Source organism: Salmo salar, chromosome ssa04 (assembly GCF_905237065.1).
Source record: "Salmo salar chromosome ssa04, Ssal_v3.1, whole genome shotgun sequence".
Lineage (NCBI taxonomy): Eukaryota > Metazoa > Chordata > Actinopteri > Salmoniformes > Salmonidae > Salmo > Salmo salar.
Window position 1 is genome coordinate 82,915,682 of NC_059445.1, and position 60,948 is coordinate 82,976,629.

Here is a 60,948-nt window from a genome sequence, read left to right on the forward strand (position 1 = left end):
CCCGGAAGCACCTCAAAAATAACAAAAACCCCAAACAACAACCAAAAAATTCCCCTCTACTAAAGGGAGGGAAGGGAGGGTGGCTGCCGTCAACGACGGCATTGTGCTACACCCCCCCTCCCCAACCCACCTATATCTGGAGGTGGCTCTGGTTCAGGCAGTTCCGGGCAGACGACCCACCCCGGCAGCTCCGGGTAGACGGGCCACTCTGGCAGACCCGGAAGACAGTCGGGCCACTCTGGCAGACCCGGAAGACAGTCGGGCCACTCTGGCATCGCCGGGCAGTCTGGGCAGTCTGGCATCGCAGGGCAGTCTGGCATCGCCGGGCAGTCTGGCATCGCCGGGCAGTCTGGCATCGCCGGGCAGTCTGGCATCGCCGGACAGTCTGGCAGCTCCGGACAGTCTGGCAGCTCCGGGCAGTCTGGCAGCTCCGGGCAGTCTGGCAGCTCCGGGCAGTCTGGCAGCTCCGGGCAGTCTGGCCACTCTGGCAGCTCCGGGCAGTCTGGCCACTCTGGCAGCTCCGGGCAGTCTGGCCACTCTGGCAGCTTCGGGCAGTCTGGCCACTCTGGCGACTCCTGACTAGTGGGTGGCTCTGGCGACTCCTCACTGACGGGCGGCTCTGGCGACTCCTCACTGATGGGCGGCTCTAGCGACTCCTCACTGACGGGCGGCTCTGGCGACTCCTCACTGACGGGCGGCTCTGGCGACTCCTCACTGACGGGCGGCTCTGGCGACTCTTGACTGACGGGCGGCTCTGGCGACTCCTCACTGACGGGCGGCTCTGGCGACTCTTGACTGACGGGCGGCTCTGGCGACTCTTGACTGACGGGCGGCTCTGGCGACTCTTGACTGACGGGCGGCTCTGGCGACTCTTGACTGACGGGCGGCTCTGGCGACTCTTGACTGACGGGCAGTTCTGGCGACGTCGGACTGGGATGACGCACTTGAAGCCTGGTGCGTGGTGCTGGTACTGGACGTATCAGCCTGGGAACACGCACCTCAGAGCTAGTGCGGGGAGCGGGAACAGGACGAGTCGGACTGGGCTGACGAACTGGATGCCTGGTGCGTGGTGCTGGTATTATCTTCACCAGACAGCTAGCACACACCTCAGGACTATTAATAAACGCTACTCCAGGTGATAACATTAGGACACGCTCTGTAGGGCGAATGTCGTGCCTAAAACACCAACACAGTAGCTCTCTCATCCTTTTCTCCTCCAATTTTCCCATCAACTCCCTTATAGTCTCTGTTTCTCTTTCCTCCACTTTTCCCCTCACTAGCTCTGGTTCCATCCTCGGCTCCGCCGATCTGTCCGTGTGGCCCCCCAAAAAAATTATTGGGGCTGCCTCTCCAGTTTAAACGCCAGTCGCGTTCCTCGGTAGCGTTCCCGGTCCTCACCGAATTCCCCTTGCTCCTTCCTCTGCTGCTTGGTCCATTTTTGGTGGGAGATTCTGTCACGGTTATCGTCGGTGAAGGAGGACCAAAATGCAGCAGGACTGTGTTTGTTCATTTTGAACATTTATTAAATCAAAATGAACACAAAAACAACAAAACGAACTCACGATATACCGACAGTCTTCTCAGGCTCATACATACTAGACAAGAAACAATCTCCCACAAATACACAGACAAACACACCCAACTAATATAGGACTTCCAATCAAAGGCAACACCACACAGCTGCCTTCAATTGGAAGTCCACCCCAATTAACCAAACATAGACATACAACCAACTAGATCAACATAGAAATACGTAGACAAGGAACAGTGCCCAAAAACCCCGGAATACTAAATCAAATGCCCTTTTTAGAAAAAACACCACCCCGAGCCACATAAAACAAATACCCTCTGCCACGTCCTGACCAACCTACAATAATAATGAACCCTTATACTGGCCAGGACGTGACACAAAATCACCATTAGCCTCATGGTGAAGTCCCTGAGCAGTTTCCTTCCTCTCCGGCAACTGAGTTAGGAAGGATGCCTGTATCTTTGTAGTGACTGGGTGTATTGATACACCATCTAAAGCCTAATTAATAACTTCACCGTGCTCAAAGGGATATTCATCGTCTGCTTTTCTTAGGGAGGCATTGCAAAACCTCCCTGGTCATTGTGTTTGAATCTGTGCTTAAAATTCACTACTCGATTGAGTGACCTTACAGATAATCGTATGTGTTTGGGGTAGTCGTTCAAAAATCATGTTAACCACTATTATTGGAATGAGTCCATGCAATTTATTATGCAATTTGTTAAGCACATTTTTACTTCTGGACTTATTTAGGCCTGCCATAACAAAGGGGTTGAAAACTGTAGACATTTCATCTTTTAATTTTGTATTAATTTCCCAACATTTCTACAAACAAATTCCACTTTGACACTATGGTGTATCGTGTGTAGAACAGTGACAAAATCTAAATTTAAGCTATTTTAAATTCAGGCAGTAACACAACAAAATGTGGAAAAAGAAAAGGAGTGTGAATAATTTCTGAAGGCACTGTAAATACTGTCGTGTACTATGGAATGAATACTGTAGTATACTATGGAATGAATACTGTAGTATACTATGGAATGAATACTGTAGTATACTATGGAATAAATACTGTGGTATACTATGGAATGAATGCTGTAGTATACTTTGGAATGAATACTGTAGTATACTATGGAATGAATACTGTAGTATACTATGGAATAAATCCTGCAGTATAATATGGAAAAAATACTGTGGTATACTATGGTATGAATACTGTAGTTGTCACATCCTGACCATAGAAAGCCGTTATTTTCTATGGTAGAGTAGGTCAGGGCGTGACAGGTTTTTTTTTCTAGTTTAGATTTTCTATGTTGTTCTAGTTTTGTATTTCTATGTTGGGCTTTGCTTGTGATGATCTCCAATTAGAGACAGCTGGTCATCGTTGTCTCTAATTGGAGATCATACTTAAGTAGGTGTTTTTCCCACCTGGATTTGTGGGAGATTTGGAGTACGTGTATGTTAACTCTTCGTCACGGTTTGTTGTTTTTGTTCAGTCAGTTTATTTTTGTATGTATTGCATATTTTCACAGTGAAAATAAAATGTGGAACGACACACGCTGCACTTTGGTCCGCTCCTTCCTACGACAACCGTGACAGTAGTATACTATGGAATAAATACTGTGGTATACTATGGTATGAATACTGTAGTATACTATGGAATAAATACTGTGGTATACTATGGTATGAATACTGTAGTATACTATGGAATAAATGCTGTAGTATACTATGGTATGAATACTGTAGTATACTATGGAATAAATAATGTAGTATACTATGGAATAACTCCCGCAGTATAATATGGAATAAATACTGTGGTATACTATGGAATAAATAGTGTAGTATACTATGGAATAAATAGTGTAGTATACTATGGAATAAATACTGTAGTATACTATGGAATAAATCCTGCAGTATAATATGCAATAAATACTGTGGTATACCATGGTATGAATACTGTAGTACACTATGGAATAAATACTGTAGTATACTATGTAATAAATGCTGTAGTATACTATGGTATGAATACTGTAGTATACTATAGAATAAATACTGTAGTATACTATGGAATAAATACTGTAGTATACTATGGTATAAATAATACAAATACGGTATTATAATCTGGGGGGTTCGAGCCCTGAATGCTGATTGTCTGAAAGCCGTGGCATATCAGACCGTATATACCATTGGTATGACAAAACATATATTTTTACAGTATACTTAAGCAATAAGGCATCTCAGTTGTTTGTGGTATATGGCCAATATACCATGGCTAAGGGCTATATCCAGGCACTCTGTGTCACGTCCTGACCATAGTAAGATGTTATTTTCTATGGTAGAGTAGGTCAGGGCGTGACAGGGGGTGTTTTGTGTTTTTCTATGTTTTGTACATCTATGTTTAGGTTCTAGTTTTTCTATTTCTATGTTGTTGTTTTTTGGGATGATCTCCAATCAGAGGCAGCTGGTCCTCGTTGTCTCTAATTGGAGATCATACTTAAGTAGGGTTTTTTTTCTCCACCTGTGTTTGTGGGTAGTTATCTTCTGTGTACTTTATGTACCTGACAGAACTGTGCGCTTTCGTTTTCCCTCTTTGTTATTTTTCCTGTAGTGTTTTGAGTTATAATAAATATTCATCATGAGCAATCAACACGCTGCGCTTTGGTCCCCTCTCTACTACAGCTGTCACACTCTGCGTTCCGTCGTGCTTAAGAACAGCCCTCAGTCGTGATATATTGGCCATATACCACACCCCCTCGGGCCTTATTGCTTAAGTAAACTGTGGTATAAATACTATAGTATACTATGGCAGTGTTTCCCAACCCTGGTCTTCAGTACCCTCAACAACCCAACCCTGGTCCTCCAGTACCCCCAACAACCCAACCCTGGTCCTCCAGTACCCCCAACAACCTAACCCTGGTCCTCCAGTACCCCCAACAACCCAACCCTGGTCCTCCAGTACCCCCAACAACCCAACCCTGGTCCTCCAGTACCCCCAACAATCCAACCCTGGTCCTCCAGTACCCCCAACAACCCAACCCTGGTCCTCCAGTACCCCCAACAACCCAACCCAACCCTGGTCCTCCAGTACCCCCAACAACCTAACCCTGGTCCTCCAGTACCCCCAACAATCCAACCCTGGTCCTTCAGTACCCCCAACAACCCAACCCTGGTCCTCCAGTACCCCCAACAACCCAACCCTGGTCCTCCAGTACCCCCAACAATCCAACCCTGGTCCTCCAGTACCCCCAACAATCCAACCCTGGTCCTTCAGTACCCCCAACAACCCAACCCTGGTCCTCCAGTACCCCCAACAACCCAACCCTGGTCCTCCAGTACCCCCAACAACCCAACCCATCCCTGGTCCTCCAGTACCCCCAACAACCTAACCCTGGTCCTCCAGTACCCCCAACAATCCAACCCTGGTCCTCCAGTACCCCCAACAACCCAACCCTGGTCCTCCAGTACCCCCAACAATCCAACCCTGGTCCTTCAGTACCCCCAACAACCCAACCCTGGTCCTCCAGTACCCCCAACAACCCAACCCTGGTCCTCCAGTACCCCCAACAACCCAACCCAACCCTGGTCCTCCAGTACCCCCAACAACCCACCCTGGTCCTCCAGTACCCCCAACAATCCAACCCTGGTCCTTCAGTACCCCCAACAACCCAACCCTGGTCCTCCAGTACCCCCAACAACCCAACCCTGGTCCTCCAGTACCCCCAACAATCCAACCCTGGTCCTCCAGTACCCCCAACAATCCAACCCTGGTCCTTCAGTACCCCCAACAACCCAACCCTGGTCCTCCAGTACCCCCAACAATCCAACCCTGGTCCTCCAGTACCCCCAACAACCCAACCCTGGTCCTCCAGTACCCCCAACAACCCAACCCTGGTCCTCCAGTACCCCCAACAACCCAACCCATCCCTGGTCCTCCAGTACCCCCAACAACCCAACCCTGGTTTTCCAGTACCCCCAACAATCCAACCCTGGTCCTTCAGTACCCCCAACAACCCAACCCTGGTCCTCCAGTACACATTTTCATTGTAGCCCTGGACAAGCACACCTGATTTAACTTGTCAACTAATCATCAAAGCCTCAATGATCCGAATGAGGTGCGTTTGTCCAGGACTCCAACGAAAATGTCAACTGTTAGAAGGTACTGGAGGACTGGAGTTGGGAAATACTGTACTATGGTAAAAATACTATAGTATAGTATGGTATAAATACTACAGCCCTTAGCTGTGGTATATTGGCTATGTTCCACACCCCCTCAGGACTTATTGCTTAATTATACTGAAAATATACAAAAAATATATATTATATATATATATAATAAAATATACATAAACGCAACATGCGACAATTTCAATGATTTTACTGAGTTACGATTTTACTGAGTTGTCAGCCCGTATACCACAGGTATGACAAAATAAAAAATTTTGCTGTTCTAATTACGTTGATAACTATACTGTAGTATACTATGGTATAAATACAATATGTATTCACTGTAATGTTTTTGGGGACATTACTGTAGTATTTACTATTGTGTTTTTGTTTTATTATCTTTGACATATTTATTTTATTCATTTTATTTAACCTTTATTTAAATAGGCAAGTCAGTTAAGAACAAATTGTTATTTACAATGACGGCCTACCAAAAGGCCTCCTGCAGGGACGGGGGCCTGGGATTTAAAATAAAATAAAAATATAGAACAAAACACATATCATGACAAGAGAGACAACACAACACTACATAAAGAGAGAACTAAGACAACCACATAGCAAGGCAGCAACACATGACAACACAGCATGGTAGCAACACAACATGCCAACAACATGGGCATAGAAGTGGAGGCTTTCTCCATCAGGAAACCACCTGAAGAAATACTGAAAGAGAAAATCTTCCATGATCTGTAGGTAGGTAGTCAGTTCGGTAGGTAGGTAGTTAGTTAGTTAGTTAGGTAGGTAGGTAGGTAGGTAGGTAGGTAGGTAGGTAGGTATATAGTTAGTTAGTTAGTTAGTTAGTTAGTTAGGTAGGTAGGTAGGTAGGTAGGTAGGTAGGTAGGTAGGTAGGTAGGTAGGTAGGTAGGTAGGTAGGTAGGTAGGTAGGTAGGTAGGTAGGTAGGTAGGTAGGTAGGACTAGGTCTTCTCTATCATTTGTAAGGAACACACTACATCGTCTATACGATGTAGGTTTTTCACTTATGGGTGGAACAAATTGGATTTGGGAGAGTGGAATGGGCAGGGTATGTGCAAATTAAATACTGTAGTATTTACTAGAGTTAAAAAGGTGTGCTATAGTGTTTTTCATTGTTGTTGTAGATAATACTGTAGTATTAACTATAGTTAAGAAGGCGTGCTATAGTGTTTTTCATTGTTGTTATAGATAATATTGTAGTATTTACAATAGTATTCTTCAGTATACTACAACATTCTATACCAAGTACTACACATGATCGAGGGATACTATAGTGTGTAGTATAGTATTTTACAGTGTGTTAGTTTACTACATAATTATATAGTAAGTACTGTAGTACTCTATAGTAAATTAATATTTTTTTCATGTGGTTAGTGGCTTGCTGGCCAAATGCATTATTCACCACTGACGGATGAAAATGGATCCTCCTTGGCTTTCCACTGCATTTACCCACGCAGGGGTTTATGTAATCCCGCTGGGTTTGAAGGCACAAAAACACTCAACGACAGAAGAACGGAAGCACAGAAGCCAGAGGAAGCATCAGTAAAATCCACTGCACACCCAGACAGGTGTTGTTTTGTTTTCAATTTGCAGCTCAGAGTCAACTAACATAATCAGATTATAGTTACCTTGCACCCCCCAAGGAGGCTGGATATTGACTGTGGATATTTTGAGAGTTGCATCTCTTCTCCTTCTCCTCTGTTGGTGGGGTCTTTAGTTGGAAGTGGCAGGTGAGAAGAGAGCCCACAGCTGGGGAAGCCCCACTTGCGTGCGCATGAACACACACCACACACACACTAATTAGCATACATCCCTTTAATCCCACTCACCTATTAATTATTCATCGCCCAGACATGCATTATTCAACACTCACACTTCCACAACAACAGAGGGGTTGAATGAGAGCGATACTTCCTTTCTCTCTCTCCCTCCCTCTCTCCTTAATCTCTCCTCTCTCTCAATTCCCCGAGCTCCATTTCTCTCTCTCTCTCTCTTGCGGCATTGTCTCTCTTAGGTGTACAAAGACAAACGATCTTGATGAGGAGAAGGAGAGGAGAGGAGAGGAGAGGAGAGGAGAGGAGAGGAGAGGAGAGGAGAGGAGAGGAGAGGAGAGGAGAGGAGAGGAGAGGAGAGGAGAGGAGAGGAGAGGAGAGGAGAGGAAGGAGAAGAGAGGAGAGGAGAGGAGAGGAGAGGAGAGGAGAGGAGAGGAGAGGAGAGGAGAGGAGAGGAGAGGAGAGGAGGAGGAGAGAAGGAGGAGAGGAGAGGAGGAGAGAAGGAGGAGAGGAGAGGAGAGGAGTACTTTGAAGATTTTCCGTACGCCCACACGTTTACTGCACCTCTATCAGGGTTTTCTTCTCTCTTTCATCTGATATTTAATTCAATCCCTCCATCTAATAAGTGCCACAGTATTCCATCAAGGTGACTGAATGACAAGCGTCCCAAATGGCATATTATTCCCTATACAGTGCATAACTTTTGACCAGGGCCCATAGTAGTACACTATACTGACAATAGGTTGCTATTTGGGATGCAGCCGAGAAGCTTAATGAACACCTCACTGGAGGTGGTGGGCTCATCAAACGACCTGTCAATCAAAACCCTAAAACTTATTTACTCCATCATCTGAAAATGTCTTTAAGTCAGACAGGAGGGGTAGAAGAGGAGAGAGACAGAGAGAGTGTTTATTTTTAACCATAACTTCATGCACAGACTGTTGAGATGTGCTTACTGTGATGTAGCTGGACTGATCTACAGTGAGGGGGAAAAGTATTTGATCCCCTGCTGAGTTTGTACGTTTGCCCACTGACAAAGAAATGATCAGTCTATAATTTTAATGGTAGGTTTATTTGAACAGTGAGAGACAGAATAACAACAAAAAAATCCAGAAAAACGCATGTCAAAAATGTTAGAAATTGATTTGCATTTAGAAGAAGCTCTGGCTGATGAGTAGGGTTGATCTGAATGTTCTGACCTCACAACGACAGTCAAGCACCCAAGCTAACTGGCTAACATTGGCTAGCTTGCTAGCTACTTCCAGACACATACTGAGAGAACACCCCACTCTGACCATTTTACTTGCCCTGGCAGAACTGGTTAGGCTGTTTTCATGTTATCCAGAGCGTTGGTGACTGTAACTGTGCTGCTGGCAAAAATGGTATTGTGCTTTTCACTGACACCGGCCATAATCCATGGGTGTTGAGCATTCAGAAATTCATCAATTATTCTGCACTCTGGCACACTAAGACGAAAGTATTTTGTTAAGACATGTAGTTAGCTAGCTAGCAAGATAAATAATGAACCATAGTCCCAACTCATAATGTTACTACCCTGCATGAATCTGCAGGTAGCTAACCAACCAGGTTCAGTGTTAGCTAGCTAGCATTAGGCTATAACTAGTGGCTCTGAGATACAAATTATTAGATCATACACGTAATGTTAGTTAGCGAGCCAGCCAGCTAACGTTAGCTAGCTAGCTAACAGTACACTTTCTCTTGAAATGAAACCACTTTCTGTCAAAATTAGAAACGTGTAATATCTGAAAATGTAGCTAGCTAGACTATCTTACCCGTATACATCATGGTTGTACGCGTCTCCTGTAGGATGTCATGGTTGCCCTTAGTTTGAAGATGTAATCCGGAGACAGGTGTTCTCCTTTGCGATCATACTCTAATTCCACTGATTTCAAAACTCTGTCCTCCAGAAAATGGAGAGCATACACATAACATTAGCTAGCGAGCCAGCTAGGTAACAGTACACTTTAACTTGACATTTGGTTTATGCAGTTTTACTACGTTAAACAGGATTACCTAGACATACTGACCAGCTCAAATAGACAGAAGCGTGCTGTATGGCAGACCAATCCAAACTCATCTCTCGGCATGTCCAGCCCAGTCATTATCTTAGCCAATCATGGCTAGCGGGAAGGTTGCTGACTTTTTCTCTTGCTAAACCAACTAGGCTCATAATTTAACAATTGTATTTGTATTTACAAATGGCATACAAGTTCGTTATTAAGGCACATGAAAGTTCACATGTTCGAGAAGGCATTTCTGCCAAAAGAAACGCATTTTGATAAAAATAAAAAAAGTTTACGTTCGAACAGCTATCCTGTGAAGTAGTGACCCGCGACATACGTCTAGTTTCCTGAAACGGGTCACATTTGAATATTGCATTCCATTTTTTCATACTGAACGCAGCAGCCCTGTTGGCTTTTCTATTCCAAAATGAATTAAAATATAATGATGGTGACACCATTAAAATATAATTTCCCCATCTAGAAATGAGTCTAACAACATATTGGTCGATATTATCAAGCTGGTGTTATTTAGCAATAAGCGTTATTGGTCACATTTTATTTGGATAGTCCGATGCTCTACAGATGGTCATACTATCAACAAACTATCTGTTGCTTAGCAACTGCTTGCTAGGGTTACAGTTAGGGTTAAGCTTAGATTAAGGGTAAGGTTAGGGTTAGGCTAGCAGTTAAGTTTAGGGTTAGGATAAGGGTTAAGGTTTGGGCTAGGGTTAGTAGATTGTTTGTTGCAGAGTTGGGGAAGGTACTCTGAACATACCAAGCTACCAATTACATCACACTGGAATAAGTTAAGCTACACTAAAGTAACCCTTAAGAAAAATATAGTTTACATAACTAAAGTTACTTTGAAAAAATCTAAACAACTAAACTACTTTGTGATAAATGATCATATCCAAATCTGAAATGACAGACTATAAATTGCAAGAACAGATCACTGTTGAGTCAGATGTTAACAGAATGTGTAATTTAGCATATTAATCACAAAACAGTGTTTGAAGTTATCAGAACTCATGATAAGACCCAGATGCAGACAGCTAGAGTCACAGATGTTTATTGACCCAAACAAGGGGGCAGGCAGAGGTCAGTAATCCAGGGCAGAGCCAATAAGGTACAGAACAGCAGGCAGGCTCGGGGTCAGGACAGGCAGAAATGGTCAGAACCGGGGAAACTAGGAAACAGAACTTGAGAAAGCAGGGAGACGGGATAACACGCTGGTAAGACCTGACAAGACGAACTGGCAACAGACAAACATAGAACACAGGTATAAATACACTGGGGATAATGGGGAAGATGGACGATACAAGCACAAAGAGGTCTTATCATGAGTTCTGATAACTTGAAACACTGTTTGCGGTGAAACAGATAAGGGTTTCACCGAAAGGGCTGATGCTGAAAGGAAGGAGATTCTTGCCTAATTCACCCATATTTTATTTTCTATTTGCTAAAAATAGTAGTGAGAAGTTCCATTTGTTAGCTATTATACTGCATGGCAAAAACATTTATTAACTACCGAAAACACTACCTTGATTACAATTTAGTTCAACTACCACCAAGCTACTGCAAAATGGAGTTAAATGTAGTTCAATTACTAGTTGAACTACATGTAGTTCACTACTCCCCAACACTGGTTAGTTGAAACGTTACTGATAGTCTGTAGAGCATCTACAGATGAACTAGCTAAAGGGTAGAGCTGCCGCTTTCAAGGAGCTGGACTCTAACCAGGAAGCTTATAAGAAATCCTGCTATGCTCTCCGACGAACTATCAAACAAGCAAAGCGTCAATAAATGACTAAGATTGAATCGTACTACACCGGCTCCGATGCTTGTCGGATGTGGCAGGGATTGCAATCTATTACAGACTACAAAGGGAAGCACAGCCACGAGCTGCTCAGTGACACGAACCTACCAGATGAGCTAAATTACTTTCATGCTCGCTTCGAGGCAAGTAACACTGAAACATGCATGAGAGCACCGCCTGTTCCGGACGACTGTCTGATCAAGCTCTCCGTAGCCGATGTGAGTAAGACCTTTAAACAGGTCAATATTCACAAGGCCGCAGGGCCAAATGGATTACCAGGACGTGTACTCCGAGCATGCGCTGACCAACTGACAAGTGTCTTCACTGAAATTTTCAACCTGTCCCTGACTGAGTCTGCAGACCACCATAGTCCCTGTGCGCAAGAACACTAAGATAACTTGCCTAAATGACTACCGACCCGTAGCACTCACGTCCGTAGCCATGAAGTGCTTTGAAAGACTGGTCATGGCTCACATCAACACCATTATCCCAGAAACCCTAGACCCACTCCAATTTGCATACCGCCCCAACAGATCCACAGATGATGCAATCTCTATTGCACTCAACACTGCCTTTTCCCACCTGGACAAAAGGAACACCTATTTGAGAATGCTCTTCATTGACTACAGCTCAGCGTTCAACACCCTAGTGCCCTCAAAGCTCATCACTAAGCTAAGGACCCTGGGACTAAACACCTCCCTCTGCAACTGGATCCTGGACTTCCTGACAAGCCACCTCCAGGTGGTAAGAGTAGGTAACAACACATCTGCCACGCTGATCCTCAACACGGGGGCCCCTCAGGGGTGCATGCTCAGTCCCCTCCTGTACTCCCTGTTCACTCATGACTGCATGGCCAGGCACGACTCCAACACCATCATCAAGTTTTCCTATGACACAACAGTGGTAGGCCTGATCACCGACAACGATGAGACAGCCTATAGGGAGGAGGTCAGAGACCTGGTTTGTGTGGTGCCAGGACAACAACCTTTCCCTCAACGTGATCAAGACAAAGGAGATGATTGTGGACTACAGGAAAAGGAGGACCGAGCACGCCCCCATTATCATTGACGGGGCTATAGTGGAGCAGGTTGAGAGCTTCAAGGTCCTTGGTGTCCACATCACCAACAAACTATCATGGTCCAAGCACACTAAGACAGTTGTGATGAGAGCACGACAAAGCCTATTCCCCTCAGGAGACTGAAAAGATTTGGCATGGGTCCTCAGATCCTCAAAATGGTTCAACAGCTGCACTATCGAGAGCATGCTGACTGGTTGCATCACTGCCTGGTATGGCAACTATTCGGCCTCCGACCGCAAGTCACTACAGAGGGTAGTGCGTATGGCCCAGTACATCACTGGGGCCAAGCTTCCTGCCATCTAAGACCTCTAAATCAGGTGGTGTCAGAAGAAGGCCGTAAAAATTGTCAATGACTCCAGCCACCCTAGTCATAGACTGTTTTCTCTGCTACCGTACAGCAAGCAGTACCGGAGTGCCAAGTAAAGGTCCAAAAGGCTTCTTAACAGCTTCTACCCCCAAGCTATAAGACTCCTGAACAGCTAATCAAAGGGCTACCCAGACACCTCTTTTACGCTGCTACTCTCTGTTTATTATCTATGCATAGTCACTTTAACTCTACCTACATGTACATATTACGTAAATTACCTCGACTAACCGGTGCCCCCACACATTGACTCTGTACCGGTACCCCCTGTATATAACCTCACTTGTTATTTTACTGCTGCAGTTTAATTATTTGTTACTTTTATTTTCTATTATCTATTTTTTACTTCTTAAGGCTAGGGGGCACTATGTTCACGTCTGGATGAAAAGTGTCCCCAAAGTAAACTGCCTGCTACTCAGGCCCAGAAGCTAGGCTATGCATATAATTGGTAGATTTGGATAGAAAACACTCTAAAGTTTCTAAAACTGTTAAAATTATGTCTGTGAGTATACCAGAACTTATTTGGCAGGCGAAACACAGAGGACAAACCATCCAGGAATTATTTTTTTGCAGTCACTCTGTTTTCAATTTGGTTTCTATGTGGATCTAGATTTCTAAGGCACTTGCTTGCAGTTCCTATCGCTTCCACTAGATGTCAACAGTCTTTAGAAATTGGTTGATGTGTTTCCTTTGAAAAATGAAGAAGTAGCCATTTCCTATCTGGGTGGATAGCCAAGTGAACTGTTGTTGTTGGGGCGCGCGACCTGAAAGATCGCTCCACTTTGTTTTCGTCCGGTATTAAACACAGTTTATTCCGTCTTAAATTTTATTGATTATTTACGTTTAAAAATACCTAAAGTTGGATTAGGAAAGTTGTTTGAAATGTTTGGATCAAGTTTACAGGTAACTTATTAGATACTTTGTAGTCATATTGGGCGAGTTGGAACCGGTGTATTTTCTGAATCAAACGCGCCAAATAAATTGACATTTTGGGCATATAACGACGGAATTTATCGAACAAAAGGACCATTTGTGATGTTTAATGGGCATATTGGAGTGCCAACAGAAGAAGATCTTCAAAGGTAAGGCATGAATTATATCGTTATTTCTGACTTTTGTGTCGCGCCTGGCGGGTTGAAATATGAATTTCATGTGTTTGTTTGATGGGGTGCTGTCCTCAGATAATAGCATGGTTTGCTTTCGCCGTAAAGCCTTTTTGAAATCTGACACTGTGGCTGGATTAACAAGAAGTTCATCTTTAAACCGATGTATAACACTTGTATGATTTCTGAATTATTATTATGAGTATTTCTGTTTTTGAATTTGGCGCGCTGCTATTTCACTGGGTGTTGTCAAATCAATCCCGCGACGGGATCACTAAAAAGATAATAGCCCCTTTCATCATGGGGGAACAGCCTCAAAATTGAGCCCAACATAACCATTACTAATTATCACTCGTTTTTCACACTCATGCACAAAATGCTCATCTCTTCACAATAGAAAAAAATTGACTATCCTTTTCTACTTTAATTCTTATTCATGCTCATGAATTGACCATGTTAAATGTGACAGTACTTCTTTATGTGTTAAAAGTTAGCTGACAGAATGAATGGGATTCGTTAGGAAAAGGGAGGAGAGAGACAGAGAAAAAGAGGAGCTATTGCTCATTCTTCTTACAAGCCTTGAGGACATAATTTCATAATTGGCGGCGGTGGGGGGGGGGGGGTCATAAAGTAAATAATTGAGTAGTACTGTTGTAATCCACACACAAACACACACACACATACACAAACAAACAAACAAACACGCACAAACACGTGTCGCTACTCATTACTGTATCTATTACTACTTTTATTATTACGTGTTTTATTTTAATTTTTTCTATTATTTCTCTATTTTCTTTCTCTCTGCATTGTTGGGAAGTTTTACTGTTAGTCCACACCTGCTGTTTACGAAGTACAGTACCAGTCAAAAGTTTGGACACACCTACTCAACCCCTGGAATTTCTTTATTTTTACTATTTTATTTCATCTTTATTTAACTAGAATAATAGTGAAGACATAAAAGCTATGAAATAACACATACGGAATCATGTAGTAACCAAAAAAGTGTTAAACAAATCAAAACATTTTATTTTTGAGATTCTAAGTAGCCACCCTTGGCATTCTCTCAACCAGTTTCATGAAGTAGTCACCTGGAATGCATTTCAATTAACAGGTTTGCCTTGTTACAAGTTAATTTGTGGAATGTCTTTCCTTCTTAATGCATTTGAGCCAATCAGTTGTGTTGTGACAAGGTAGGGGTGGTATACATAAGATATCCCTATTTGGCAAAAGATCAAGTCTATATTATGGCAAGAACAGCTCAAATAAGCAAGGAGAAATGACAGTCTATCATTACTTTAAGACAGGTCAGTCAATCCGGAAAATTTCAAGAACTTTGAAAGTTTCTTCAAGTGCACTCTGAAATCAGTTTTGACTGGTACTGTATATATTTTTCTCTTTTATAATATAATTGTCACAACACTCCACTTGGTAAGAGTTTAGTCTAACTGCTGGAACCAGTATGTTTCCTGGAGAGTATTTAGGAGGTGTATACTAGAGGGTCTTGTTTGGGAAGACGCTTCAGCGGGTGGGAGGAAGTTCAACAGTTTAAAAAAAAAAAAAATCTTGTATATCAGGTTCAGTCTTACATTTACAAGGATACACTCATTTCCTCCTTTTCCTTAACAACTTTAGCACTCCACTTTTCAAAATAAATCAAGAGGCAATTCTGATATCGGTGCCCTCAGTTTCTTTCAATGTTATTTCAGATGCCCTAATGGCAGATATATTATTGTCACTGGCAGAATCTATAATACTCCATTGATCCCTGCCAATGTCTATGTGGCAAATTGAGATGATGAAAAATGTTCTGTCTTCACTTCCAGATATGACCTCACACACTTATTCATCTTGGCAGGAGATTTTAATAGCTGGCTTAATCCTACTTTGGATCGTTCCTCAAACAAAATTAGCACGCCTTCTAAGTCTGCTAAGGGTATACAAACTTTTCTTGAAGAGTTTGCCGTTACAGACCACTGGCGTTTTTTCAATCCAACTAGTAGGGAATATTCATGTTTCTCCCGTGTTCATCACACTTATACTCCGCATTGATTACTTCTTCTTCTTGGACAACAGACTTCTTTCCTCTGTACACTCATGCTCATACAATTGCATTGTCATATCTGATCACGCCCCTCTGACTTTAGAGCTATCAGTTGGTGGTGGGACTGAGCCTCGTGTACCTTGGCGTTAGAATCGGTGCTTTGCTGTCTGATGAAAAGTTTTGACAACTTTCTGATTGCTCAGATTGATGTTTTTATAGCTACTAACGACATCTCCGACGTTTCAGCATCTGTTCTGTGGGAGACTTTTAAGGCCTACATTAGAGGTTAATAAATCATTTTATACACTAGTTTTGAAAGAAAACATTTTGAAAAAGAGACTCTCTAAACTGACAAATGGTATTTTACAGTCCGACGGTACTTACGCTACCTCACCATCCCTAAATGTGTACAGGGATTGACTCTCTTTACAAGCTGAATTTAATACCTTGTCAACAGACAGGCCAAATTGAAGAACTGCAGGTTAAGTCGCGACATACTCACTATGAGTATGGTGAAAAGGCAAGTATATTGCTTTTCTCACACTAGCCATAACCATTTCCAATGTATACCTAGTCACAATCCAACCACTGTACAAACGTTCCTACGATGTTTGTACAGTGGGAGGATTGTGACTTGGAATTCAAATCAATCTGAAGCGTCTGTGTGGACCCATTTTTACCACAGCTGTCCACATCCTGGTTCAACCCTAACCCTTAACCACCACCCTAACCCTAGCTTCATGTCCACATCCTGGTTCAACCCTAACCCTTAACCACCACCCTAGCCCTAGCTCCATGCCCACATCCTGGTTCAACCCTAACCCTTAACCACCACCCTAACTCTAGCTTCATGTCCACATCCTGGTTCAACCCTAACCCTTAACCACCACCCTTACTCTAGGTTCATGTGGACACTCTTACTGATCTTGCGACGGGTATACAGAGATGACCAGTTTACAGAGGAGTATAGAGTGCAGTGATGTGTCCTATAAGGAGCATTGGTGGTAAATCTGATGGCCGAATGGTAAAGAACATCTAGCCGCTCGAGAGCACCCTTACCTGCCAATCTATAAATTACGTCTCCGTAATCTAGCATGGGTAGGGTGGTCATCTGAATCAGGGTTAGTTTGGCAGCTGGGGTGAAAGAGGAGCGATTATGATAGAGGAAACCAAGTCTAGATTTAACTTTAGCCTGCAGCTTTGATATGTGCTGAGAAAAGGACAGTGTACCGTCTAGCCATACTCCCAAGTACTTGTATGAGGTGACTACCTCAAGCTCTAAACCCTTAGAGGTAGTAATCACACCTGTGGGGAGAGGGGCATTCTTCTTACCAAACCACATGACCTTTGTTTTGAAAGTGTTCAGAATAAGGTTAAGTGCAGAGAAAGCTTGTTGGGCACAAAGAAAGCTCTGTTGTAGAGCATTTAACACAAAATCCTGGGAGGGGCCAGCTGAGTATAAGACTGTATCATCTGCATATAAATGTTGTTGATGTAAATTGAGAAGAGCGTGGGACCTAAGATCGAGCCTTGGGGTACACCCTTGGTGACAAGCAGTAGCTGAGACAGAAGATGTTCTGACTGTATACACTGCACTCTTTGAGAGAGGTACTTAGCAAACCCAGCCAAAGACCCCTCAGAGACACCAAAACACCTTAGCCGGCCCACAAGAATGGAATGGTCTACCGTATCAAAAACTTTGGCCAAGTCAATAAAAATAGCAGAACAACATTGCTTAGAATCAAGGGCAATGGTGACATCATTGAGGACCTTTAAGGTTGCAGTGACACATCCATAACCTGAGCAGAAACCAGATTGCATACCAGAGAGAATACTGTAGACATCAAGAAAGCCAGTCAGTTGATTATTGACAAGTTTTTTCAACACTTTTGATAAACAGGGCAAAATAGAAATAGGCCTATAACAGTTAGGATCAGCTTGATCTCCCCCTTTAAATAAAGAATGAACTGTGGCTGCCTTCTATGCAATGGGAACCTCCCCAGAGAGGAGAGACAGGTTTAAAAGTTCAGAGATAGGCTTGGCGATTTTAGGGGCAACAACCTTAAAGAAGAAAGGGTCTAAACCATCTGACCCAGATGGTTTTTTGGGGTAAAGTTTAAGGAGCTCCTTTAGCACCTCTGACTCAGTGACCGCCTGCAGGGAGAAACTTTGTAGCAGGGCAGGGGAAAAAGAGGGAGGAGCATCGGGGATAGTCACATTAGAAGGGGTGGGAGATGAGGAAATGTTGGATGGGCAAGGAGGCATGGAGTCAAATAGGAATCCTGACTTAATGAAGTGGTGATTAAAGAGCTCAGCCATGTGCTTCTTGTCAGTAACAACCACATCATCAACATTAAGGGACATGGGCAGCTGTGAGGAGGAGGGTTTATTCTCCAGGTCTTTAACTGTTTTCCAGAACTTCTTGGGGTTAGACCCACAGAGAGAGAACTGGTCCTTAAAGTAACTAACTTTGGCCTTCCGGATAGCCTGAGTGCAGTTATTTCTCATTTGCCTGACCGAGAGCCAGTCAGCCTGAGCATGCATGTGCCAAGCCTTTCACCAAATGGAATTCTTGAGGTGGAGTAATTCTGAAAAGATCACAGTCGAACCAGGGGCTGAACCTGTTTTTAATTCTCATTTTCTTTATGGGGGTGTGGTTTTTAACAATACCACTGAAAATATCAAAAAAGAAGGTCCATGCGTCTTCAACAGAGGGGATCAAGCTGAATCTATACCAATTTACAGAGGTCAGGTCATGAAGGAACGCTTGCTCATTAAAATTTTTTTACCAAGTGTCTATGACAAATCAGGACAGTTCGTTTCACCGAGCAGCCATTACGAGCACAAGCTGTAAAACAGTGATCACTAAGGTCATTACAGAAAACACCAGACTGATACCGATCAGGATTATTTGTGAGTATAACGTTGAGGAGCGTAGCCTTTTCTGGGTGTTTGGGGTCATACCTTGTGGGATTGGTAATAATCTAATAAATATTTAGGGAGTACCATTGTTTTAGGACTTGGTCAGGTGGTTTAAGCATGTCCCAGTTTAGGTCACCTCGCAGGACAAATTCAGACTTAGTGTAAGGGGCCAGGAGAGAGCTTAGGGCAGGTAGGGTACAGGCCGGTGCTGATGGTGGACGATAACACCCAGCAACAGTCAACAAAGAGCTATTTGAAAGTTTAATACTTAAAACCAGCAAATCAAATTGTTTGGGGACAGACTTGGTGGAGACAACCGAGCACTGAAGGTGATCCTTGGTAAAGATTGCTACACCCCCACCTTTGGAAGATCTGTCTTGCTGAAAAAGGTTTTAACCAGAAAGGTTATCATCAGTATTCAAAACACTCTTCCTTTACCACGTCACGGTGATGACCAACACATCTGGATTGGAGCTGTGAACCCACACTTATAATTGATCCATTTTAGGTAATAAGCTTCTAGTGTTAACGTGCAGAAAACCCAGGCTATTACAAGAGCAAGAATTCAGTGAAGCAGATATCAGAGCACAGGTCAGAATTGTGGCTAGCAACAGTAGATGGGCCAGGGTGTACATGCACATTTCCAGATATCATCAACAGTAACACAATCAGGGCACGGCAGAGGACAGGGAGAGCTCTGCAGTGCTGATTTATAACATTTGAATGTGCATTAGATGGCAACAAGATAATATTGTACAGCAATTTCATCAGGTAACATGAATACAAAGCTGTGGTTAGAATAGAATGGGGGGCCAAAAGTCTGTGTAACCAATAGAGAGTCAGTGTCCCGAGTGTGGGAACAAACATAGTCTGTCCCACGGTTGGGTAAACAAGAAAGTTCATACTCAACAAAGCATGCACGAGTCATGACGCAAATAGCAAAATGTACAAGAAAAAATATATAACGACTTGGGGCTAGCCATTGGAAGTTCAGAGTCACTCGCCCAAACAGTGTGTGTTCATGTCCACATCGCAGTTCAACCCTAACCCTTAACCACCACCCTAGCCCTAGCTTCATGCCCACATCCTGGTTCAACCCTAACCATAGCTTCATGTCTACATCCTGGTTCAACCCTAACCCTTAACCACCACCCTAGCCCTAGCTTCATGCCCACATCCTGGTTCAACCCTAACCCTTAACCACCACCCTAACCCTAGCTTCATGTCCACATCCTGGTTCAACCCTAACCCTTAACGACCACCCTAGCCCTAGCTTCATGTCCACATCCTGGTTCAACCCTAAACCTAGCCATAACCATCTCCATAGATGGTGGAGATGGTAGTCTAGTAGAGGAGATGGAGGAGATGGTAGTCTAGTAGAGGAGATGGTAGTCTAGTAGAGGAGATGGAGGAGATGGTAGTCTACTAGAGGAGATGGTAGTCTAGTAGAGGAGATGGAGGAGATGGTAGTCTACTAGAGGAGATGGTAGTCTAGTAGAGGAGATGGTAGTCTACTAGAGGAGATGGTAGTCTAGTGGAGGAGATGGAGGAGATGGTAGTCTAGTATAGGAGATGGTAGTCTAGTAGAGGAGATGGAGGAGATGGTAGTCTACTAGAGGAGATGGTAGTCTAGTAGAGGAGATGGAGGAGATGGTAGTCTAGTAGAGGAGATGGTAGTCTAGTAGAGGAGATGGTAGTCTACTAGAGGAGATGGTAGTCTAGTAGAGGAGATGGAGGAGATGGTAGTCTAGTAGAGGAGATGGTAGTCTAGTAGAGGAGATGGTAGTCTACTAGAGGAGATGGTAGTCTAGTGGAGGAGATGGAGGAGATGGTAGTCTAGTATAGGAGATGGTAGTCTAGTAGAGGAGATGGAGGAGATGGTAGTCTAGTAGAGGAGATGGTAGTCTAGTAGAGGAGATGGTAGTCTAGTAGAGGAGATGGTAGTCTAGTGGAGGAGATGGTAGTCTAGTAGAGGAGATGGTAGTCTAGTAGAGGAGATGGAGGAGATGGTAGTCTAGTATAGGAGATGGTAGTCTAGTGGAGGAGATGGTAGTCTAGTGGAGGAGATGGTAGTCTACTAGAGGAGATGGTAGTCTAGTAGAGGAGATGGTAGTCTAGTATAGGAGATGGTAGTCTAGTAGAGGAGATGGTAGTCTAGTGGAGGAGATGGTAGTCTAGTGGAGGAGTTGGTAGTCTAGTAGAGGAGATGGAGGAGATGGTAGTCTAGTAGAGGAGATGGTAGTCTAGTGGAGGAGATGGTAGTCTAGTGGAGGAGATGGTAGTCTAGTAGAGGAGATGGTAGTCTAGTGGAGGAGATGGTAGTCTAGTGGAGGAGATGGTAGTCTAGTGGAGGAGATGGTAGTCTAGTGGAGGAGATGGTAGTCTAGTGGAGGAGATGGTAGTCTAGTAGAGGAGATGGTAGTCTAGTGGAGGAGATGGTAGTCTAGTGGAGGAGATGGTGTCTAGTGGAGGAGATGGTAGTCTAGTGGAGGAGATGGTAGTCTAGTGGAGGAGATGGTAGTCTAGTAGAGGAGATGGTAGTCTAGTGGAGGAGATGGTAGTCTACTAGAGGAGATGGTAGTCTGTTAGAGGAGATGGTAGTCTAGTAGAGGATATGGTAGTCTAGTAGAGGAGATGGTAGTCTAGTAGAGGAGATGGAGGAGATAGTAGTCTAGTAGAGGAGATAGTAGTCTAGTAGAGGAGATGGTAGTCCAGTAGAGGAGATGGTAGTCTAGTAGAGGAGATGGTAGTCTAGTGGAGGAGATGGTAGTCTAGTGGAGGAGATGGTAGTCTAGTGGAGGAGATGGTAGTCTAGTAGAGGAGATGGTAGTCTAGTAGAGGAGATGGTAGTCTAGTGGAGGAGATGGTAGTCTAGTGGAGGAGATGGTAGTCTAGTGGAGGAGATGGTAGTCTAGTAGAAGAGATGGTAGTCTAGTAGAAGAGATGGTAGTCTAGTGGAGGAGATGGTAGTCTAGTAGAGGAGATGGTAGTCTAGTGGAGGAGATGGTAGTCTAGTAGAGGAGATGGTAGTCTAGTAGAGGAGATGGTAGTCTAGTAGAGGAGATGGTAGTCTAGTGGAGGAGATGGTAGTCTAGTGGAGGAGATGGTAGTCTAGTGGAGGAGATGGTAGTCTAGTAGAGGAGATGGTAGTCTACTAGAGGAGATGGTAGTCTAGTAGAGGAGATGGTAGTGTAGTAGAGGAGATGGTAGTCTACTGGAGGAGATGGTAGTCTAGTGGAGGAGATGGTAGTCTAGTAGAGGAGATGGTAGTCTAGTAGAGGAGATGGAGGAGATAGTAGTCTAGTAGAGGAGATAGTAGTCTAGTAGAGGAGATGGTAGTCCAGTAGAGGAGATGGTAGTCTAGTAAAGGAGATGGTAGTCTAGTAGAGGAGATGGTAGTCTAGTGGAGGAGATGGTAGTCTAGTGGAGGAGATGGTAGTCTAGTAGAGGAGATGGTAGTCTACTAGAGGAGATGGTAGTCTAGTAGAGGAGATGGTAGTCTAGTGGAGGAGATGGTAGTCTAGTGGAGGAGATGGTAGTCTAGTAGAGGAGATGGTAGTCTAGTAGAGGAGATGGAGGAGATAGTAGTCTAGTAGAGGAGATGGTAGTCTAGTAGAGGAGATGGTAGTCTAGTGGAGGAGATGGTAGTCTACTAGAGGAGATGGTAGTCTAGTGGAGGAGATGGCAGTCTAGTAGAGGAGATGGTAGTCTACTAGAGGAGATGGTAGTCTAGTAGAGGAGATGGTAGTCTACTGGAGGAGATGGTAGTCTAGTGGAGGAGATGGTAGTCTACTAGAAGAGATGGTAGTCTAGTGGAGGAGATGGTAGTCTAGTGGAGGTGATGGTGTCTAGTGGAGGAGATGGTAGTCTAGTGGAGGAGATGGTAGTGTAGTGGAGGAGATGGTAGTCTAGTGGAGGAGATGGTAGTCTAGTGGAGGAGATGGTAGTCTAGTAGAGGAGATGGTAGTCTAGTGGAGGAGATGGTAGTCTAGTAGAGGAGATGGTAGTCTAGTGGAGGAGATGGTAGTCTAGTGGAGGAGATGGTAGTCTAGTGGAGGAGATGGTAGTCTAGTAGAGGAGATGGTAGTCTAGTAGAGGAGATGGAGGAGATAGTAGTCTAGTAGAGGAGATGGTAGTCCAGTAGAGGAGATGGTAGTCCAGTAGAGGAGATGGTAGTCTAGTAGAGGAGATGGTAGTCTAGTGGAGGAGATGGTAGTCTAGTGGAGGAGATGGTAGTCTAGTAGAGGAGATGGTAGTCTACTAGAGGAGATGGTAGTCTACTAGAGGAGATGGTAGTCTACTAGAGGAGATGGTAGTCTAGTGGAGGAGATGGTAGTCTAGTGGAGGAGATGGTAGTCTAGTGGAGGAGATGGTAGTCTAGTGGAGGAGATGGTAGTCTAGTAGAGGAGATGGTAGTCTAGTGGAGGAGATGGTAGTCTAGTGGAGTAGATGGTAGTCTAGTAGAGGAGATGGAGGAGATAGTAGTCTAGTAGAGGAGATAGTAGTCTAGTAGAGGAGATGGTAGTCCAGTAGAGGAGATGGTAGTCTAGTAGAGGAGATGGTAGTCTAGTGGAGGAGATGGTAGTCTAGTAGAGGAGATGGTAGTCTACTAGAGGAGATGGTAGTCTAGTGGAGGAGATGGTAGTCTAGTAGAGGAGATGGTAGTCTACTAGAGGAGATGGTAGTCTAGTGGAGGAGATGGTAGCCTAGTGGAGGAGATGGTAGTCTAGTGGAGGAGATGGTAGCCTAGTGGAGGAGATGGTAGTCTAGTGGAGGAGATGGTAGTCTAGTGGAGGAGATGGTAGCCTAGTAGAGGAGAGATGGTAGTCTACTAGAGGAGATGGTAGTCTAGTAGCGGAGATGGTAGTCTAGTGGAGGAGATGGTAGTCTAGTGGAGGAGATGGTAGTCTAGTGGAGGAGATGGTAGTCTAGTAGAGGAGATGGTAGTCTAGTAGAGGAGATGGTAGTCTAGTGGAGGAGATGGTAGTCTAGTAGAGGAGATGGTAGTCTACTAGAGGAGATGGTAGTCTACTAGAGGAGATGGTAGTCTAGTGGAGGAGATGGTAGTCTAGTGGAGGAGATGGTAGTCTAGTGGAGGAGATGGTAGTCTAGTAGAGGAGATGGTAGTCTAGTGGAGGAGATGGTAGTCTAGTGGAGGAGATGGTAGTCTAGTGGAGGAGATGGTAGTCTAGTGGAGGAGATGGTAGTCTACTAGAGGAGATGGTAGTCTAGTAGAGGAGATGGTAGTCTAGTGGAGGAGATGGTAGTCTAGTAGAGGAGATGGTAGTCTAGTAGAGGAGATGGTAGTCTAGTGGAGGAGATGGTAGTCTAGTAGAGGAGATGGTAGTCTAGTAGAGGAGATGGTAGTCTAGTGGAGGAGATGGTAGTCTAGTGGAGGAGATGGTAGTCTAGTAGAGGAGATGGTAGTCTAGTAGAGGAGATGGTAGTCTAGTAGAGGAGATGGTAGTCTACTAGAGGAGATGGTAGTCTAGTGGAGGAGATGGTAGTCTAGTAGAGGAGATGGTAGTCTACTAGAGGAGATGGTAGCCTAGTGGAGGAGTGAGGGTGCCAGTGCAGTGATTCAGTGCAGAGCTTTGGCAGTGTGATGCCTTGGCACAGAGGGAGACTCAGAGGGACATAAGAGATGGCTTCTAACACTGTCAGGTCTGCGCCCACACAGCCAATCTGCTGCCACTGCTGCTCTCTCTCTGTGTGTGTGTGTGTGTGTGTGTGTGTGTGTGTGTGTGTGTGTGTGTGTGTGTGTGTGTGTGTGTGTGTGTGTGTGTGTGTGTGTGTGTGTGTGTGTGTGTGTGTGTGTGTGTGTGTGTGTGTGAGATCGAGCCTTCCAGGCATGGACACATTCCACTACAGCCTTACATGATCTGCCTCCTGGCTGTCAAGATACCTTCTTCCTCCGCCGACGACGACACGACACAACACTGGGACTACTACAACTGAACAATGTTATACGATTATCTTCAATGACATTCTATCCATGAAAGAGTGAGAATTGAAAACAACTCATTTAGCGTTTTATATTTTTTCTCTCTCCATCCAGCATCATGAAGGGGGTAGTAGATATGTTCAGTTTGATGGATAAGAAGCAACCACAGATATAACTTTACCATTGGAAAATACAGACCGCGAGGTTATAAACGTAACCCCAGGGTCAAACCCCCCTGTGAATGTACTACTGTACAGGCATAACAAGATAGATAGGGTCTAGATAGATAGGGCAACCATTTTCGAAAAAAGTCAGATAAATTGTACAAAACCCTGTGTTTTAAAAGTTATCTGTTAAAATGGATCCCTGCATCTGTCATGTAACGTTACGTTTGGAGTTGCTGTGTGTTGACTGTGGATGGCGGCCGGACAGACAGCCCGGAGAGGGGAGATGAGTCATGAGGGAGGGAGGGAGGGAGGGCACACGAAGTTGAGCTCCCAGAATGACCTGTTTCACCTTGCAACACATGTTCACCAGACGACAGGTACAACTTCTGGTGCTGGACAGCTTGTGTCATCTTTCCGTTCTCCCTCCCCCCACATTCTGACCCCTTGTTGGTATGACACATTGGTAATTGACACATCCAATTCGTCATCTGAAACTACAAAGTGACACTACACCCACAAGCCCCCTCTGTGCCGTCCCCCTCAATATCATTCCCTCCACATTCTGAATTTACTGATTCAGTCAATGAGTGTCCAGCCTGTCACTGACATTAAAACACTGCCAACCCAGCGGTAGGCCGTCATTTGTAAATAAGAATTTGTTCTTAACTGACTTGCTTAGTTAAATAAAAGGTTAAATGAAATTACATTTTAAATAAAAAATTTTAAAAAAACATTAGAAGGGATTTGAGGACTGACATTAAAACACTGCCAACCCAGATTAGAACGGGTCTGAGCAGTGTAAACAGGAGGATTGTTAGGATAAGAACACATGAAGATTTACCTGTTCCAGGCCTATAGATCAGCGTCCTACTCAGACAGGCTGTCAAGGATTGCTTATTTATCTACTGTGACCTGAACAGTGGCCGACCAAGGGCCAACAATGTATTGAGACAGGAAGCAGAAATGGTTTTTGGGACTGGGGACAAATAGGAAGAATATCCACAATGCACTGGTCCCTGCTACTTAGCAGGCAGCTTGTTTTCCAGTTCCATTGATGTGTGTAGTCATGCATGATTATGCAATTGTTGTTTATACAAACAGCCTTACTGTACACAACTGATTATTATGGAGTCTAATCACATGGATGAACAGGTAATTATAGGGATAGTGTTATGTACGCTCCTTCCTCCTTCACTGTATGTCCATAGGGGTTATGGTACAGAGAGTCATCTCTGCTGCTTCCTCCTTCACTGTATGTCCATAGGGGTTATGGTACAGAGAGTCATCTCTGCTCCTTCCTCCTTCACTGTATGTCCATAGGGGTTATGGTACAGAGAGTCATCTCTGCTGCTTCCTCCTTCACTGTATGTCCATAGGGGTTATGGTACAGAGAGTCATCTCTGCTCCTTCCTCCTTCACTGTATGTCCATAGGGGTTATGGTACAGAGAGTCATCTCTGCTCCTTCCTCCTTCACTGTATGTCCATAGGGGTTATGGTACAGAGAGTCATCTCTGCTCCTTCCTCCTTCACTGTATGTCCATAGGGGTTATGGTACAGAGAGTCATCTCTGCTGCTTCCTCCTTCACTGTATGTCCATAGGGGTTATGGTACAGAGAGTCATCTCTGCTCCTTCCTCCTTCACTGTATGTCCATAGGGGTTATGGTACAGAGAGTCATCTCTGCTCCTTCCTCCTTCACTGTATGTCCATAGGAGTTATGGTACAGAGAGTCATCTCTGCTGCATGTCTCACTCAGAGATTAAAAGCCATCCATCAAATTAACATGTAAATCAACATGCCACCCACCACCATCGATAATACAGTAGACCGTGTGTTCCAGGGAGCTTCTACCATGATCTACTTCTCCCATCGTCTGTTTTTGTATTTTACAGATCTCATACATCATGTGCTGATTACAGTGATGGATCTGTTACATCCAGTACAAAACAAAATATGGCTACTACAAATAAAGCTCGCTCTCCCCTCTCTCTCTCCTCTCTCTCTCTCTCTCTCTCTCTCTCCTCTCTCTCTCCTCTCTCTCTTGCCTCTCTCCTCTCTCTCTCTCCTCTCTCTCTCTCTTCCCTCTCTCCTCTCTTTCAATATTGATTCAATTGTTTTAATGTTGAAGCACCTTTGGCAGCACCTTTGGCAGCGATTACAGCCTCAAGTCTTCTTGAGTAGGACGCTTACAAGCTTGGCACACTTGTATTTGGAGAGTTTCTCCCATTCTTCTCTACAGAACCTCTCAAGCTCTGTCAGGTTGGATGTGGAGCGTCGCCGCACAGTTATTTTCAGGTCTCTCCAGAAATGTTTGATTGGGTTTAATGTCGGGCACTCTCCACAGAGGAACTCTGGAGCTCTGTCAGAGTGACCATCAAATCAAATCAAATCAAACTTTATTTGTCACATGTGCCGAATACAGCAAGTGTAGACTTTACAGTGAAATGCTTATTTACAAGCACATAACCAACAGTGCAGTTCAAGAAGAGTTAAGACAATATTTATCAAGTAGACTAAAATAAAAAGTAATAATAAAAAGTAACACAATAAGGATAACAATAACGAGGCTTTATACAGGGGGCACCGGTACAGAGTCAGTGTGGAGGCTATATACAGGGGGTACCGGTACCGAGTCAGTGTTCAGAGGTACAGGCTAGTTGAGGTAATATGTACATGTAGGTGGGGGTGAAGTGACTATGCATAGATAATAAACAGCGAGTAGCAGCAGTGTACAAAAGGGAGTGGGGGTCAATGTAAATTGTCCGGTGGCAATTCTATTAATTGTTCAGCAGTCTTATGGCTTGGGGGTAGAAGCTGTTGAGGAGACTTTTGGTCCTAGACTTGGCGCTCCGGTACCGCTTGCCGTGCGGTAACAGAGAGAACAGTCTATAACTTGGGTGACTGGAGTCTCTGACAATTTTATGGCTTTCCTCTAACACTGTCCTGGATGGCAGGAAGCTTGGCCCCAGTGATGTACTGGGCCATTCACACTACCCTCTGTAGCACCTTACCAAGCAGATGCCGAGCAGTTGCCATACCAGGCGGTGATGCAACCGAATCTGCTCTCGATGGCAGCTGTGGAACCTTTTGAGGATCTGGGGACCCATGCCAAATAGTTTCAGTCTCCTGAGGGGGAAAAGGTTTTGTCGTGCCCTCTTCACGACTGTCTTGTTATGTTTGGTCCATGTTAGTTTGTTGGTGATGTGGACACCAAGGAACTTGAAGCTCTCAATCTGCTCCACTACAGCCCTGTCGATGTTAATGGGGGCCTGTTCGGTCCTCCTTTTCCTGTCGTCCACGATCAGCTCCTTTGTCTTGCTCACATTGAGGGAGAGGTTGTTGTCCTGACACCACACTGCCAGTTATCTGACCTCCTCCCTATAGACTGTCTCATCGTTGTCGGTGATCAGTCCTACCACTGTTGTGTCATCAGCAAACTTAATGATGGTGTTGGAGTCGTGTTTGGCCATGCAGTTGTGGGTGAACAGGGAATACAGGAGGGGTCTAAGTACACAACACTGAGGGGCCCCAGTGTTAAGGATCAGCGTGGCAGACATGTTGTTGCCTACTCTTACCACCTGGGGCCGGCCCATCAGGATCCAGTTGCAGAGGGAGGTGTTTAGTCCCAGAGTCCTTAGCTTAGTGATGAGCTTTGAGGGCACTATGGTGTTGAACGCTGAGCTGTAGTCAATGAACAGCATTCTCACATAGGTGTTCCTTTTGTCCAGGTGAGAAAGGGCAGTGTGGAGTGTGATTGAGATTGCGTCATCTGTGGATCTGTTGGGGTGGTATGCGAATTGGAGTGGGTCTAGGGTGTCTGGGAGGATGCTGTTAATTTGAGCCTTGACAAGCCTTTCAAAGCACTTCATGGCTACTGACGTGAGTGCCATGGGGCGGTAATCATTTAGGCAGGTTACCTTCGCTTCCTTGAGCACAGGGACTATGGTGGTCTGCTTGAAACATGTAAGTATTACAGATTCGGCCAGGGAGAGGTTGAAAATGTCATTGAAGACAATTGCCAGTTGGTCCGCGCATGCTTTGCGTACACGTCCTGGTAATCCATCTGGCCCAGCGGCTTTGTGAATGTTGACCTGTTTAAAGGTTTTCTTCGCATTGGCTACCGAGAGCGTTATCACACAGTCATCCAGAACAGCTCTTGTGCATGCTTCAGTTTTGCTTGCCTCGAAGTGAGCATAAAAGGCATTTAGGTCATCTAGTAGGCTCGCGTCACTGGGCAGCTCGCGTCTGGGTTTCCCTTTGTAGTCCGTAATAGTTTTCAAGCCCTGCCACATCCGACGAGTGTCAGAGCCGGTGTAGTAGGATTCCATCTTAATTCTCTATTGACGCTTTGCTTGTTTGATGGTTCGTCTGAGGGCATGGCGGGATTTCTTGTAAGAGTCCGGATTAGTCTCCCGCTCCTTGAAAGCGGCAGCTCTAGCCTTTAGGTCGATGCGGATGTTGCCTGTAATCCATGGCTTCTGGTTGGGATATGTATGTACAGTCACTGTGGGGACGACATCATCGATGCACTTACTGATGAAGCCGATGACTAAGGTGGTATACTCCTCAATGCCATTGGATGAATCCTGGAACATATTCCAGTCTGTGCTGCAAAACAGTCCTGTAGTGTAGCATCCGCATCATCTGACCACTTCCGTATTGAGCGAGTCACTGGTACTTCCTGCTTTAGTTTTTGCTTGTAAGCAGGAATCAGGAGGATAAAATGATGGTCAGATTTGCCAAATGGATGGCGGGGGAGAGCTTTGTATGCATCTCTGTGTGTGGAGTAAAGGTTTTTGGTCTAGGTTTTTTTTCCTCTGGTTGCACGTGACATGCTGGTAAAAATTGCATTAAAGTCCCTGGCCACTAGGAGCGCCGCTTCTGGATGAGCATTTTCTTCTTTGCTTATGGCCTTATAGAGTTGGTTGAGAGCGGTCTTAGTGTCAGCTTCGCTTTGTGGTGGTAAATAGATGGCTACGAATAATACAGATGAGAACTCTCTTGGTAGATAGTGTTGTCTACAGCTTATCATAAGGTACTCTACCTCAGGCGAGCAATAGCTCGAGACTTCCTAATTTTAGATATCGCGCACCAGCTGTTATTGACAAATAGATACTCACCCCCACCCCCCGTCTTACCAGAGGTAGCGTCTCTGTTCTTCCAGTGCATGGAAAATCCTGCTAGCTCAATATTGTCCATATCGTCTTTCAGCCATGTCTCGGTGAAACATAAGATGTTACCGTTTTTAATGTCCTGTTGGTAGGATAATCTTAATCGTACGTCATCAATTTTATTTTCCAATGATTGCACGTTAGCAAGAAGAACGGATGGCAGTGGGAGTTTACTCTCTCGCCTACGAATTCTCAGAAGGCTGTCCGATCTGCGGCTCCTTTTCCTGTGTCTTTTCTTCACGCAAAAGGCTTGGATCTGGGCCTGTTCCAGCGAAATCAGGATATCCTTCTCGTCGGACTCGTTAAAGGAAAAAGTTTCTTCCAGTCCACTGTGAGTAATCGCTGTTCTGATGTCCAGAAGTTAGGCAGCAACATTATGTACACAATAAGTTAAAAAAGAAGTTACACAAAACGCAAAAAAACGAACAAAATAGCACAATTGGTTGGGAGAATGTAAAACGCCGGCCATGTTCTTCAGCGCCATCTTGTTTAGGGTTCTTGGTCACTTCCCTGAGCAAGGACTTTCTCCCCCGATTGGTCAGTTTGGCCGGGCGGCCAGCTCTAGGAAGAGTCTTGGTGGTTCCAAACTTGCGGACCTTCAATGCTGCAGGAATGTTGTGGTACCCTTCCCCAGATCTGTGCCTTGACACAATCCTATCTCTGAGCTCTACGGACAATTCCTTCAACCTCATGGCTTGGTTTTTGCACCGACATGCACTGTCAACTGTGGGACCTTATATAGACAGGTGTGTGCCTTTCCAAATCATGTCCAATCAATTGAATTTTGTGTGTAGATTGATGAGGATTTTTTTTTATTTCATCCATTTTAGAATAAGGCTGTAATGTAACAAAATGTGAAAAAAGGGAAAGGGTCTGAATACTTTCCCGAATGCACTGTACATCAGAGGTCCATTTTCTTATCTATGGTGATAAGGTTTGAGTGGAACTGAAGAATTGCAGTTGTTTATGTTATGGTTTGAAAGTGAAACACATACTTTAAATGCACCAGATACGGCAGGGAACTGGCCGGCGGGTGGTTTTATTTAGCTAATGTTTTTTTTATTTAGTTAATTTTTTATTTTTTATTGTTGGACATAAAAGACCGTAAAAACACCAGGAAATGAGCTCCGAGTGATTTTAATCTAAGAAATCTGTACCCGGGTATTCTCACGCATAATAAAGCAAGGTTTGAAATGATTATATTTTAGTCAAACGTTATATCTATTCGGGCTTCTTGCGGTTAATTTGCAGTCAACAAATTATTAGTAATTATGTTCCAGCCCCCCGACAATCCGCTCAAGGAAAAAACATCGTCCCACAGCTGAATCTACTTGATGATCCCTGAGATAGGGTGTTAATTTCAAAACAGTATGACTGTGAAAAGCAGCGTGCAGAGAATTCACACACAGGGCTGTCCTCTATCTCTCCTTCTTTCCCTTCGTTTCTTTTTGTCATTCTATCACTTGTTTACTAATCAATTATACATGGATAGCACACTTTAAAACACACTCCCCAAAACACTACTTTCTCCTTAATGTAACACCACCTCGTAATAAATGATGAACAAAGACTAATAGAAAACCATATGATGTCAGGCGCCGATGACCAGCATGCAATTATGTATCTATTCCCAAATAACATGATGAGCTAAAGCACTTCCTCTTTTCATGACATTCCCCTTTAAAACAAATGATGTCCATCCAGCCCATGACATCTAAGGTAGCCTGGTGCCAGATCTATTTGTGCTGTCGTGACAATGACCATGTGAGTTGGCAAAACAGCAAACACAGACAGATCTTGGACAACAGCTAAGGTGAATCTCTTAATACAAGGATCGACAGCAATAAACTTTATAAAATGATTTTAGAAAGCCTCTCTCTCTTTTCCCGCTCTTTAGACAGAACTTTTCTTTTGGGGGTGGAATTTGATGACGTTCAGGGTATGCTAAAATGATGGTTGGACAATTTCACCATAAAAGCTTCATTTTTTGCACCAACAGAGCAAAAGCATGAGCACAATTTGAGGATTCCCTAAAAAAACGTTTTTATTCAAAGTAAAAACACGATGCAGCAGAAATGGGTTACTGAGTGTTGTTCTTCTAAATAGAAACAATGTGATTGTTATGCTCAGGGCCATAGTGCCATATGGACTTTATATATAAATATAAACAGGAAATTGGGAATTAAAAAAATTTACATTTCATTTAACTTTTCTGCCCTGACCCGTCTTAACTCAAATTCATCCCATAAGAGTGGAAAGATGCCCTGCATAGCATACTGTAAGTTACAATAAAGGTCTGTATCCCTATGCTTGGCCTGTTTTTTATAAAAAATGTATTCTTTATTTAAACTAGGCAAGTCAGTTAAGAACAAATTCTTATTTACAATGACGGCCTATACCAGCCAAACCCGGACAACTCTGGGCCAATTGTGCACCGCTCTATGGGACTCCCAATCACGGCCGGTTGTGATACAACCTGGAATCGAACCAGGGTGTCTGTAGTGATGCCTCTAGCGCTGAGATGCAGTGCCTTGGACAGCTGCACCAGGGTGTCTGTAGTGATGCCTCTAGCGCTGAGATGCAGTGCCTTGGACAGCTGCACCAGGGTGTCTGTAGTGATGCCTCTAGCCCTGAGATGCAGTGCCTTGGACAGCTGCACCAGGGTGTCTGTAGTGATGCCTCTAGCGCTGAGATGCAGTGCCTTGGACAGCTGCACCAGGGTGTCTGTAGTGATGCCTCTAGCGCTGAGATGCAGTGCCTTGGACAGCTGCACCAGGGTGTCTGTAGTGATGCCTCTAGCGCTGAGATGCAGTGCCTTGGACAGCTGCACCAGGGTGTCTGTAGTGATGCCTCTAGCCCTGAGATGCAGTGCCTTGGACAGCTGCACCAGGGTGTCTGTAGTGATCCCTCTAGCGCTGAGATGCAGTGCCTTGGACAGCTGCACCAGGGTGTCTGTAGTGATGCCTCTAGCGCTGAGATGCAGTGCCTTGGACAGCTGCACCAGGGTGTCTGTAGTGATGCCTCTAGCCCTGAGATGCAGTGCCTTGGACAGCTGCACCAGGGTGTCTGTAGTGATGCCTCTAGCGCTGAGATGCAGTGCCTTGGACAGCTGCACCAGGGTGTCTGTAGTGATGCCTCTAGCACTGAGATGCAGTGCCTTGGACAGCTGCACCAGTCGGGAGCGTGGAGCTCTATAGCTCTGGTGCCAGGTAAGAGCTCCAGCTGAGGTTTCATTTATTGCAACAGTTCAGAGGTCAGAGGGTCAATTTAGTTTCTCTTTCATCTTTAATGAGACCAGAGATCAGAGGGTCAATTCAGTTTCTCTTTCATCTTAATGAGACCAGAGATCAGAGGGTCAATTCAGTTTCTCTTTCATCTTAATGAGACCAGGGGTGTATGTATTAGTTGAATTCTGTTGCAAAACAGTTTGCAACAGAAACAGTTTATCTTTTACTCGAGGAACCAAACGGAACCAAACGGGAGGGACATACCTGAATTTGTCCAATAGAAACTGTTGTTTTCTTCGCAAAACATTTTCCGTGTGGAGTAAACGGGTTCAGTTGCAAAACATTTTGCAACAGATTAAATGTTTTACAACAGAATCCGACTAAATGAATACACCCCAGCTGAACCTCAGAGCAATCCACTGAGTCATCAAACCGCTGAACACGCACATCCTAACACACACACACACACACTGGAACAATGCATAGCATAATTAATATATAGCCTAAACTTAGTAATTCTCATTATTTATAGTGGAGTAAACATATGAATGACGCACGTGGATTATATAAAGGGTTCTGTGTATCTCTCCAGGACCCAAGTTCAGTTCTGCACCCTACCAACATTGGGAAAGTCGTCTAAAGCGGGGGGGGGTGAAACAACCTCATATCCAAAAGTTTCATACTACCTCTATAAACTAAAACCTTCTCTACTATGTTTATACTGTATGTCATGGACCATGGATGGGTGTATGAATTAAACATGGATGGATTGAATGACATCCCAAATGACACAGGCCAGTGACCTTCACTTGCCCGTTCTTCTAATAAACTAATTTCATTCAGAAAGATGAAAAATGAGTGAGGAACTAGACTCAGGCAGGAAATTATCTTTAAACTCAGCAATAACATAAACACTCATTTACGTTGGATTCTTTATTTACATGATGTCTCAGAGACAAGGCTATATGGTATATCTATACCTCTATGACCTCACAGGGAATCTCACTCCATAGGCTGTGACCTCATAGTCCGAGGATCCTCTCGCTCATTGGATACGAGACAGACAGATCCTCTCGCTCATTGGATACGAGACAGACAGATCCTCTCTCTCATTGGATACGAGACAGACAGATCCTCTCGCTCATTGGATACGAGACAGACAGATCCTCTCTCTCATTGGACATGACATGAGATCTTACAACATGGATAGGAGCATGCTGCCCTCTGTCCTTCACTATACTATACATGCTATGCTTTGCTCTCATTATATGCTCTGAAAGGCTAGATTGTACACTAATTATTATTGATCAATAGCTCCATCTGGGTGGTTGACTATTGATTAATAAACGTGTCAATCTGATGAGAAGTTCAGGATGATAATCATTGATGGACTTTTTGATTAGTATTGTCAAGGTGCTTTCAATTAAAAGACAGTTGATGTAGCCTATTGCTGCAGAGTATTTACTTGACAAGGGCCAAACCTCAGCCAACTGGGCAAAAAAAAATGGTGGAATCAATGTTGTTTCCACGTCATTTCAACAACAACAAAAAACGTGTGTGATGATGTCGAATCAACGTGGGAAAACTGGTTAGATGTGCAAAAAGTCATCAATGTAAAGGGAATTTTGTAAAATTTTTAAAAATTCACCCAACTTTTAACCTAAATCCAGGGGCATGGTGACATGTTTTGTTGATTTCATCTTCATTTCACGGTAGTTGATATCTCATCCAAAACTAGACATTGAACTGACATCTGTGCCCAGTCCGAGCCGTCGCTTTGTACCACACCGTCTGGCCCCTAGGCAAGCAGAGTATAAACGATTGCAACTGAATACTGCAGGACATGGTCTGGATCCCCCATACTCAACCAGAACGGGGTCAATACTACAAACAAAGTTGTGACTACAATATATATTTGCTTTTTAATTTGGTTGGGAGGGAGGGCTCAGTTTGGCTTCACCCCTGGTATCATATTCACCCCTGGTATCACACAATATATCTGTCCCATGCAAAAATGTGTAGAATTGAGGAAAATTTGATTTAAAATTGCTAAATGGGTGTGAACAGTTTGGGGTCGCATGAGTCGCGACTACGCCGATAAATGACAATATCCATCCGGACCTTGTGTAACAGTGTAGGTTCCGTAACTCTCTTCGCCCTAACCTGGGCTCGAACCAGGGACCCTCTGCACACATCAACAACTGACACCCCACGAAGCATCGTTACCCATCGCGCCACAAAAGCCGCGGCCCTTGCAGCGCAAGGGGAAACCCTACTTCAAGTCTCAGAGCGAGTGACGTCACTGATTGAAACGCTATTAGCGTGCACCACCGCTAACTAGCTAGCCATTTCACATCGGTTACACTCACTAACTAGGAAATGTGTGTCCGGACCTTCTCAAATAGTACTGAGTACCCCTGGTCTAGACAGTTACCTGAATTAGCTGGGGCTCATCCAAATGAAGTTCTTGGGCCGTGGTTCAGTTTGTTACGTTAGAGTAGCCTACACTCATCAAGTTTAGTGAAATCAGATCCATGATGTTTCCAATCCCAACAATGGCAGTGAACCCGTAGGCACAAATCATTAATATACACCTTTCTGCTTGGAGAGGTTTGCACGGTTTTTGCACACATACGTTTCTTGATCTTTATGAAAAAGCATGGCATCTCCTGTGTTAGGCTCCGCCTAGTGGCCAGAGACAAGCATTACAGTTTTGTTGGTGAATAGGAATTTTACAAAAACATTCTTCTTCCTGACAAATATTTGTGCATTAATGGGTAGAAAAATACAATGGGAAATAAATGACCAATCCATTTGAGATATCCAAACTGGTGGAGAGAGTGCTGGGAAGAGTGAAGGCTGTGAGGATCTGTCGTTCTGCCCCAGAACAAGGCAGTAAACCTCCTAAGCCGTCATTGAAAATAAGAATTTGTTCTTAACTGACTTGCCTAGTTAAATAAAGGTTAAATTGAAACAAAAAAGTGCAGTTAGGGTATATTAACTACAGAGTCCGAGCTTTTATCCCAATGCAGTGGGATCGTTGCAGAGCTTTTGGTCATGTAGGAAGTGTTTGCAGAAGAGAGAAGCCGAGATGTGGAAAAGTTCATATTATGTGTTATAAAAGTGATGAACATGTGACATGTTGCAATTACGGTGGGAACCATGAAGCCACGTCTTTCAAATGCCCGACAATGATGAAAGATAATTTGGCCAAAGTCAGGGCTGTACAGGACATTTCATATGCAGCAGCTGTTATTAAAGGGGTTGAGGGTTTGAATAGTGCACCTGAAGAGTCTATGGTAGTGGATAGGTCTAGGCTGCAGGGGTTGCCTTTCAACCAGCAGGATCCTTACATTTTAAAGATTAAGAAGGTGGATTGTATGGCTTTTATAGCTGTGGTAATTAATGGCACTGCCAAGGTGGAGAGAAGTTCCAGGAAGATATAAATCATAGTGATTGTGTTGGAGCGGTTCCCAGGGCTGAAAGATTTCTCAGCGAAGGACTTAAAGTGGAATATTGGCACAAGCCGTACCACCCTAGCAGGTCTGAGAAGGGAGATATGGAGAATTAAAAGAAGGAAGGAAGTGGGAGTTTTGTTAGTTTTGGCAATGTACTATTTTTTTATTGGGGTGGATTAATTTAGTTTCACTATTACTTATGGATTTATTTGTAATTTTGTTTTCAAACCATCCAGTTGGTGGCGGCAATACACCTTTATGGGTTGTAGTCCGCCATAAAAAACCCCACAGAACAAGACTTCCGTTAGAGCTGGTCATGTGACTAACTGCTGAAAGCTAAAGACGTGTGTTGTTAGCCAATGTGTGAAAATGGAGCCGTTTAGAAGGCTAGTAAAGTATTTAGTGTTGCTATCTGCGGTATGGGATGTCGCTCATGTTCAGCACGGTGGGATGCTGTTCCCCCGGGAGTCGTCGTCCCGTGAGATCAGAGAGCTGAACGGGCTGTGGGACTTCAGAGCCGACTTCTCACATAACAGGAACTTGGGCTTTGAACAGGCTTGGTATAAAAGTCCCCTTGCAGAGGTAAACATCAACAGCCATGTTTAATAAACTATATTAACTATGTCAAGTGGATAGTGTGTTAATAAACTATATTAACTATGTAAAGTGGATAGTGTGTTAATAAACTATATTAACTATGTAAAGAGGATAGTGTGTTAATAAACTATATTAACTATGTAAAGTGGATAGTGTGTTAATAAACTATATTAACTATGTAAAGTGGATAGTGTGTTAATAAACTATATTAACTATGTAAAGAGGATAGTGTGTTAATAAACTATATTAACTATGTAAAGTGGATAGTGTGTTAATAAACTATATTAACTATGTAAAGTGGATAGTGTGTTAATAAACTATATTAACTATGTAAAGTGGATAGTGTGTTAATAAACTATATTAACTATGTCAAGTGGATAGTGTGTTAATAAACTATATTAACTATGTAAAGTGGATAGTGTGTTAATAAACTATATTAACTATGTAAAGTGGATAGTGTGTTAATAAACTATATTAACTATGTAAAGTGGATAGTGTGTTAATAAACTATATTAACTATGTAAAGTGGATAGTGTGTTAATAAACTATATTAACTATGTAAAGTGGATAGTGTGTTAATAAACTATATTAACTATGTAAAGTGGATAGTGTGTTAATAAACTATATTAACTATGTCAAGTGGATAGTGTGTTATAAAATCGTCGCCAAAAGCATGTGGACTACCAGTCCTGTTTGTTCAGAATAGTTATCTGCCACTATAACTTTTAATGCTGGTCTGTTTGGGGAACTTTGATAGGCTTGTCTGCAAACAAAATTATTATCCAATCTGTAGTCTGCAAACAAAATGATTATCCAATCTCGTCTGCAAAAAAATTTTTTTTATCGGTAGTCTGTTGTAACTTCAAACCAACTAAAACTGTTTGTTTCGCCAAGTCTTTGCATGTATTTTACCTAATACTTTGTGTAAACTGTCTTGATGATAATTTAAGTAAAAAAGATTGTAAACATTTGTTCTTATTCATTCTTCCCTCTTCTCTTTCTCTCTCTCTCTCTCTCTCTCTCTCTCTTTTTATCCGTTTGTCTAGACCGGTCCGGTGATTGACATGCCAGTGCCTGCCAGCTACAACGACATCACCCAGGATCCACGGCTGAGGGATTTCATTGGCTGGGTGTGGTATGAGAGAGAGGTGTTGGTACCCTCACGCTGGGTGTCTGATGAGGGAACCAGAGTTGTGCTGAGGGTTGGGAGTGCACACTACTACTCAGTGGTCGTGAGTATTTCCAAAAAATCTTCTACCATTTGTTTTCAGCTCCAGTTGACTTTCTGTTTCACTTGTGTGACAACTCTAACTCCACAGCCTCCTCTTACATGAGTTCATCTGCAGTGTGTGTGTGTGTGTGTGTGTGTGTGTGTGTGTGTGTGTGTGTGTGTGTGTGTGTGTGTGTGTGTGTGTGTGTGTGTGTGTGTGTGTGTGTGTGTGTGTGTGTGTGTGTGTGGAGAGAGATAAAAGTCGGAAGTTTACATACACTTAGGTTGGAGTCATTAAAACTCGTTTTACAACCACTAACAAACTATATAGTTTTGGCAAGTCGGTTAAGACATCTACTTTGTGCATGACACAAGTCATTTTTCCAACAATTGTTTACAGACAGATTATTTCACTTATAATTCACTGTATCACAATTCCAGTGGGTCAGAAGTTTACATACACTAAGTTGACTGTGCCTTTAAACAGCTTGGAAAATTCCAGAAAATTATGTCATGGCTTTAGAAGCTTCTGATTGACTAAAATTATATCAATTAGCCTATTGGAGGGAAGGAAGGAGACGTGTTCTGTCTCCTAGAGATGAACGTACTTTGGTGTGAAAAGTGCAAATCAATCCCAGAAAAACAGCAAAGGACCTTGTGAAGATGCTGGAGGAAACAGGTACAAATGTATCTATATCCATAGGTAAACGAGTCCTATATCGACATAACTTGAAAGGCTGCTCAGCAAGGAAGAAGCCACTGCTCCAAAACCGCCATAAAAAAGTCAGACTACGGTTTGCAACTGCACATGGGGACAACGATCGTACTTTTTAGAGAAATGTCCTCTGGTCTGATGAAACAAAAATAGAACTGTTTGGCCATAATTACCATCGTTATGTTTGGAGGAAAAAGGGGGATGCTTGCAAGCCGAAGAACACCATCCCAACCGTGAAGCACGGGGGTGGCAGCATCATGTTGTGGGGGTGCTTTGCTGCAGGAGGGACTGGTGCACTTCACAAAATAGATGGCACATGAGGAAGGAAAATGTATGTGGATATTTTGAAGCAACAGCTCAAGACATCAGTAAGTTAAAGCTTGGTTGCAAATGGGTCTTCCAAATGGACAATGACCCCAAGCATTCTTCCAAAGTTGTGGCAAAATGGCTTAAGGACAACAAAGTTAAGGTATTGGAGTGGCCATCACAGAGCCCTGACCTCAATCCTATACAAAATTTGTGGGCAGAACTGAAAAAGCGTGTGCGTGCAAGGAGGCCTACAAACCTGACTCAGTTACACCAGCTCTGCCAGGAGGAATGGGCCAAAATTCACCCAACTTATTGTGGGAAGCTTGTGGAAGGCTACCCAAAACATTTGACCCAAGTTAAACAATTTAAAGGCAATGCTACTAAATACTAATTGAGTGAATGTAAACTTCTGACCCACTGGGAATGTGATGAAAGAAATAAAAGCTGAAATAAATAATTCTCTCTACTATTATTCTGACATTTCACATTCTTAAAATAAAGTGGTGATCCTAACTGACCTAAGACAGGGAATTTTTACTAGAATTAAATGTCAGGAATTGTGAAACTGAGTTTAAATGTATTTGGCTAAAGTGTATATATATAGCTTCTGACTTTAACTGTGTATGTCACTCTGGCTACAAAGGAATAACAGTCCTATATTTCTCACTCTCTTTTTCCATTCCCTGCCAGTGGGTGAATGGAATCAAAATGACAGAGCACGAGGGCGGCCATCTTCCCTTCGAGGCTGAGGTCGGTGATGTCCTCCGTAAGGATCCAGGTGTGGCCTGCAGGATCACCATAGCTGTCAACAACACCCTGACTCTCCAGACTCTGCCCCCAGGGACCATTCAACATATTGACGACCCCACCAGGTGAAGTGACGACCCCCACCGGATTTAACTTCATTTCAATGTAAAAGTGTTGCATAAAGATTTGTTGGCATTTTTATTGCTTTGAAATGTATAGGAATGAAGGATGTAGGTAATGTTGTCAGTCTGGTGTAGAAGGATTGTTCTACTCAGTTATATCACCAGCTGGGTGTTCTGTGTGGAAGGAGTTTGGAATATTTGTTTTATTTCCTGTGTACCTTTCCTCGTATCTTATTGCTTAATTAGAGGCATGACCGGTATGGGAGATCATTACAAGGGGATGTATTTATGTAGAAATGTCGATTTTTCTATCTTTCATGCTTTTTTAAAGCATTTTATTTAAGTTGGGAGGAATCTCACATTGGCAGACACTAATTTTAGATGTTCTGGAGACCAAACCTAGAACGGCTAAGGTTGAGGAAAGGTTGAGGCTAAGGTTGAGGCTAAGGTTGAGGCTAAGGTTGAGGCTAAGTAAGCAACAATGCATTTTCTGATGTTTTGAGGGGGGGTAGAAAAAATCTTGTTTCGGAATACAAATGTAAACATATATATTGTCTACAGGTATACTGCTGACTATGTTGTGTCTATATATATATATTGTCTACAGGTATACTGCTGACTATGTTGTGTCTATATATATTGTCTACAGGTATACTGCTAACTATGTTGTCTATATATATATATTGTCTACAGGTATACTGCTGACTATGTTGTCTATATATATATATATTGTCTACAGGTATACTGCTGACTATGTTGTGTCTATATATATATATTGTCTACAGGTATACTGCTAACTATGTTGTCTATATATATATATTGTCTACAGGTATACTGCTGACTATGTTGTCTATATATATATATTGTCTACAGGTATACTGCTGACTATGTTGTCTATATATATATATTGTCTACAGGTATACTGCTAACTATGTTGTCTATATATATATATTGTCTACAGGTATACTGCTAACTATGTTGTCTATATATATATATTGTCTACAGGTATACTGCTGACTATGTTGTCTATATATATATATTGTCTACAGGTATACTGCTGACTATGTTGTCTATATATATTGTCTACAGGTATCCTGCTAACTATGTTGTACAAAACACCAACTTTGACTTCTTCAACTATGCTGGTTTGCATCGTCCTGTTCTACTGTATACCACCCCTAAGGCGTATGTTGATGACATCACAGTGCTGACAACCTTTGCTGACAACATTGGTGAGTACAACAACAACAAAAGATTTTCTCATCCACTTGCTCGAGTGATAGTTTAGGTCTTTTCATTCCCCAGTTTATCCATACCCTGTTTACACTATCGTGACGACCAAAACCATACTGTGCTGACTTGGCTATTTCCTTATCACATTGTCCTTTTTCTGCATGATTCCAGTAACTATGGAATAGTGTGAAAAATGGCACTAGTGTACTAAGGTGTTGGTCTCTCCTGTTCTGCCCTTTGGTGTAGGGCTCATCAGTTACCAGGTGTCAGTGCTGGGCAGTCCCAACTCCACGCTGAAGGTGACCCTCTCGGACAAAGATGGCCACTCTGTGGCCTCCTCCACTGGACCGTCTGGGGTCCTCAAAGTGACGGACGTCAGCCTGTGGTGGCCGTATCTAATGCATGAGAGCCCAGGTTATCTGTATTCTATGGAGGTAAGTTGGGCTATGTTGTAAGTCTTAGATGATCCACTGTCTGTTCCTTTTTAGTGTTTGTTTTTAATGTAACTTTTTATCAAATGTACGTGAACTACCATGACATTTTAATTATACTGAACAAAAATATAAACGCAACATATAAAGTGTTGGTCCCATGTTTCATGAGCTGAAATAAAAGATCCCAGAAATTTTCCAGACCTACCAAAAATATTATTTCTTTCAAATGTTGTGCACAAATTTCTTTACATCCCAGTTAGTGAGCATTTCCTTTGCCAAGATAATCCATCCACCTGACAGGTGTGGCATATCAAGCAGCTGATTAAACAGCATGATCATTACACAGGTGCACCTTGTGCTGGGGACAATAAAAGGTCACTCTAAAATGTGCACTTTTGACACACAACACAATGCCACAGATGTCTGGAGAAAGCGTGCAATTGGCATGCTGACTACAGGAATGTCCACCTGAGCTGTTGCCAGAGAATGTTGATTTCTCTCTACCATAAGCCGCCATCATCGTTGTTTTAGAGAATTTGGCAACACGTCCAACCGGCCTCACAGCCGCAGACCATGTGTAACCACGCCAGCCCAGGACCTCCACATCCGGCTTCTCCACCTGCGGGATCGTCTGAGACCAGCCACCCGGACAGCTGATGAAACTGAGTATTTCAGTCTGTAATAAATCCCTTTTATGTGGGGGAACTTATTCTGATTGGCTGTTCCCGGCTCCCCGAGTAGGTGGGCCTATGCCCTCTCAGGCCCACCCATGGCTGCACCCCTGCCCAGTCATATACAATCCATAGATTGTTCAGTGTATATTATTTAGAGAAATAAAAGCACTTGCTAAATATTAACTGGTTTGTTCTCCCTTTTCCGTGTGATGCGTCAACGCTACCATGAACATCGCCTTAGTGTCACAACTCTGCATCACACCGTCCCTACTTCCTGTGTTAATGGAAAGACTCTGACTGGAACAATCCTCCTGGCTAGGGCCTGTTCATTACAGAATGTAATGCAACATTATAGAATGTTCACATAATCATATTTTCTAGTCCATATATTTCTATCTGTCGTGCAGATTTGTTATTGTCAGCTCTACTCTTTCCATTTCTATCTGCTACATTCTGAACATTCCACCTCATCTCAACTGTTTCCAGGTTCACATGACGACAGCTAGCGAGGGTTCTGTCTGTGAGGATGTTTATGCTCTGCCTGTGGGAATCCGCACTGTGCAGGTCACCAACACACAGTTCCTCATCAACAGCAAACCCTTCTATTTCCACGGAGTCAACAAACATGAGGATGCCGATGTGAGTACTGAGTATTACCGCTAGAGGACAGCAAAACACTGTCAGTTTTGTCTTGCGTGTACAACTGGTGTCCTGCAGTTGTTCAGTTGTATTCCATATTTGCAAAGATATAGAAGTAATAAATGTTGACGATGATTTAGAAGTTATCGGTTTCTCTGTTTTTTTTAACAGAAACTAATTTCAGTAGTTCTGTCGTGCATTTTAGAATTATTTAAAGGGCCAATGGAATTAGGTGTCTCTTAAGTCTATTAAATAGGTCTCTAACTGTTTCCCCCTGCGTTCTGTGTGTCAGATCAGAGGAAAGGGCTTCGACTGGCCCCTGATTGTGAAGGATTTTAACCTGTTGAAGTGGCTAGGGGCCAACTCGTTCAGGACCAGTCACTACCCATACGCTGAGGAGATCATGCAGATGGCTGACCGTCATGGCATTGTGGTCATTGACGAGTGTCCCGGGGTGGGCATCAAAGACATGTAAGTTAAATTGTATTTGTCACATGCGCCAAATACAACAGGTGTAGACCTTACTGTGAAATGCTTACTTACAAGCCCTTAACCAACAATGTAGTTCAAGAAATAAGAGTTGAGAAAATATTTACCAAAAAAAATCCCCGGATCAAGAAAATGACATGACAATAACGAGGCTATGTACAAGGGGTACCGAGTCAATGTGCGGGATTAGTCCTGGTCATTTGTAAAGTGACTATGCATAGATAATAAACAGCGAGTAGCAGCAGTGTTAAAACAGGGCTGGGGGGGGGTGTCCATTTGATTAATTGTTCAGCAGTCTTATGGCTTGGTTGTTCAGGTGCCTTTTGGTCCTAGACTTGGTGCTCCGGTACCGCTTGCCGTGCGGTAGCAGAGAGAACAGTCTATGACTTTGGTAACTGGAGTCTTTGACAATTTTTGTTGGGACTTCCTCTGACACCGCCTGGTATAGAGGTCCTGGATGGTAGGGAGCTTGGCCCCAGTGATGTACTGGGCCGTACGCACTACCCTCTGTAGCGCCTTACAGTCAGATACTGAGCAGTTTCCATACCAAGCGTGATGCAACCAGTCAGAATGCTCTCGATGGTGCAGCTGTAGAACTTTTTGAGGATCTGGGGACCCATGCCAAATCTTTTCAGTCTCCTGAGGGGGAAAAGGTGTTGTCGTGCCCTCTTCACAACTGTCTTGGTGTGTTTGGACCATGATAGTTTGTTGGTGATGTGGACACCAAGGAACTTGAAACGCTTGACCTGCTCCACTTCAGCCCCTTCGACGTTAATGTTTTCCTGTCGTCCACGATCAGCTCCTTTGTTTTGCTCACATTGAGGGAGCGGTTGTTGTCCTGGCACCACACGACCAGTTCTCATTGTTGTCGGTGATCAGGCCTACTACTTGTGTTGTCAGCAAACTTAAGGATGGTATTGGAGTCGTGCTTGGCCACGCAGTTGTGGGTGAAGTCCAGGATCCAGTTGCAGAGGGAGGTGTTTAGTCCCAGAGTCCTTAGCTTAGTGATGAGCTTCGTGGGCGCTATGGTGTTGAACGCTGAGCTGTAGTCGATGAACAGCATTCTCACATAGGTGTTCCTTTTGTCTAGGTGTGAAAGGGCAGTGTAGAGTACAATAGACATTGCGTCATCTGTGGATCTGTTGGGGCGGTATGCGAATTGCAGTGGGTCTAAGGTTTCCAGCATGATGGTGCTGATATGAGCCATGACCAGCCTTTCAAAGCAGCCTTTCCAAGCACTTCATGGCTACCGACGTGAGTGCTACGGGGCGGTAATCATTTAGGCAGGTTACATTCCAATTTTTTTTATATATATATATATTTTTGTCCCATTGCCATGTTGACAGTTTCTGTGACCTCTAAAGGGTCAATAGTTACACGTTCCCCAGGGGTATATTCATTCAGCCGATTTTTATTTAGAAAAACATTTCTTAAACGGAAGCAAATGGAACGAAACGGAGAGGGGCATACCTGAATTTGTCCAATTTGTCCAATTTTAAAAAACGCTTGTTTTGCCTCTGTTTGCTTCCATTTGGTTTGTAAACGGTTTCTGTAATGAATACACCCCTGGTGCAACATTTTTGAAGAGAACTTCAGGTGTTTTTCACACAGAACAGTGTGCCAGACATTTTTTAAAACACTTTTTTTAAGCTTGCTTGCATGTCTTTACCATTAACTCCTCAGTTGTTAATGGACGGTTATTGTTAAATTTATATACCACATAAAACGGAGCAATATTGTCAATGCTCAGCCATATACATCATGGATAGAATCTAGCGTCAGGTCTTCTGTGTCTCTGAGACAGCCATTAACCCTGTCCGCTCTCTCTTGTCCCCCAGCCGTAGTTTTGGTAACGCCTCCCTATCTCATCACCTGGTGGTTATGGACGAACTGGTGAGAAGGGACAAGAATCACGCCTCCGTGGTCATGTGGTCTGTAGCCAATGAGCCGGCCGCTGAGATGCCCCCTGCTGGATTATATTTCAAGTAAGAGAACGTTTAGCATTCATTCACTTTCCGTGAACGTGGGTCCTTGTTGTTTTTAAAATGCACATTCACGTTATGATGGAGTGATGTTGTAGTGAACAGATTGTCAGTTTAAAAAAAAAAAACTTACTTCCTCTTCTCGGTTCTCACATTAATGCGTCATTGGTGATGTCATAAAGGAAGGGAAATGGAGCAGTGATGGTGACCTCATAAAGGAAGGGAAATGGAGCAGTGATGGTGACCTCATAAAGGAAGGGAAACGGAACATTACAGTTTTTTTGTGGTTGCTTACACACTGGTTTCAGAATTTGGCTCATTGTGTCTCAACTCTATACACACACACACACACACACACACACACACACACACACACACACACACACACACACACACACACACACACACACACACACACAAGCCAAATAAGACACAACACTTCTATGTCAAAACACACTTCTATGTCAAAATGAAACTCTGCAATTAAAACCTAACAATCGTTTTTCAAAATGGCATTTTTGCAACAAAATAATACACACATGCACCATTTTTTTTTAAATTACTCTTTCATAGCAGCAACAACACACTGATGTACTTTATACAAAACACTGCTGTCTTTAGTACTTTGTATACCTTTTCAATTTTGTCATACAGGCTTCTGTGAAAGATTGTTCCAGTACAGTACATCTACTCACATTTCAATGAACACAAAAATAGAAAGACTTCAGAAACAAATATATACAGCTTATTTCTTTTTGCCATTGCAGGTTTTTACAACAACAAAAAAACACAAAGAAAAGTAGAATTACAGTAATCAATACTATGTTACTGTAAACTCATGGAAACAAAAAGAATTACAGTGCAATGATTAAAAATAATAGTATTGTAAGGGATGGGGTGGATGGTTTATGGATGCCGTCTTCTGATAGTGTCTGGCAACATCACCTCATCCACATCACAAGCAATGTCATCCCTGGCTGGGCAACGGGGAAAATATCGACCCTGGACTGACCCCATCTCAATGTCTCCGCATGCCTCTTCCATCGCTTGCAGAAGAGGCAGGCGGGCATGTGGTTGGCGGTCATACACTTTCCAACACCAAGACGAAAATAATTCCTCAATCGGATTGAGAAATGGGGAGTAAGGGGGCATGTATACAACTGTTAAGTTATTGTGGTTGGTGAACCAGTCCCTGACCAGAGCAGCCCGGTGGATACTAACATTATCCCAGATGACAACAAACCTGGGCTGCTCTGGTCCGTCCTGTACAGCTGCATTATGTAGTGCATCCAGAAGTAGGATTATGTGTGCAGTATTGTAGGGACCTAGGGTGCCATGGTGATGGAGAACTCCTTGCAGATTAATGGTGGCACACAAGGTGATATTTCCCCCCCGCGGCACTGCCCAGGGACATTCACAACAGCTCTTTGTCCTATAACGCTGCCCAGGGACATTCACAACAGCTCTTTGTCCTATAACGCTGCCCAGGGACATTCACAACAGCTCTTTGTCCTATAACGCTGCCCAGGGACATTCACAACAGCTCTTTGTCCTATAACGCTGCCCAGGGACATTCACAATGTTTCTTTGTCCTATAACGCTGCCCAGGGACATTCACAACAGCTCTTTGTCCTATAACGCTGCCCAGGGACATTCACAACAGCTCTTTGTCCTATAACGCTGCCCAGGGACATTCACAATGGCTCTTTGTCCTATAACGCTGCCCAGGGACATTCACAATGGCTCTTTGTCCTATAACGTTCCCCTGCGCTGCCCAGGGACATTCACAATGGCTCTTTGTCCTATAACGTTCCCCCACGCTGCCCAGGGACATTCACATGGCTCTTTGTCCTATAACGCTGCCCAGGGACATTCACAACAGCTCTTTGTCCTATAACGCTGCCCAGGGACATTCACAACAGCTCTTTGTCCTATAACGCTGCCCAGGGACATTCACAACAGCTCTTTGTCCTATAACGCTGCCCAGGGACATTCACATGGCTCTTTGTCCTATAACGCTGCCCAGGGACATTCACAACAGCTCTTTGTCCTATAACGTTGCCCAGGGACATTCACAACAGCTCTTTGTCCTATAACGCTGCCCAGGGACATTCACATGGCTCTTTGTCCTATAACGCTGCCCAGGGACATTCACATGGCTCTTTGTCCTATAACGCTGCCCAGGGACATTCACATGGCTCTTTGTCCTATAACGCTGCCCAGGGACATTCACATGGCTCTTTGTCCTATAACGCTGCCCAGGGACATTCACAACAGCTCTTTGTCCTATAACGTTGCCCAGGGACATTCACAACAGCTCTTTGTCCTATAACGCTGCCCAGGGACATTCACAACAGCTCTTTGTCCTATAACATTGCCCCACGCTGCCCAGGGACATTCACAACAGCTCTTTGTCCTATAACGCTGCCCAAGGACATTCACAACAGCTCTTTGTCCTATAACGTTGCCCAGGGACATTCACAACAGCTCTTTCTATAACGTTGCCCAGGGACATTCACAACAGCTCTTTGTCCTATAACGTTGCCCAGGGACATTCACAACAGCTCTTTGTCCTATAACGTTGCCCAGGGACATTCACAACAGCTCTTTGTCCTATAACGCTGCCCAGGGACATTCACAACAGCTCTTTGTCCTATAACGTTCCCCCACGCTGCCCAGGGACATTCACAACAGCTCTTTGTCCTATAACGCTGCCCAGGGACATTCACAACAGCTCTTTGTCCTATAACGTTGCCCAGGGACATTCACAACAGCTCTTTGTCCTATAACATGTCGGCCCCGACTCCTGGTTTTAGCTACATTGAATCCAGCTTTATCAATGAAAAGGAACTCGTGCAGCTGCATCAAAGTCCAGGACTTTAACAGAAGATGCGTACACTCTACTGTGAATATGGTGTAACTCAACACAGGACTACAATGTCTACATTTTCACACAAGGGTGGGGTTGGGTCAGACACATTCAGTCAAAACTACAGGCTACAGGCAAGGCAGGCGCTCCCCCCTGCCTAGGTCACATACTGCTTTGTCTGAATGTATCTATGCAGTGCCAATAGGACACAATCTACTGCCATTACAGTGTAGTACAGTGACTCTTACTTGCACATAGAGTCAAAGACCTTCGCTATGACTAACGCTGTTCCTCTGAAATTGAACTCTGTGTACAGCTGATTCATTGTAAGTTGGTGTTGACGCAAGATGTGGCAGAGTGTCGACATACTGACACGGTTGATTATTATGGAATGTTGTGTGATCTGTGATTCGCTCTCCTAGTTGATGTAGGCGAATCGTGGTGTTGTTTGCCAACACTAGATTGACAATGGCCAGTTCTGTAGAAAATGCAAGAATATGTCATTGGCCAGGTTATTTTCTTTACATACTGTACACAGTAACATCAACTGTATTACATGTACTTCACAACACTACCTATTTATGTTCTCTGAGGAGCATAGACCTGTTATTGTAGGACTACATTGTATTGTACTGTGATGCAGAATGATGTGCAACAATTACATAGGTACAGTCTAGTGTAGAAAGTTGAAGACATACCTGTTCTCCAGTCTAAATATTATGGATGCTACCGTGTAGCGAGCGACCGGCCTCATCGTCAGGACATGATTTATGACATGGTCCACCAAAGTGGCCTTAATGTTGTCGTAAATATGTCTCCGTCTATTGCCTGGTCCCCTCTGTTCTTGTCTTCGTCCTCCTTCTACTGCTCGCTTGCTCTCTCTCTCTCTCTCTCTCGCTGCTTGCAAAGTTCTCTCAAAAGAGGTGAGCTTACCTGAGGTCTATTTGTAGTGCGAAGGCTCAGACTAATTGGTGTTCAATCACTGTAGAAGTGTTTTTGTGTGTGAGGGGGGTGTGTTGCCAATTTCAGGTATGTTTTGCATTTTGAATAGAAGTGTTTTCCCAATGATTCCAAGAGATTTAATTCTTGAACGAAGTGTCTAATGTAAGAAACAGTGTGTAGTGTTGCAGAATTGCAAACCAAAGTGCAAAGCAGAAAATGTTTGTACTTTTGGTGCCTTTTTGTTTTAAGGCATGGTTACAAAAGTTTTCATGCTTTTGTCTAAGCATTCACTTTCAGTGTGTAACCAATCTGCAAAAACTGTAATGGTGACATCATAGAGGAAGGGAAACGGTGCATAACAGATTGTAGGTTGTGTTTTTATTGGAGGACTACCCAGCATTACTGATGTCATAGAGGAAGGGAAATGGAGTATAACAGATTTTTTGTTGTTGTTGACCTTTTTATTTAACTAGGCAAGTCAGTTAAGAACAAATTCTCATTTTCAATGACGGCCTAGGAACGGTGGGTTAACTGCCTTTTTCAGGGTCAGAGCGACAGGTTTTTACCTTGTCAGCTCAGGGATTCAATCTTGCAACCTTTTGGGTTACTAGTCCAACGCTCTAACCACTAGGCTACCTGCCGCCCTAAAGATTGTAGGCTGTGTTCTTATTGGGGAGGATTACCTAGCATTACTCAGTGCTGCTTGAGGGGTGGAACCGGGCAAGGCCTTAAAGGCTACAATTTCCAAGGTATTTCAAGCAGCTTTGGTATTTACTTTACATCTGTAAAACCCACGCATGTGAGTGGGTGTGTACTTTGAATGCTCATTCATCAGATGGGAGAGAAGTGAATGGGTTCGTCTGAGCATGTCCTGGTAGAATGGATTACTAGCATGTGGAATGCAGTCCGAGTACTACTGAACCCTGCCCTTCACAGAGCAGCTATAGGTGTCCTTACATCAGCTCAGGGCAGGGAGTGACAGACCGACAGGAAAACAGCAGGAATTTCCTCCATGAAGTTTCTTCAAGTTACAGTACTTGACAATGTGGTGTAGTCATAGTCAACAAAGACTGTCTGATACTGCGAGACTGAGTTTGTATCATAGTCAACAAAGACTGTCTGATACTGCGAGAATGAGTTTGTATCATAGTCAACAAAGACTGTCTGATACTGCGAGACTGAGTTTGTATCATAGTCAACAAAGACTGTCTGATACTGCGAGAATGAGTTTGTATCATAGTCAACAAAGACTGTCTGATACTGCGAGAATGAGTTTGTATCATAGTCAACAAAGACTGTCTGATACTGCGAGACTGAGTTTGTATCATAGTCAACAAAGACTGTCTGATACTGCGAGAATGAGTTTGTATCATAGTCAACAAAGACTGTCTGATACTGCGAGACTGAGTTTGTATCATAGTCAACAAAGACTGTCTGATACTGCGAGACTGAGTTTGTATCATAGTCAAAGACAGTCTGATACTGTGAGTAGGGGTCGACCGATTTATGATTTTTCAAGGACCAAAAAAAGTCGATACTGATTTAATCGGACGATTTTTATATATATATATATATATATTTATTTATTTATTTATTTATTTATTTATTTGTAATAATGACAATTACAACAATAATGAATGCACAATGAACACTTTATTTTTATTTTAACTTAATACAATACATCAATAAAATCAATTAACTCTCAAATAAATAATGAAACATGTTCAATTTGGTTTAAATAATGCAAAAACAAAGTGTTGCAGAAGAAAGTAAAAGTGCAATATGTGCCATGTAAGAAAGCTAAAGTTTAAGTTCCTTGCTCAGAACATGAGAACGTATGAAAGCTGGTGGTTCCTTTTAACATGAGTCTTCAATATTCCCAGTTAAGAAGTTTTAGGTTGTAGTTATAGGAATTATAGGACTATTTTTCTCTACACCATTTGTATTTCATATACCTTTGATTATTGGATGTTCTGATAGGTACTTTAGTATTGCCAGCCTAATCTCGGGAGTTGATACGCTTGAAGCATTGCGAAGAGCTGCTGGCAAACGCAGTAAAGTGCTGTTTGAATGAATGCTTACGAGCCTGCTGCTGCCTCCCACTGCTCAGTCAGACTGCTCTATCAAATCATAGACTTAATTATAATATAATAACACACAGAAATACGAGCCTTAGTTTCCAGATTTGACCATATTAATGACCTATCATCTTGAAAACAAAACGTTTATTCTTTCAGTGAAATACGGAACCGTTCTGTGTTTTATCTAACGGGTGGCATCCCTAAGTCTAAATATTGCTGTTACATTGCACAACCTTCAATGTGATGTCAATAGTCTGGCAAATTAGTTTGCAACGAGCCAGGCGGCCCAAACTGTTACATATACCCTGACTCTGCGTGCAACGAACGCAAGAGAAGTGTCCCAATTTCCCTAGTTTAATATTGCCTGCTAACATGAATTTATTTTAGCTAAATATGCAGGTTTAAAAATATATACTTCTGTGTATTGATTTTAAGAAAGGCATTGATGTTTATGGTTAGGTACAGTCGTGCAACGATTGTGCTTTTTTTCGCAAATGCGCTTTTGTTAAATCATCCCCCGTTTGGCGAAGTTGGCTGTCTTTGTTAGGAAGAAATAGTCTTCATACAGTTCGCAACGAGCCAGGCGGCCCAAACTGCTGCATATACCCTGACTCTGTTGCAAGAGGTGACACATTTTCCCCAGTTAAAATAAATTAATGTTAGCAGGCAATACTAACTAAATATGCAGGTTTAAAAATATATACTTGTGTATTGATTTTTAGAAAGGCGTTGATGTTTATGGTTAGGTACATTGGTTCCTAACCATAAACTTTTTTTTGCGAATGCTCTTGTTAAATCACCCGTTTGGAGAAGTAGGCTGTGATTCAATGATAAATTAACAGGCACCGCATCAATTATATGCAACGCAGGACAAGCTAGATAACTACACATGGTTGATGATATTACTAGTTTAACTAGTGATTATGTTAAGATTGTTTTTTATAAGATACGTTTAATGCTAGCTAGCAACTTACCTTGGCTCCTCGCTGCACTTGCATAACAGGTAGTAAGCCTGCCACGCAGTCTCCTCGTGGAGTGCAATGTAATTGGCCATGATCGGTGTCCAAAAATGCCGATTATGAAAACTTGAAATCGGCCCTAATTAATCGGCCATTCCGATTAATCGGTCGACCTGAGTTTGTATCATAGTCAACAAAGACGGCCTCACAGTATCAGACTTTCAGACTCACTTTCTTCTTCCAGGTCCTTTCTTCCTCACTAAGTCCATCTGTATCCCTACCCCATCTTGGAACAGGGAAACCATTGCTCTCTAAATGTTTTTGTTTGTCTTTTTCAGGACACTGATAGCTCATACCAAATCTCTGGATGTCACTCGACCGGTCACGTTTATCACCTCCAGTAACTTTGCCAGGGACAAGGGGGTGAGACTTCACTGTGTTTCTCTTGTTTATGATGGATTATTCACAGAACTATTTCTTTCTCAATTTGCTCGTCCTCGATTCCTCGCATCCTCTCCTCCCTTCTCCAAACTTATTGAAAGAGGTCAGAGGGGGAATTGTGGCCCTCTTCCAATACGTTTTCAGAGTAGAGAATCTGAGGAATCAAGGAAAGACTAACTGAAAAAGAGCCTGGCTTGTTGCCAAAATATATAGTAATTTATTTTGAAGGCATACCTATGCCCTGACTCAATCATCCTGGCTGAGGTCTGACTCTGCAGCCACAGTGACTCCCTGCTGCAGATAACTCTATAAGAGGAATGTTTTTACTGAATGTCTGTTCCACTCAGACTTACCGGGCATAGTTTATCAGTGACTCAACTAAGCACAGTTAAAACTGTAACATTTCATACATTACTATGGCAATTCAATGCCAATATATATATATATATATATAAACAAGGACCGCAACACTGAACCAGTAGTTCTATTTCTTCTCACATTGAAAACCGTCTATACATAGGCGCCATTTAATTATGACCGTAACGTCCATACATTTACAATGGCAATTCAATGCCAATGAAATTGTGTTGAACACAGTAACACTGCTCTTCTCCCCCCACCCCCCCACCCCCCACACAAGGCTCCCTATGTGGATGTGATCTGTGTGAACAGTTACTTCTCCTGGTACAGTGACCCAGGTCACCTGGAGGTCATCCCCTTCCAGCTCAACACCCAGTTTGAGAACTGGTACGGGAAGTACCAGAAACCCATCATCCAGAGTGAATACGGAGCCGACGTGGTTCCAGGACTGCACACGGTGAGTGTTGCTCTAACAGGACTGCACACGGTGAGTGTTGCTCTAACAGGACTGCACACGGTGAGTGTTGCTCTAACAGGACTGCACACGGTGAGTGTTGCTCTAACAGGACTGCACACGGTGAGTGTTGCTCTAACAGGACTGCACACGGTGAGTGTTGTTCTAACAGGACTGCACACGGTGAGTGTTGTTCTAACAGGACTGCACACGGTGAGTGTTGCTCTAACAGGACTGCACACGGTGAGTGTTGCTCTAACAGGACTGCACACGGTGAGTGTTGTTCTAACAGGGCTGCACACGGTGAGTGTTGCTCTAACAGGACTGCACACGGTGAGTGTTGCTCTAACAGGACTGCACACGGTGAGCGTTGTTCTAACAGGGCTGCACACGGTGAGTGTTGCTCTAACAGGACTGCACACGGTGAGTGTTGCTCTAACAGGACTGCACACGGTGAGCGTTGTTCTAACAGGACTCCACACGGTGAGTGTTGTTCTACAGTCCATGTCATGTTCTCCACAGGACAGAAACAGACATATTTTTAAAATAACATAAGGTATTGTCAAAAGCAAACAGACACGTGCTTGTTAAGATTTCAACGTCTCTCTTTGAGGCGAACAATAGTCTGGATTCCATTTTGTCAAATGTGTTTGAACAAAGACCTCTCTGTCAAGCACCTACCCTAGGCTTGAACACTGGTTGAAACCAATGCATTGAAAGTTAAGTGGTTGAGCTTGAGTGATCAATGGAAATAAACGTTTTTTTTTTGGTTTTTTTTTTACAGGATCCTCCCATGATGTTCACTGAGGAATACCAGAAAATTGTGTTAAAAAACTACCATGATGTGTTTGACCAGAAGAGGAAGGAGTATGTCATTGGAGAGCTCATCTGGAACTTTGCTGACTTCATGACTGCACAAAGTAAGTAGGAATTCTTAAAAACCTGTAGGACTGGAATAGATTGAAAGTGTCGTTATGACAGCCATTTTTGTAAAAACCTACCATTTGAAGCTGGTTGTCATGCCTTTGCTTGTTTAGCTAATATTGACTTTCTCTTTACTCGGGGGGGGGCTCGATTCAATCCGTATCGCAGACGTTCAGCGCTATAGCGTGATTTTTAAATTGAAAGGCAATGTTCCAGTGTTGAGAGACTGAATTCATGGTAAACTGCAGACAGTATGTCGGCTCAACCGGAAATTACCTTTTTTAAATTTCAACCGTATCATTGCGATGAACTTCCACCATATGGATTGAATGGAGCCTAGAGTAAGGGGAAAGACGGCAGTAGTAGGAGTTAGTGGTGGGGCGGCGGGGTAGGAGTTAGTGGTGTGGGGTAGGAGATAGTGTTGTGGGGTAGGAGATGGTGGTGTGGGGTAGGAGATAGTGGTGGGGTAGGAGTTAGTGGTGGGGTAGGAGATAGTGGGGTAGGGGTTAGTGGTAGGGGTTAGTGGTGTGGGGTAGGGGTTAGTGGTGTGGGGTAGGGGGTAGTGGGGCGACGGGGTATGACTTGGTGGGGTGGCGGGGTATGAGTTAGTGGCGGGGTAGTAGTTAGTGGCGGGGTGGCGGGGTAGTAGTTAGTGGCGGGGTGGCGGGGTAGGAGTTAGTGGTGGGGCGGCGGGGCAGGAGTTAGTGGTGGGGCGGCGGGGCAGGAGTTAGTGGTGGGGTGGCGGGGTAGGAGTTAGTGGTGGGGTGGCGGGGTAGGACTTAGTGGTGGGGTGGCGGGGTAGGAGTTGAAACTAGGCCAGTTCTTGAAAAGATGCTGATAGTGATGTGAATTATATTTAAAGCTCCCAGTGTTTGGTAAGCTCTGAGTCAGCAGGAATGGGTGTGGCACACAAGGAGGGGTTTACACCAGGGATCATCAACTTTATTCAGCCGCGGGCCGATTTCCTTCTTCAGCGGATGGTCAGGGGGTCCGGAACATGATTAAAAAATCATTTGTAGACTCTAAATTGACCGCAAGAAGCCCAAACATTTTGACTAAAATATAATAATTTCATACCTTGCTTACATTTTGTATATGATCACATCTCTCTACCATGCGTGGGAATACTTCAGAACAGATTTCTAAAATTAAAGTCACTTGGAGCTGATTTGCTGATGTTTTTACTAAGGCCGGGATGATACCAGTACCGCAATACTCGTTAGTATCGTGGCCAGGAAACAAAACACGAAATAAAATATGAATCGAAACACGAAGCCGATTTTTTTTTTTTTCAGTTCTTCTTTAAGGAAAACAGCCCTAATGTTGGAAACAGACATCATTATTTACATTTTAGTCATTTAGCAGACGCTCTTATCCAGAGCGACTTACAGTAGTGAATGCATACATTTCATGCATTTCTTTTTATTTTATTTATTTATTTATTTATTTATTTTGTACTGCCCCCCCCCCGTGGGAATCGAACCCACGTGATGTCCCATTATGATGTCATCCATAGTCACATGTATTTATTTTCCAAGCTATAGCACACAGTATTTTACATACAGCAGGGTTTTAAAGGTCGGACTTGGGTTTGCTTCGTGTTTTAATATTCGCCACGGGGAAAAAACATTGCAATACTTGTATCGTCCTGGCCCTAGTTTTTAGTATTTTATGTCCCAAAAATGTAATAAGGAATTTTAACAAATTCCAAATGCAAGCTTCATAAGTAAGTGATAAATTTCAAGCCATTTTAACGTACTAAAAGACCTGTAAGGCCTATGCTAGTAATTGTTGATTGATGCCCCATTTACCTCGTGAGTTTGCAAAGTAAAGTTCATATTCTTGATAAACCAAACAAATTTTTTTGGGAGCTGCATATTTATTTATGGAAATCCTCTCTCCTTACAATTTGGTGTTTGTTCAGCACCCAAGCCAATAGCTGTACAGCAAATCAACAATCTGTTCGCTAGCTCAGTGGTTTTCAAACTGTTTGACCTGCGGGAAAAGGGAAGAAGCTTGCAACACAAAGCTGCCCAAATGGAACCTGTCATTACAGCCATAAACGGCAATGCATTTTCAAAACTTAAGATACAGAAATAAATTGTTTTACACCTGCATTATTTTTATATTTTTGTTGTTGCTGAAAGTCATTCATGTTAGCAGCCAATATCACTTCTCTGGAGTCCAGAGCAAGCAGAATCACACGGCCTGCATCTATGCAGTGGAGGTTGCAGGATCAGATGGACAGCATGGTCTGTCTGCACATTATCACTTTGGACAGCCTGGTCTCGTAGACTAGATGTAACGGTACGGAACACTCAAATTAGTATGGTCAGTGGTGTAAAGTACTTAAGTAGTACTTTAAAGTATTTTTACTTAAGTAGTTTTTTGGGGGTAATCTGTACTTTACTTTTATATTTTTGCTTACTTTTTGCTTTACTACTTTTTACTCCATACATTTCCCCTGACACCCAAAAGTACTCGTTACATTTTGAATGCTTAGCAGGACAGGAAAATGGTCCAATTTACACACGTATCAAGAGAACATCCCTGCTCTACTGTACCCTACTGCCTCTGAGCTGGAGGACTCACTAAACACAAATGCTTTGTTTGTAGATTATGTCTGCGTGTTGGAGTGTGCCCCTGGCTATCCATAAATTTAAGAAAAACAAAAACTCTGCCATCTGGTTTGGCAATTTGAAATTCTGTACTTTTTACTTTTGATACATAAGTATATTTAAAACAAAATACTTAGACTTTTACTCAAGTAGTATTTTACTGGGTGACTTTCACTTTTACTTGAGTCATTTTCTATTAAGCTGTCTTTACTTTTACTTAAGTATGACAGTTGGGTACTTTTCCCACCTTCATGAAACTACTTAGCCTACATTTTGAATGCCACCGCAGAAGCTTCAAGGCATCTTTCCAATTAAGTAGCCTAGTTTTGTTTGGTTACCTCTTCCAATGCATTGTGGGAAAGTGTGCATCGAATTCTACTAGATGAAGTTCCCGAAATGAGGAACATCCTGATATTTTATTAAACCATACTGGATTTTTGAAATGTTGAATACTATTATAAACATTCTATTTTCGCATACTGAGAATGCGTCACATGCGCCAAATACAACAGTTGTAGACCTTACAGTGAAATGCTTACTTACAAGCCCTTAACCATAACACTGCAGTTTTACATTAGTGCCTTGTTGCAAACAGGATGCATGTTCTGGATATTTGTATTCTGTACAGGCTTCCTTCTTTTCACTCTGGCATTTAGGTTAGTATTGTGGAGTAACTACAATGTAGATCCATCCTCAGTTTTCTCCTATCACAGCCATTGAACTCTATTTTAAAGTCAATGGTGACATTCCTGAGCGGTTTCCTTCCTCTCTGGCAACTGAGTTAGGAAGGACACCTGTATCTTTGTAGTGACTGGGATTATTGATACACCATCTAAAGTGTAATTAATAACTTCACCATGCGCAAAGGGATGTTTAATGGGTTTTTTAATCTACCAATAGGTGCGTTGGAAAACCTTCCTGGTCACTGTGGTTGAATCTGTTTTTTTGAAATTCACTGCTCGACTAAGTGACGTTACAGATAATTGTATCTGTGGGGTACAGAGATGAGTCAATGCAACTTATTATGTTACTTGTTAAGCACAGTTTTACTCCTGAACTTATTTCAGCTTGCAATTACAAAGGGGTTAAATACTTTTATTGACTCAAGATATGTCAGCTTTTCATTTTTCATTAATTTTGAGAGAGAAAATGAAAAACATAATTCCGCTTTGACATTTTGGTGTATTATGTGTGGGCCAGTGACGTCGAATCTCAATGTAATCCATTTTAAGTGCAGGCTGTAACACAACAATGTGGACAAAGGAGTGTGAATACTTTCTGAAGGCAGTGTGTGCTCCAGTCAGACTACTCCAGTCATGTGACTCGAGTGAGTCTACACCTCTGGAATTTGGTGTTGAATTTGTCGATAGTTCCCTGTTTGCTTCCCGGGGTGGCAGGTAGTCTAGTGGTTAGAGTGTTGGACCATTAACCGAAAGGTTGCTAGATCGAATCCCCGAGCTGACAAGGTAAAAATCTGTCGTTCTGCCCCTGAACAAGGCAGTTAACCCACTGTTCCTAGGCTGTCATTATAAATAAGAATTTGTTCTTAACTGACTTGCCTAGTTAAATAAAACCTTGTATTCTGTACAGATCTATAGTTTTTATCTATACTTTGACTGCTGAAACAAGCACTCAGGGAAATTAACCTTTTATCTCTCTCTCTGCAGCGGTGACCCGCGTGGTGGGCAACAAGAAGGGAATCTTCAGCCGGCAGAGGCAGCCCAAAGCTGGGGCCTTCCTCCTGAGGGAGAGGTACTGGAGGCTGGCCAATGAGACGGGCCTGCTGCCCACCTGGTCCAGGTACCCCTGCTACCTGGCTACGTACCCCTGACTCCACCTGGGTCCTATTCATTAGCGCAGAACCTGGCTACGTACCCCTGACCACACCTGGGTCCTATTCATTAGCGCAGAACCCTACACATTGTAACAAAACATTTCGAAACCTTTTGCAACCGAAAACAAAAACAATCATTTCTTATTTGACGAGTCCAGGTAGTCCTCCTCTGTTTTTGTTCCGTTTGGTGTCTTAACACCAACCTGTATGGAGCAGACTGCTTGACGACTAGAAACGCTATGAAGACCACAGCACGTAATTACCAGAACCAACTGGATCAATGGCTGCATTTACACAAGCAGCTCAATTCTGATATTTGTTTCACTAATTGGACAAATGACCAATCGGATCTGATTTAGTGGAAGAATGATCAGAATTGGTGTGCCTGTGTAAACGCAGCTATTCCTGTGCGACCCTCTGCTCAGACGTCGCTGACGCCTGGGTAGGTGTTTTACCTATCCGTTAACCACATGTGTTATAGCAATCTGTCAGTCAATGGGTGGATTTGATTATGCTGAGCTGCAGGACAACGGTCTATGGCTCGTGACGTGAACGGTCAAAAGCAGTAAGAGAGTCCTTCTCAAATCAAGCAGTAATCTGCGCTGCTCGGTCACGTTAGTTTTCATTCAGAAGGCAGATAGTGTTTTTATCAAAAGCAATCACTTTTGCATGTGAAAACACAGAATCCTACTCATTACTCCCATGTCCTTAACCGGTTCCAAAACAAATGCAATCAACTATCACCCGGTGCAAAACACGCCTACCCGGGCCAGATTAATCAAATGCCCTCATTTGAGACAGTCGATGACTTGGCATACAACCATTGGTTACAACGTCTGTCTTGCCTTTTTTTTGTAATTCAGGGATCAACCAGTTATATACATGAATGTGAATCATGATGCTGTTCAGTGTAAATAAATGGGAATGTGATGTATGAAAGAAAGAATATGCTTTTCTTTTTTTTTTTACTCGTCTTTTTATTTGTATTCATCTTAGGACTTTATTCAGTCTGAATCGCTGAATCAGATTGTGTGATAGAAATGTAAAGGACATATGCAGCGTTTACCGCGGACGTACAGTCCGTTCAGAAACTATTCAGACCCCGTGACTTTTTCCACATTTTGTTATGTTACAGCCTGATTCACACTACCCTGTAATGACAAAGCAAAAAAAAAACGTTTTTTTGAAAACTTTTGTTCAAGCATCTTCTTGGGTAAGACTCGAGGCTGTAATCCGCTCACCCACAAGCTTTGGCAGACGTATTTGGGGAGTTTCGGCCATTCTTCTCTGCAGATCCTCTCAAGCTCTGTCAGGTTGGATTGGGAGATCCTTGATGAAGAGATCCTTGCACAGCTTCACAGCTGTTTTCAGGTCTCTCCAGAGTTGTTCGATTTGGTTCAAGTCTGGGCTCTGGCTGGGCCTCTCAAGGACATTGAGACTTGTCCCGAAGCCACTCCCGCGTTGTCTTGGCTGTGTGCTTAGGGTCGTTGTCCTGTTGG

The 60,948-nt window shown here is 43.3% G+C and overlaps 1 protein-coding gene across 1 annotated transcript; it reads left to right on the forward strand.

The window, feature by feature from the left end:
- The first annotated feature begins 37,097 nt into the window (after positions 1 to 37,097).
- On the forward strand, positions 37,098 to 60,395 carry LOC106603975 (beta-glucuronidase). The gene is made up of 12 exons (XM_045717410.1): positions 37,098 to 37,398; positions 38,460 to 38,645; positions 40,338 to 40,519; positions 41,606 to 41,748; positions 41,996 to 42,183; positions 43,344 to 43,496; positions 43,789 to 43,967; positions 45,824 to 45,970; positions 53,157 to 53,241; positions 53,900 to 54,076; positions 54,858 to 54,993; positions 59,283 to 60,395. The coding sequence occupies exons 1-12, from the start codon at positions 37,186 to 37,188 to the stop codon at positions 59,444 to 59,446; spliced, it is 1,953 nt and encodes a 650-aa protein (XP_045573366.1). The 5' UTR covers positions 37,098 to 37,185; the 3' UTR covers positions 59,447 to 60,395.
- The last annotated feature ends 553 nt before the right edge of the window (positions 60,396 to 60,948 follow it).

Bases quoted from the DNA above. Each gene is read 5' to 3' on its own strand.
- LOC106603975 (XM_045717410.1), top strand. From the start codon at position 37,186: ATGGAGCCGTTTAGAAGGCTAGTAAAGTATTTAGTGTTGCTATCTGCG. The intron at 42,184-43,343 runs GTAAGTTGGGCT...AACTGTTTCCAG, and splicing joins GTTATCTGTATTCTATGGAG to GTTCACATGACGACAGCTAG. The intron at 43,497-43,788 runs GTGAGTACTGAG...TCTGTGTGTCAG, and splicing joins ACAAACATGAGGATGCCGAT to ATCAGAGGAAAGGGCTTCGA.